We start from the raw sequence: 72089 nt of genomic DNA, 5'->3' as shown, positions 1-72089 counted from the left end.
AGTGCTAAGAAAATATGTGTCAGTGTATCTCTGTGAGTCATGATTTTTTTTTTTTTTTTGCTTTATATTTCACTCTGGAGGATTTCCTTAAATTTCCCCTTTTATTAAAAATAAATTCACTTTTCCTCCCCTAAAAGATCCTAATTTAGGCTTCCACTCGCTGTACTCCTCTCAGATCCACTCCATAGTCCCTCTCATCTGGATCCACTGCCTTCCTGTCTCTCATTACAAAAGCACAGGCTTCTATGATATGCATCAAAACATACCAAAAGTAACTTAAAATAAGATAAAACAAAACTACCACATAGAAAATGGACAAGACAACAGAAGAGAAGACCCCAAGTGTAGGCACAAGAATTAGAAACCCACCTATTCACACACTCAGAGGTCCCATAACAAGAGAAACCTGAAAGCTATAATATATATGCAGACTTCCTGGTTTAGATTTTGTGACTTTATAACAGAATTGATATTAAAATCCTTTCTGATATTAAAACTGCAATGAGAACTCTGTCAGTCTCCACTTGTCACAAGTTAATTGATTCAGAGATACAAAGCAGTTATTTACAGCATTGAACACATTCCCAGGGTAGTAAAACAATTAAGAAAGGTTGTAAAACAGAAGTGACAATTAATTTTAGGTGCAAGGAGAGAAAATAAAATATTGACTGGGTTTATTTATAATAAAAATTTCAGTGGCAACTTAGTTATGTTTCATAAGTCTCCAGGCACCTGTAGAGCTAGTGACAGATAATGAATATCTAGTCTTTTTTTAATGTGTGACATTGTACAAGCTTTTATTAAACTATTTGTTTGACAAGTTTCCACACTTTAATAGGAAGCATCAAAACTCAGTAAAAGTCTGTATAGAAACGCAAAATGTTTTGGAACATACAAGGTCATATGGGGCAAGGTTGTTAAAAGGATAAAGGTAACGATCCAATTTAATACTATTTTTTTCTGTTTTTCAACAATGTGTTGTGATAGCGAATTGACTTACAAAATTTACCAGTCTTAATACCTATGAGTAACAAGCATGCTGAGAAAGGGGTCATGGGCATGCTCCTTTTCCCAGATTCTCAAATAAAATAAAATATTTAGAATATACATAACCAAAAAGGGAAATATCCTCTACAATGAAACTTTGAATGTGCGAAGAAAGATATTAAGGAAGATACTAGAATTTCTCTCTTCTATCTCTTGTATTCTATTGGGGATGCTTGTATCTATGACTCCTGATCTCTTTCCTAGGTAATTCAGAGCACCCATTTCCCCACATCACACAGTTATCCTCTCATATTGCCATTCTATGGTTTAATGCTGACTTTGTCCTAGTATTTAGCAATGAAATTCATTCCATCTTCATCAGATGACTCTGGAGAATTTCCTGGTTCTGAAAGTTGCATTCTGAGCCTGTGTATAGGACACAGACAGGGAGGGTACCAGGAAAGGAAAAGGTCTCATTTCCACTCTGTGTTTCATTCCCTGCCATTGCTGTGTATGTTCAGGTTTGTGTGATGAGCTAGGAAGAGGAAGGCATTGTGGATACCTTCCACTGATGTAGTCTGCTCCAACAGGACACCATCATTCCCTCCTCTGGGTTTGAGATGCTTTTTCCTCCTGGTTTCCTCTATTTCAAGTGTTTATTTCCCTGTGTACTACCATCCAGTGTGACAGAGAAGGGTTTGATCTCTGCATCCCAGAAGCAGGAGCTCATTGAGAAGAATGCAGCATCTTGTAGAGTCTCCCAGACAGAGACAGTGAAAAGAAATGTGGATGCAGGTTAGTTACCTTCCACCATAGTTATCTACTCAATAAGTTAACCATATCCCTCCTTATGTTCATCTGCAGACTTTTGAGGTTCAGTGTGAATTCCATGTGTAAAAACACCCTGCCATCTCAAACAGATGTAGGGGCCAGGGCACTTCAGATTAATTTTATTATATCATGATTTCCAAAACTCATAGGTGTTTGATTAGTGGTCCTCACATGTAGTGTATGTGTGATGCATTCCCAGGTCTTTCCAGTGTCATCATCACTATTGTTCTTTCACAATCCTCCCATGGAGAGGTGAGTTTGTGCTATCCAGGCTCATGCCCCAGGAGGGTAGCTCTTCCAGTCACTTCCTCAGGGAACTTTTGAAAATGCTAAAGCAACACACACACACACACGAACACACACACTAGTTAATTTGAAATTGACCTGGCTACTTCAAAGTCTTGACACTCCTAACCTTCCCTTGCTGCCCCGGCCCAATCAGGGAAGTAGCCAGTTGACACCCAAAATTATACATGGCTGGTTGACTTTATCTCCTGAACCTCCTATGTCCATCCATCCATCTTTCTCTTTTCCCCCTAAGTCATGTTAATTCCTTTCTTCTCCCTCCTGCTTCCTTCTATCCCTGGCAACACTAAGGGTGATGACCCATCTCCATCCATTGGTCGCTGGCATCTATATTAAAACCCAACTGGAGACAAGGACCTGTAATTTTTTGACACACAAATTCCTGATTGAGCCAAATTATTTGATTAAATCTCCAATACCCAGCATAATAGTAAAGTTTCCAATTCATATAATCTGTAGGTTTAGAGGATTACATGAGCCTTCAACAAAGTTACTCTACATCTATTGATGGCCACAACACGTCACATCACATCACACCACACAACACCACAGCAAAGCACACCATACCACATTACATCATATCATACCACATTACACCGTAACACTCCACAGCACAGCACATCACACCCCTGCATATCACAGCACACTATAACACAACACACCAACTCACATTGAACACAACACCACACACCACAGCACACCATACCACATTATACCAATCACATCACCATACAGCACAGTATATAAAAGCACTGAAACTTCTTTCCCAAGCACCACACACATTGATACAAAGAGGAAATAATATTTGCAGATTGTTTATCCTTTTCCTTCTTTCTTTATTTGGTACTATCTTCCAAATGTTTCTCTTTTCCCTCTATACACTTGCCTCCTTTTTGTGAACTTCCTTTAGTCCTGTTTACCAGTATGTGCCATATTAGCAAACAGGTATTCCTTGTGATTGTGTCTTTTTATCCCATTATAATCCTACAGAACAATTTATCTACACATAGAAAAGTTCGATATTGGGGCCTGGCAAACACAGAAGTGGATGCTCACAGTCAGCTAGAGGATGGATCACAGGGCCCCCAATGGAGGAGCTAGAGAAAGTACCCAAGTAGCTAAAGGGATCTGCAACCCTATAGGTGGAACAACAATATGAACTAACCAGTATCCCGGAGCTCTTGACTCTAGCTGCATATGTATCAAAAGATGGCCTAGCCGGCCATCAGTGGAAAGAGAGGCCCATTGGACACGCAAACTTTATATGCCCCAGTACAGGGGAACCCCAGGGCCAAAAAGGGGGAGTGGGTGGGTAGGGAAGTGGGGAGGAGGGTATGAGGGACTTTTGGGATAGCATTGGAAATGTAATTGAGGAAAAGATGTAATAAAAATATTTTAAAAAATAAAAAAATAATGGAATACAGAAAAGCAAAAAAAAAGTTCGATATCTGTTTTATCTCAACAACTACTGTGCCACATTCTGTAGACTATGTGACTTCTTGAAATAAATTGATTGTCATGTGTGTTTGTGTGTGTTTCTTCTACAAAAACCAGAGTGCTGCTTTCAATATGATTTCAATATGTTTTTCTTTGATTCCATTTTCTGGAGTTTGACTACGTCATCCATATCTTTTCAAAGATTTCTTTGGGTTCATACTATATCTGATTTATTCAAAAAATTTAGACTTATCTCTTTAATTCTGTTGTGTGTTCTTCCACAAGTAGATGTACTTTCTGCTTTCATGTCCCATTCTTTTGAGAATTTTTTATATATTTTATATGAGTACACTACAGCTGTCTTCAGACACTCCAGAAGAGTGCAACAGATCACATTACAGATATTTTTGAGCAACCACGTGGTTGCTGGAATTTGAACTCAGGACCTTTGGAAGAACAGTCATTATTCTTAACCACTGAGCCATCTCTCCAGCTCATGTCACATATTTTATTGACCTCTCTGTTTTCATCCTCCTCAAACCTTCTATTCTTTTGTTTATGAGCCATTTTTCTGGATTCATGCCCTGCACACACACACACACACACACACACACACACACACACACACACACACAGAGCCATATACACACACACACACATGCACACATAAATAGGCACAAACACAGCCACACTCACAATGCACATATAGTACTTGATTCAATAAATGAGAGAAAACATGGGAGAGTTTAACTTACCGACTGTGTTTTTTCACTGAGCTTCTTGAAAGGGTAAGCCTTCTGCTACATTTATTTGTGTATAAGATGATTATTCTTTCCATATCCCTCGGGTTTTTCCTTATATAGAGTTTCTGCTGCTGTGATAAAAACACAGTGGCCAAAAGCAAGTTGGGAAGGAAAGGTTTTATTTGTCTTAGACTTCCACATCACTGTTCTTCATCCAAGGAAGTGTGGGCAGGAAATCACACACAGCAGGAACCTGGGGACAGGAGCTGATGCAGAAGCCATAGAGGGGAGCAGCTTACTGGCTGAATCACATGGCTTGCTCAGTCCGTTTTTCTATAGAAGGCAGGACCACCTTCCATCAGTCACTCATTAAGCAAATGCTCTACAGGCTTGCCTACACAATGTTCTTAGGGAGGCATGTTCTCAGTTGAGGCTCTGCCCTCTCTGATGACTCTACCTTGTATTAAGGTGACACAGAACCAGCCAACACACTTGTGTATGCTTTATCTCTTCCTTTAGTGTGTATCCTTCTGTGGTTTGGTTTTCTTTTAAATCTTCTTCTAACTGGCCCAGAACTCCATATGGAGACCAGGCTGACCTTGGACATTTTGTGATCTTCCAGCCTCTGCCTCCTGGTGGTTGAGGTCAGTATAGCCACATACCATACTTGGGGTATATTCTTCTTACACACTCATTTCCACTTTTATATTTATATTGTCTCTTGTTATATATCGTGGATAACTTGGTTTTCTTTTCATCTTAATAGTACCCTATCATTTTGTAAAGAAGAGCTCATTAAGTAGACAAGTGTAAACTATGTTTGCTGTCAGGAAGGAGGGAAGAGAGGGATAAGAGGAACAGGAAAAGCCATCCCGTTGGAGTTAGGGTCCAAGCAAGCAGGAAGGTGCACCAAATGGGTCAGTAAGTAGCTGTGCTGGAGGTAGATGAGAGCAGTCTGACGCCCTTCATGATAGGAAGGAAAATTCCAGAGTGTCAGAACAGGCAGGCTCAGGTTTTTCACTGGTATCTGAAAAAAAAAAAAAAAGAAAGGGGTAAAAATCCATTCCCAACCTGATGGTGACCTTTTTGACTTGTTGACAGTGTCTTTTGCCTTACAGAAGCATTGCAATTTTATGAGGTCCCATTTTCAATTCTTGATCTTACAGTGCAAGCCATTGCTGTTCTGTTTAGGAATTTTTCCCTTGTGCCCATATCTTTGAGGCTTTTCCTACTTTCTCCTCTATAAGTTTCACTGTCTCTTATCTTATGTGGAGGTCTTTGATCCACTTAGACTTGAGCTTTGTACAAGGAGATAAGAATGGAACAATATGCATCCTTCTACATGATAACCGCCAGTTGTGCCAGCACCATTTGTTGAAAATGCTGTCTTTTTTGTACTAGATGGTTTTAGCTCCCTTGTTAAAGTTCAAGTGACCATAGCTGTGTGGATTCATTTCTGGGTCTTCAATTCTATTCCACTGATCTTCCTGTCTGTCACTGTACCAATACCATGCAGTTTTTATCACAATTGCTCTGTAGTACAGCTTAATGTCAGGCATGGTGATTCCACCAGAGGTTCTTTTATCCTTGAGAAGAGTTTTTGCTATTCTAGGTTTCTTTTTTTTATTTTTCCAGATGAATTTGCCAATTGCCCTTTCTATCTCAGTAAGAATTGAGTTAGAATTTTGATGGGGAATGCATTGAATCTATAGATTGCTTTCGGCAGGATAGCCATTTTTACTCTATTAATCCTGCCAACCCATGAGCATGGGAGATCTTTCCATCTTCTGAGATCTTCAATTTCTTTCTTCAGAGACTTGAAGTTCTTGTCATACATATATTTCACTTCCTTAGTAAGAGTCACACCAAGGTATATTATATTATTTGTGACTATTTTCAAGGGTGTTGTTTCCCTAATTTCTTTCTCAGTCCGTTTATCCTTTGTGTAGAGAAAGGGGTAATATCCAATATATACAAAGAGCTCATGAATCTGGACTCCAGAAATTCAAATAACCCCATTAAAAATGGGGTTCAGAGCTAAACAAAGTATTCTCACCTGAGGAATACCATATGGCTGAGAAGCACCTGAAAAAATGTTCAACATCACTAATCAGCAGTGAAATGCAAATCAAAACAACCCTGAGATTCTACCTCATACCAGTCAGAAGGGCTAAGATCAAAAATTCTCGTAACAGCAGATATTGGTGAGGATGTGAAGAAAAAGAAAACTCCTCCACTGCTATTTGGATTGCAAGCTTGTACAACCACTCTGGAAGTCAGTATGGCAGTTCCTCAGAAAATTGGACATAATTCTACGGTATGATACAGCAATACCCCACCCCCCCGGGCATATATCCAGAAGATGTTACAACTGGTAATAAGAACACATGCTCCACTATGCTCATAGCAGCCTTATTTATATAGCCAGAAGCTGGAAAGAACCCAGATGTCTCTCAACAGAAGAATGGATACAGAATATGTGGTACATTTACACAATGGAGTACTAATCAGCTATTTAAAACAATGGATTTATGAAATTCTTGGACAAATGGATGTATCTGGAGGATATTATCCTTAGTGAGGTAACCCAATCACAAAAGGAGTCATGAGATATGCACTCACTGATAACTGGATATTAGCCCAGAAACATAGAACACGCAAGATACAATTTCCAAAACACAAGAAATTCAAGAAAAGGGAAGACCAATGGGTGGATACTTCATTCCTCCTTAGAATAGGGAACAAAATACCCATGAAAGGAGTTACAGAGACAACGTTTGGAGCTAAGACAAAAGGATGGACTATCCAGAGACTACCCCACCTAGAGTTCCATCCCATAATCAGCCACCAAACCCAGACACTATTGCATATGCCAGAAAGATTTTGTTGAAGGGACCCTGTTATAGCTGTCTCTTATGAGGCTATGCCAATGCCTGGCAAATACAGATGTGGATGCTCACTATCATCTATAAGATGGAATACTGGGCCACCAATGGAGAAGCTATAGAATGCACCCAAGGAGCTGAAAGGGTCTGCAACCTTATAGGTAGAACAACAGTATGAACTAACCAGTACCCCCAGAGCTCGTAGCTCTAGCTGCATATGGAGCAGAAGATGGCATATTTGGCCATCACTGGGAAGAGAGGCCTCTTGGTATTACAAACTTTATATGCCCCAGTACAGGGGAATGCCAGGACCAAGAAGCAGGAGTGGGCGGGTAGGGGAGCAGGGCAGAGGGATGGTATAGGGAACTTTCTGGATAGCATTTGAAATGCATATAAAGAAAATATATAAAAAATAAATAAATAAAGGAAAGGGGAAGAAGAAGGAGACATTTTTTATTTAGAATTTTTAAAAGGATTATGGAGCTGAGAAGATGGCCTTTTTAACTTGCAGATGTCTTCACAAGTAAAAGTGCTTGCTTCGAAGGCATGATTTATAATCTGAGTTCTGTTCTTATAAATCACGGAAAAAGCCAGATGTGTTCCTTGCGGTCTGTAGTCTCAGGATTCCTCCAGCAGGATGGGAGATGTAGGCATAAGAAGTGGCTAAAAGCTTGTGTGCTAAATGGCCTGGAATATGCAGTATATGCAGTGTACTACAGCATCAGAAAGAAGAGAATGCCTGCCTCTAAGAATGTTGGAGTAGAGAGCTGAACTTAAATAAAAGTGTCCTCTGACCTCCACATTTGTGCTATAGCATTTGCATGCCTGTACTCAAACACACACAAATACATACAAACACACACTTGCACAGGGACACGCACACACACAGACACACAGAGAGAAAAATACTGTACACACACATGACCTGAATCTAAAGTAAAATTGTCCTCTGACATCCACACTTGTGCTATGGCTTTTGAATGACTCTAAACACACAAGCACACACACACATACACACAAACATACACAAAAATGCACAAATGAACACAAAAATTTAGTGAAGTTATCACTGTATATCTTTATATTTACAAAAATGTGTCTGTGTGTTGGGTGTGTATCTGTGTGTGTGTGTGTGTCAAGGGTCTGTGAGATGCACAAAGAGGAGACATGTGTAGAGCTTACACTTAACTGAATGTAGACAGGCTTCACCTTCCTTGCTCTTCATGTGAGATTCATGATCTCTTCCACATTCTTGCTTTCCCTTTCTCTACCTCCTAGTGTAACCTGAGAGAAATCTGTGGACTCACCATCCACATCAGCTCCAGACAAGAACAGGTGTCACGTGGAGTCCTGTAAGTATGTTACCAGATCACTAGTGACAAGATCACGTGGGACATGATAGATAAGTCAGTTCCTTTGTCTTCCCTTCCTTCTGACCAGAGGCACATGTTCTGTGCAGATGAGGACCTATGTGAGAAAGTACCCTGTGGTACCACACACATTAAAAATTAGCATATACTAAGTTGAATAGTGATTTTATCACCACAGAATGCAAGATATGCTGAAAATTATCCATGTGACACAACTTATACAATTATGTGCGACAGAAAGCTCATTGTCAGGTCATTCCAGTGCAGGCATTCCTTTGAGCTAGGGGTAGAATTCAGGCCAGTGACTGATATCAGCTTACTTATGGTCATATGTGCTTCTGAGTGTTGTTTGAAATTTTGTATCCAGGTAGGAAGTATAAAAATACTTGTTCTCTGGTTGATGAAAGAATAAGGCAGGGGTGTGGCCCAATCAGTAAAATGAATACCTAATGAGCAGGAGGACCTCAGTTCCTTCCCCAGGAAGAAAAGAATGGCACATGCTTGCCTGTGAATGTAGAGACCCAAATTAATGAGGCTCCCTAAGCAGCTAGCCTAACCTACCTGAAGTGTTCCAGGCCAGCGACAAACCTCGTCTAAGGCAAATGGCACCTGGGGTGCAAAAATGGAGGCACTCTTCTGCCTCTTGCCACATGCAACGTGCGTACACACACACACACACACACACACACACACACACACACACACACTTCCTAGAGTTTGTATATGTATGTATTTTCTATAAACAGTGGCAGTATTGGTTGTGTTCAGATTCATGAAGCAAATGAGTTATGTGCAAAAGTGGATTTGCTTCTGTGTGTTGAGTGTGTTGCCTGCATTTGTGTGTTCCTGCTTAGACTCATAGTAGCTTCTATTATTTCATCAAGTCTATACTTTATATTCACCTTAGGCCAGGATTGGGTTCCAATCTCGGGTGTATAGTGGATATGTCTGAGACATAAATTTTTATATGCAATCAGAATATACTCAGGTGAAAGATCTCCCAAACTGAAGAGTTAAGGAAGGTCCCATCAACTCCAGTTCCCAGCCTATGTTCTCTCCCTCCCCTCCATAGTCCATCAGGCCTGACTCACACTGATGCAGTTCTCATGAAAGCCACAAGGTGGGAGCAAAACTAAATTCTTACATTTTAGTGAATATGGCTGATGTTTTACAGAGTAGCAAATATCCCCAAGTTCATGTATCTCTGGTGTGAGTAGAAGCTTCAAGGGTGTAATAGAGAAGTTCCGTTTGTGGATCACCACAGATCTAGTACTCAACAACTCACTTCATCACTGCTCAGGGTAAAGTGAGCAATTCAAACTGTGTATACAGTGCTCCTTCATAGATAATATGGTGTCTGATTATTCAGGGGCATTTTGTAGAGAATATAGTATTGTACTTGAACTGAATTCTCTGGCACTCAGATGTGTTTCCCAAGCATTCTAAGTAAAGGATTAATTGCCAGGGGTTCTTTTCTTTCTTTCCCAGAACTTGCCTGTAGGTTGTCAGGCACCATGAAGGTTTTAGGTACAGAAAATACTCTGCAAGCCACCAATAGAGAAATGCAAACATCAGTCCAGCCACAGATGCTTGGATCGACATTGTGGCCTTGCCTGCAAAATATGCTAGGGCATCTGTGACATAGTCCTATGGGAGTCAACAACCAACATCTGAAGTGACATAAGGCCCACTCCAACAGATGGCACCTACACCTGACACTGCTTTGGTTTCCAAGTCCAGAGACCAGATAGTCCAGGGACATAGAGTAAAACTAGATACTATCTGTCATAATAGAAAGGGGGAGGGGATAAAATGAACCTTTGGGTACCCTCAGGTAAATATCTCATGATGATGGTAGAGAACATCAAGAGGAATTTTAATAACTCACTTAAAGAAATATAGAGGAACACTGCTAAAGTGTTACAAGTCCTTAAAGAAGAACAGGAACACACATCCAAACAGGTGATAGAAATGAAAAAAATCATACTAGATCTAAAAAGGGAAGTAGACACCATAAAGAAAACCCAAATTGAGGCAAAGCTGGAGATAGAAACACTAGGAAAGAAATCTGGAACCATAGATGGAAGCATCAGCAACAGAATACAAGAGATGGAAGGGAGAGTATCAGGTGCAGAAGATTCCATAGAGCACATAGGCACAACCATCAAAGAAAATACAAAACGCAAAAACATCCTAACTCAAAACATCCAGGAAATCCAGGACACAATGAGAAGACCAAACCTACAGATAATAGGAGAAGATGAGAATGAAGATTTTCAACTTAAAGGGCCAGCAAATATCTTCAACAAAATTATAGAATAAAACTTCCCAAATCTAAAGAAAGAGATGCCCATGAACATACAAGAAGCCTACAGAACTCCAAATAGACTGGACCAGAAAAGAAATTTCTACTGACACATAATAATCAGAACAACAAATGCTCTAAATAAAAATAGAATATTCAAAGCAGTAAGGGAAAAGGGTCAAGTAACATATAAAGGCAAGCCTATCAGAATTACACCAGATTTTTCACCAGAGACTATGAAAGCCAGAAGAGCTTGGACAGATGTTATACAGAAACTAAGAGAACACAAATGCCAACCCAGGATAGTCTAACCAGCCAAAATTTCAATAACCTTAGATGGAGAAACAAAAGTATTCCAGGAAAGAACCAGATTCACACATTATCTTTCCACGAATCCAGCCCTTCAAAGGAATAACAGAAAAAAACCAATACAAGGATGGAAACCACGTCCTAGAAAAAGCAAGAAGGTAATCCCTCAACAAACCTAAAATAAGACAGCCACAAGAACCGAATGCCAACTTTAACAACAAAAAATATAGGAAGCAACAATTACTTTTCCTTAATATCTCTTAATATCAATGGACTCAACTCCCCAATAAAAAGACATAGACTAATAGACTGGCTACACAAACAGGACCCAACATCTTGCTGCTTACAGGAAACCTATCTCAGGGAAAAAGATACACACTACCACAGAGTGAAAGGCTGGAAAACAATTTTCCAAGCAATGGTCTGAAGAAACAAGCTGGAGTAGCCATTCTAATATCTAATAAAATCGACTTCCAACCCATGGTATTCAAAAAAGACAAGGAGGGGCACTTCATACTCATCAAAGGTAAAATCTTCCAAGAGGAACTCTCAATTCTGAATATCTATGCTCCAAATACAAGGGCAGCCACATTTATTAAAGAACCTTTAGTAAAGCTCAAAGCACACATTGCACCTCACACAATAATAGTGGGGGACTTCAACACACCACTTTCACCAATGGACAGATCATGGAAACAGAAACTAAACAGGGACACAGTGAAACTAACAGAAGTTATGAAACAAATGGATCTAATAGATATCTACAGAACATTTTATCCTAAAACAAAAGGATATACCTTCTTCTCAGCACCTCATGGTACCTTCTCCAAAATTGACCACATAATTGGACACAAAACAAGCCTCAACAGATACAAAAATCTTGAAATCGTCCCATGCATCCTATCAGATCACCATAGACTAAGGCTGATCTTCAATAACAAAATAAATAATAGAAAGCCAACATTCATGTGGAAACTGAACAACACTCTCCTCAGTGATACCTTGGTCAAGGAAGGAATAAAGAAAGAAATTAAGGACTTTTTGGAGTTTAATGAAAATGAAGCCACTCCGGCAACCCTCCCAGCCAGAGGACAGAGGTTCGCCCTGCAGGGAGCACCATCTTGGCTCCAGAACTCCGCCAAACTTAGTCTGCACAGGTGAGAGTGAGGAGAACAGAGGCTGACAGCTTCTGGGACAGGCGGGAGCCACAGAGCGGCTGAGGCAGCACCCTTTTGGGGCCGCAGACATCCGGCACCCTCCCAGCTGAAGGACAGAGGTCCGCCCTGCAGGGAGCGCCATCTTGGCTCCGGGACTCCACTGAACTTAGTCTGAACAGGTGAGAGTGAGGAACACAGAGGCAGACAACTTCTGGGACAGGCGGGAGCCACAGAGCGGCTGAGGCAGCACCCTTTTGGGGCCGCAGACATCGGCACCCTCCCAGCTAGAAGACAGTGATTTGCCCTGCACAGGAGCCCTCTGCCTCAGGAGCAGGGAGCACATCTTGGATCCAGTACTCCACCGAACTTAGGAACTTAGTCTGCACAGGTGAGAGTGTGCACCACAGAAGCTGACAGCTTCTGTGACCTGCCAAAGCAACACAGCATCTGGGAAAGGTCCTGTTTTCCGCCTTCTTCTTTGGCCAGGAGAAGGTCCAAACACCAGATATCTGTACACCTTCCCTTTAAGAGGAAAGCTTGTCAGCAGAGAGTGCTCTAACCACTGAAATTCAGAGGAGAGAGCCTGTCTCCCAGGTCTGCTGACAGACGGTACTCAGAATCACCAGAAGAACAACCTCTGAACAGAGAAAACTATAACAACTCCAGAGATTACCAGATGGCGAGAGGTAAACGTAAGAATCTTACTAACAGAAACCAAGACCACTCACCATCATCAGAACCCAGCACTCCCACTTCACCCAGTCCAGGGCACCCCAACACACCTGAAAAGCTAGACCTGGATTTAAAAGCATATCTCATGATGATGGTAGAGGACATCAAGAAGGACTCTAATAACTCACTTAAAGAACTACAGGAGAACATGGCTAAAGAGTTACAAGTCCTTAAAGAAAAACAGGACAACACATCCAATCACAGGATGGAAATGAACAAAACCATACTAGACCTAAAGAGGGAAGTAGACACAATAAAGAAAACCCAAAATGAGGCAACACTGGAGATAGAAACCCTAGGAAAGAAATCTGGAACCATAGATGCGAGCATCAGCAACAGAATACAAGAGATGGAAGAGAGAATCTCAGGTGCAGAAGATTCCATAGAGAACATTGGCACAACAATCAAGGAAAATGGAAAATGCAAAAAGATCCTAACTCAAAACATCCAGGAAATACAGGACTCAATGAGAAGACCAAACCTACAGATAATAGGAGTGGATGAGAATGAAGATTTTCAACTCAAAGGACAAGCAAACATCTTCAACAAAATTATAGAAGAAAACTTCCCAAATCTAAAGAAAGAGATGCCCATGAACATACAAGAAGCCTACAGAACTCCAAATAGGCTGGACCAGAAAAGAAATACCGCCCGACACATAATAATCAGAACAACAAATGCACTAAATAAAGATAGAATACTAAAAGCAGTAAGAGAAAAAGGCCAAGTAACATATAAAGGCAAGCCTATCAGAATTACACCAGATTTTTCACCAGAGACTATGAAAGTCAGAAGATCCTGGACAGATGTTATACAGACACTAAAAGAACACAAATTCCAGCCCAGGCTACTATACCCAGCCAAACTCTCAATTAACATAGATGGAGAAACCAAAGTATTCCACGACAAAACCAAATTCACACATTATCTCTCCAAGAATCCAGCCCTTCAAAGGATAATAACAGAAAAAAACCAATACAAGGACAGGAACCACGCCCTAAAAACAACAAGAAGGTAATCCCTCAACGAACCTAAAAGAAGACAGCCACAAGAACAGAATGCCAACTTTAACAACAAAAATAACAGGAAACAACAATCACTTTTCCTTAATATCTCTTAATATCAATGGACTCAACTCCCCGATAAAAAGACATAGACTAACAAACTGGCTACACAAACAAGACCCAACATTTTGCTGCTTGCAGGAAACTCATCTCAGAGAAAAAGATAGACACTACCTCAGAATGAAAGGCTGGAAAACAATTTTCCAAGCAAATGGTATGAAGAAACAAGCTGGAGTAGCCATTCTAATATCTGATAAGATTGACTTCCAACCCAAAGTCATTAAAAAAGACAGGGGGGGACACTTCATACTCATCAAAGGTAAAATCCTCCAAGAGGAACTATCAATCCTGAATATCTATGCTCCAAATACAAAGGCAGCCACATTCATTAAAGAAACTTTAGTAAATCTCAAAGCACACATTGCACCTCATACTATAATAGTGGGAGACTTCAACACACCACTTTCACCAATGGACAGATCGTGGAAACAGAAACTAAACAGGGACACAGTGAAACTAATGGAACTTATGAATCAAATGGATCTGGCAGATAACTACAGAACATTTTACCCTAAAACAAAAGGATATACCTTCTTCTCAGCACCTCATGGTACCTTCTCCAAAATTGACCATGTAATTGGTCACAAAATAGGCCTCAACAGATACAAAAATATTGAAATTGTCCCATGCATCCTATCAGATCACCATAGACTAAGGCTGATCTTCAATAACAAAATAAATAATAGAAAGCCAACCTTCACGTGGAAACTGAACAACACTCTTCTCAATGATACCTTGGTCAAGGAAGGAATAAAGAAAGTAATTAAGGACTTTTTACAGTTCAATGAAAATGAAGCCACAACATACCCAAACTTATGGGACGCAATGAAAGCATTTCTAAGAGGAAAACTCATAGCTCCGAGTGCCTCCAAAAAGAAACTAGAGAGAGCACACATTAGCAGCTTGACAACACACCTAAAAGCACTAGAACAAAAGGAAGCAAACTCACCAAAGAGGAGTAGACAGCAGGAAATAATAAAACTCAGGGGCGAAATCAATCAAGTGGAAACAAGAAGAACTATTCAAAGAATCAACCAATCAAGGAGCTGGTTCTTTGAGAAAATCAACAAGATAGATAGACCCTTAGCCAGACTCACTAGAGGGCAAAGGGAAAGCATTCTAATTAACAAAATCAGAAATGAAAAAGGAGACATAACAACAGATCCTGAAGACATCCAAAACACCATCAGATCCTTCTACCAAAGGCTATACTAAACAAAACTGGAGAACCTGGATGAAATGGAGAAATTCCTAGACAGATACCAGGTACCAAAGTTGAATCAAGATCAGGTTAATGATCTAAACAGCCCTATATCCCCCAAAGAAATAGAAGCAGTCATTAATAGTCTCCCAACCAAAAAAAGCCCAGGACCAGATGGGTTTAGTGCAGAGTTCTATCAGACCTTCGAAGAAGATCTAATCCCAGTTCTTCACAAACTATTCCACAAAATAGAAACAGAAGGTACTCTACCCAACTCATTCTATGAAGCCACAATTACTCTGATACCTAAACCACAAAAAGACCCAACAAAGATAGAAAACTTCAGACCAATATCCCTTATGAATATTGATGCAAAAATCCTCAATAAAGTTCTTGCTAACCGAATCCAAGAACACATCAAAACAATCATCCATCCTGACCAAGTAGGTTTCATCCCAGGGATGCAGGGATGGTTCAATATACGGAAATCCATCAATGTAATCCAGTATATAAACAAACTCAAAGACAAAAACCACATGGTCATCTCCTTAGATGCGGAAAAAGCATTTGACAAGATCCAACACCCATTCATGATAAAAGTCTTGGAAAGATCAGGAATTCAAGGCCCATACCTAAACATGATAAAAGCAATCTACAGCAAACCAGTAGCCAACATCAAAGTAAATGGTGAGAAGCTTGAAGCAATCCCTCTAAAATCAGGGACTAGACAAGGCTGTCCACTTTCTCCCTACCTATTCAACATTGTACTTGAAGTCCTAGCCAGAGCAATTCGACAACCAAAGTAGATCAAAGGGATACAAATTGGAAAAGACGAAGTCAAAATATCACTTTTTGCAGATGATATGATATTATATATAAGTGACCCTAAAAATTCCAACAGAGAACTCCTAAACCTAATAAACAGCTTCGGTGAAGTAGCTGGATATAAAATTAACTCAAACAAATCAATGGCTTTTCTCTACACAAAGAATAAACAGGCTGAGAAAGAAATTAGGGAAACAACACCCTTCTCAATAGTCAAAAATAATATAAAATATCTTGGCGTGACTCTAACTAAGGAAGTGAAAGATCTGTATAATAAAAACTTCAAGTCTCTGAAGAAAGAAATTCTGCAAGATCTCAGAAGGTGGAAAGATCTCCCATGCTCATGGATTTGCAGGATCAACATTTTAAAAATGGCTATCTTGCCAAAAGCAATCTACAGATTCAATGCAATCCCCATCAAAATTAAAACTCAATTCTTCAACGAATTAGAAAGTGCAATCTGCAAATTCATCTGGAATAACAAAAAAACTAGGATAGCAAAAAATCTTCTCAAGGATAAAAGAACCTCTGGTGGAATCACCATGCCTGACCTAAAGCTTTACTACAGAGCAATTGTGATAAAAACTGCGTGGTACTGGTATAGTGACAGACAAATAGACCAATGGAATAGAATTGAAGACCCAGATATGAACCCACACACCTATGGTCACTTGATCTTCGACAAGGGAGCTAAAACCATCCAGTGGAAGAAAGACAGCATTTTCAACAAATGGTGCTGGCACAACTGGTTGTTATCATGTAGAAGAATGCGAATCGATCCATTCCTATCTCCTTGTACTAAGGTGAAGTCTAAGTGGATCAAGGAACTTCACATAAAACCAGAGACACTGAAACTTATAGAGGAGAAAGTGGGGAAAAGCCTTGAAGATATGGGCACAGGGGAAAAATTCTTGAATAGAACAGCAATGGCTTGTGCTGTAAGATTGAGAATTGACAAGTGGGACCTAATGAAACTGCAAAGCTTCTGCAAGGCAAAAGACACCATCAATAAGACAAAAAAAACCACCAACAGATTGGGAAAAGATCTTTACCTATCCTAAATCAGATAAGGGACTAATATCCAATATATATAAAGAACTCAAGAAGGTGGACTCCAGAAAGTCAAATAACCCCATTAAAAAATGGGACTCAGAACTGAACAAAGAATTCTCACCTGAGGAATACCGAATGTCAGAGAAGCACCTGAAAAAATGTTCAACATCCTTAATCATCAGGGAAATGCAAATCAAAACAACCCTGAGATTCCACCTCACACCAGTCAGAATGTCTAAGATCAAAAATTCAGGTGACAGCAGATGCTGGCGAGGATGTGGAGAAAGAGGAACACTCCTCCATTGTTGGTGGGATTGCAAGCTTGTACAACCACTCTGGAAATCAGTCTGGCGGTTCCTCAGAAAATTGGACATAGTACTACCGGAGAATCCAGCAATACCTCTCCTGGGCATATATCCAGAATATGTCCCAACCAGTAAGAAGGACACATGCTCCACTATGTTCATAGCAGCCCTATTTATAATAGCCAGAAGCTGGAAAGAGCCCAGATGTCCCTCAACAGAGGAATGGATACAGAAATTATGGTACATTTACACAATGGAGTACTACTCAGCTATTAAAAGGAATGAATTTATGAAATCCTAGCCAAGTGGATGGATCTGGAGGGCATCATCTTGAGTGAGGTAACACAATCACAAAGGAACTCACACAATATGTATTCACTGATAAGTGGATATTAGCCCAAAACTTAGGATACCCAAGATATAAGATACAATTTGCTAAACGCATGAAACTCAAGAAGAATGAAGACCAAAATGTGGACAATATGCCCCTTCTTAGAATTGGGAACAAAACACCCATGGAAGGAGTTATAGAGACAATGTTTTGAGCTGTGATGAAAGGATGGACCATCTAGAGACTGCTGTATCCAGGGATCCATCCCATAATCAGCTTCCAAACGCTGACATCATTGCATACACTAGCAAGATTTTGCTGAAAGGACCCAAATATAGCTGTCTCTTGTGAGAATGTGCTGGGGCCTAGCAAACACAGAAGTGGATGCTCACAGTCAGCTATTGGATGGATCACAGGGCCCCCAATGGAGGAGCCAGAGAAAGTACCCAAGGAGCTAAAGGGATCTGCAACCCTATAGGTAGAACAACATTATGAACTAACCAGTACCCCGGAGCTCTTGACTATAGCTGCATATGCAAAGATGACCTAGTTGGCCATCAGTGGAAACAGAGGCCCATTGGACTTGCAAACTTTATATGCGCCAGTACAGGAGAATGCCAGGGCCAAGAAGTGGGAGTGGGTGGGTAGGGGAGTGGGGGGAGGGTATGGGTGACTTTTGTTATAGCATTGGAAATGTAAATGAGGAAAATACCTAATAAAATGTATTTAAAAAAAACTTGCTTGAGGCATGACCAGGCTGGACTCACCAGACTATGCAGGTCTCCATGGAAATATCGTCAAAGTTATAGAGGAACATTGTTGTCATGGTCATAGATGAGCCCTTTTATTATCCTCACGATCCTATGGAGGTATCCACGGAAATGTGTTCTAGGTTATGACACTCTAAGTCGCACGAGACCCGGAAGAAAAGAAAAAAGCTCTGGAGATGCCGGGAATTGAACCCGGGACCCCATACATGCAAAGCATGTGCTCTACCACTGAGCTACATCCCCAGCTCGAGCAGTGGTCTGATTACAGCCTATATCAAGATACAATGAATGTAATAGCATTTACAGAGCCTGAAAGGATTCGCAACACATCTTTGAGTATGATTTATCACTTCTAGTTTAGTATTTTGATGCGATGTTTAGATTATTTGCTCTATGAGAAAAAAAATCTATTTTCAATGGAGATTAAGTGATATCAATAACAAGAAATGTTGTGCTCTGGAAAACATCACAGCCTTACTATACATTGAGGGTATTATGTCCAATTTATTATAATGTGATTCTACAGGGTTAGGAAGGTCATACCAAGGTGGGGCAGAGGTTGGGAAGATGGCATTGCAAGGTTGGTACAGTGAGGCTGGGACCGCCTTTAGCACTGTGAGCCTCCCTTCAGGGCTGCCTACCAGGAGCTCTCTGAGTCCCAGCCCCCACGACAGCTGGAATGAAGTATAAAATTATTTCTTCAGCAAAAATTTACATTTATAAAGGTACCAAGGAAGAATAACCCTTGAGATCAGTCAGTGTCATGGGGACAAGCATACAGAAGTGCCGTGATCCGGTCCCTGAAGGAACCAGTCTTTTGTCCTCCCCCTAGCTCATAAGAACTCCTGTGAAGCCTTTTCTTTCACTACTGCATTCACAGTCTTTTCATTTGGCAGATGAGTCACTGACATCCAGGGTGCGGAGTTATGCTGATGGCATTAAAGCTATCTGTTTGGATAGCACAGGGCCACAAAAGGAAGGACATCTCAGAGAGGAGATTGCTGTGACAGGCGTCATAGCTTCAAACATCCTCTTATTCTGCGTTTGGAGACTGGGGTCCCTGCATTGGTACCTTTATAAATGTAAATTTTTGCTGAAGAAATAATTTTATCCTGCATTCGAGCAGCCGTGGGGTCTGGGACTCAGAGAGCTCCTCCTGGTAGGCAGCCCTGAAGGGAGGCACACGGGGCTAAAGGCAGCCCCAGCCTCACTGTACCAACCTTGCAATGCCATCTACCCAACCTCTAACGCCACCTTGGTATGACCTTTCTAACCCTGCAGAAACACATTATGATTAATTTGACATGATACCCTCAATTCATAGTAGGTCTGTCATGTTTTTCAGAGCACCAAATTTCTTCTTATTAATATCATTTTCTTTCCAACGAAGATAGATTGTTTTCTCATAGAGTAAATAACATAAGATCCAATAAAAATACCAAACTAGAGGCCGTAAATCATACAGAAAGATGTGCTATAGGTCCTTTGAGGCTCTATAGAGGTTGCTTCACTCATTGTATCTTCATATAGGCTGTAATCAGACCACGACCAGGCCTGGGGATGTAGCTCAGAGGTAGAGCACATGCTTCGCATGTATGGGGTCCTGGGTTCAATTCCCGGCATCTCCACAGCTTTCCTTTTCTTCCAGTTCTCTTGCGACATAGAGCGTCATAACCTAGAACACATTTCCATGGATACCTCCATAGGATCGTGAGGATAATAAAAGGGCTCATTTATGACCGTGACAACAATGTTCTTCTATAACTTTGACGATATTTCCATGGAGACCTGCATAGTCTGGTGAGTCCACCCTGGTCATGCCTCATGCAAGTTTTTTTTGTGTTTTTTGTTTTCTTTTTGTTTTTTTAAAGCTATGGTAGTTTTTATTTTTTTTAATGATTTCACCTTCTCTAATTCACCAGTTTTGGTTTATATTTGGTGTCTTGTCTGTGAAATCTTCACCTGGAGTCCAGTGACAGAGATTTTCCTTTGTACATTCTGTTAGAAATTCTCTAAGCATACACAAAGATCGGTATATGATTCATAGATTTTAACTTATGTTTGTTTTTAAATATTTATTAGTTTATTTTATGTGAGTGCTCTTTCTTCATGTACACCACTATTCCAGAAGAGTGATCCAGATCCCCTTATAGAAGGGGTGAACCACCAGGTGGTTGCTGGGAATTGAACTCAGGACCTCTGAGAAGAGCATGCAGTACTCTTAACCACTGAGCCATCCTCCAACCCCCAATATAGATTTGTAGGTATGCATATATGCTTACCTTAGTCCTATTTTCTGACACATAATCCTTACTGCACAAGTTTGATTCCAGCATGGGATGCACAGAGAAATATTGCATACAAGTTAGGAGGTGTTTGTACATGTGTGAGTGTCAGTATGACTGTTGATTTCTGTCTTTCCTGACTTGTCAACCTTGATTCCAATACCATTCTGGCTCAGACATCTTAGGTCTTTATGGAGGTCTCTCTTTACGCAATCTTCTTCTGTGATGTTGCCCTGTTTCTTGCTTTACTTTCTCTATCCATTTATCTATGAAGATTGTAATTAGACACCCAAGTAAAATAAACATTATAGCACTTATTCATGTTACATGGAATATGTAGAACAACTTTGAAACAACTATAATTATAGAACAGCTATAGATATCATAGCAATAATGAACACTCAGACCCATGAACAGATACATTCTGCATTTATGTATGTAGTAACTCAGCAATGTTCTGAGCCTTTCTAATGTATAGGCAATATAGGTATATGCACCCAGATTGCTCACAAATAGTGGACACCTTTTCATTCATGTATTCTTGGTATTATTTTTAAACTACAAGTACTATGTGTGGCCTTCTCTGTGATGCGAATATTCAATTTTCTGTGAACTGTCAGAAACCAAATGTCAATGACGCGCATGAATGATCTGCATGGATTACTTGATGATGGAGACTACTTGATGTTCATTGCAGTTGCCCCTACTTCCTTAAGAGCATGTACAGGCTACTGAGTCTACTGAAGGAAATGAGGGACATGTCCCAGAGATGAGTCCACAGGCTATTTCTCTAGACTCACCCTAAAAGAACATTATTGAGTAGCTTTCAGCATCTTGTGTATAACAGTCATTGGTGAACTTGTTACAGGATGTGTTTTGACTTCTTGGCCCCTCACCAACACCTTATTGGATACCAGGGAACTAGAGTAGAGAGAGGGAGAGCCATTGTGTGTGGGGGGACAGGGATTCCTAGAAAGAAGCTGGGTCTGCAAAGACTGATCGCCTGATTGGAACTTCAGTGGTGTGGATATAATGGAATGTTGCAGTCCTAACTACAGTTTATGTGTGCTTTTTTAGCTCAGAAGAACCCCTTCCCTGGCCCCTCTATGTTGGAATCACCTAGAATCTTGTCACTGTCAGATAAAGTCGGACCTGTCCTACTGGCACAAATTTTTCTTTTAAGTTCACATTATATTATCATAACAAAACCATTGTTTTCTACCAAACAAAAGACTGTAAGTGTTATCAGATAGCACCTAATGCCAACAGCATAGTTTTGGCCTGTTTAATAGTTGAATTAATGTATACAAGAAGTGATTGATTGGTAGCTAATTTGTTCTGTGACTATAAACACTTCATCACCCATATTGTACCATGGAATTTGTAGTAACCTACATCTGTCTCACTCATGTTTTCTCCCTAATATTTGACTACAGAATAAAATTTTCCTTTGAGCTGAGAGCTGTGTATTGCATCAGCATTTGTAGGTGTGTGGTTGTCCACATCCTGGTGTGTGAGTGGATGTCTCTGAGGATTCCAGGAACATTCTCTATGTGGGACATTAAGGGTTAAATAGTGACCTAATGGAATCACAGTCAGATGCAAGCTTATATGAGGACCACATGTGGCATAGTGTTCTCTTCCCTCTGCATTACTTAGCCAATGTCATTACCTTGATTCCTAACTGATGCCTGTGGTGTTTCGAAGAGACTAAAAATATAGGCATGAAAGTTAGTTAAAGCACTAATTGCTTTGATGATAGCTATGAAGTGTTATAATTTTATTACTGTGTCTTAAATGGTGATCTGGCCTTTGGTGCCTTGCTTGTTTATTCTCCATAATGATTTAGAGCACGATGATTCAGAGCACCCATTTCCCCACATCACACAGTTATCCCCTCATATTGTCATTCTATGGCTTGATGCTGACCTTGTCCTAGTATTTAGCAATGAAATTCATTCCATCTTCATCAGATGCCTCTGGAGAATTTCCTGGTTCTGAAAGTTGCATTCTGAGCCTGTGTATAGGACACAGACAGGGAGGGTACCAGGAAAGGAAAAGGTCTCATTTCCACTGTGTTTCATTCCCTGGCATTGCTGTATATGTTCAGGGTTGTGTGATGAGCTAGGAAGAGAAAGGCATCCTGTATAACTTCCACTGAAGAATTCTGCTCCGACAGGACACCATCATTCCCTCTGGGATTTAGATGCTTTCTCATCCTGGTTTCCTCTATTTCATGTGTTTATTTCCCTGTGTACTACCATCCAGTGTGACAGAGAAAGGTTTGACCTCTGCATCCCAGAAGCAGGAGCTCATTGAGAAGAATGCAGCATCCTATAGAGTCTCCCAGTCAGATAGAGTGAAAAGAAATGTGGATGCAGGTTAGTTCTCTTCCACCATAGTTATCTACTCAATAGGTTAACCATATCCCTCCTCATGTTCATCTGCAGACTTTTGAGGTTCAGTGTGAATTCCATGTGTAAAAACACCCTGCCATCTCAAACAGATGGAGGGGCCAAGGCACTCGGGAGCAATTCTATTAAGTCGGGATTCCCAGAACTTACAGGTGTTAGATTAGTATTCTTCACATGTGGAGCTTGTGTGCTGCATTCCCAGGTCTTTCTGGTGTCATTGTCATTATTGTTCCTTCACAATCCTCCCATGGAGAGGTGAGTTTGAGCTGCACAGGCTCATGCCCCAGGAAGGTAGCACTTCCACCCACTCACTCAGGGAAACATTGAAAATGCTGAAGCAATACACACACACACACACACACACATTTCCTAGAGTGTACATATATATATATATATATATATATATATATATATATATATATATATATATATATATATTCTATAAACAGTGGCAGTATTGATTGTGTTCAGATTCTGTGCACAAGTGGATTTGCTTCTGTGTGTTCAGTGTGTTGCCGGCATGTGTGTGTTCCTGCTTAGACTCACAGTAGCTTCTATAATTTCATCAAGTCGATACTTTATCTTTACCTTAGACCAGGATTGGGTTCCAATATTTGGACACATGATATGTCTGAGACATGAATTTTAATATGCAATCAGAATATACTCAGGTGAAAGATCTCCTAAACTGAAGAGTTAAGGAAGGTCCCATCATGTCCAGTTCCCAGCCTACGTTCTCTCCCTCCCCTCCATAGTCCATCAGGCCTGACTCACACTGATGCAGTTCTCATGAAAGTCACGAGGTGGGAGCAAAACTAAATTCTTGCATTTTAGTGAATAGGGCTGATGTTTTACAGAGTAGCACATATCCCCAAGTTCATGTATCTCTGGTGTGCTTGGAAGCTTCAAGGGTGTACTAGAGAAGTTCCGTTTGTGGATCACCACAGACCTAGTACTCAACAACTCACTTCATCGCTGCCCAGGGTAAAGTGAGCAATTCAAACTGTGTAAACGGTGCCCATCATAGAGAATATGGTGTCTGATTATTCAGGGGCATCTTGTAGAGAATATACTTGGACTGAATTCTCTGGCACTCAGATGCGTTTCCCAAACATTCTAAGTAAAGGATTAAATGCCAGGGGTTCTTTTCTCTCTTTCCCACAACTTGCCTCTAGGTTGTCAGGCAGGTTGAAGGTTTTAGGTACAGAAAAGCACTCTTCAAGCCACCAATAGAGAAATGCAAACATCAGTCCAGCCAGAGAGGCTTGGATCTACATTGTGGTAGATCCTGCCTGCAAAATATGCTAGGGCATCTGTGGCATAGTCCTGTGGAGCAACAACCAACATCTGAAGTGACATAAGTCCCACTCCAACAGATGGGACCTACACCTGACACTGCTTTGGTGACCAAGACCAGAGACTAGATAGACCAGGGACCTAGAGTAAAATTAGCTAAAATTAGTAAAATTATTGGTCATAACAGAAAGGGGAGGGGATAAAATGAATCTTGGTTACCCTCAGGTAAAGTACTTTTCATTTCTGCACACCTAATTGTGACATTCATTCTGCTGCATTTATTCAGACCTGGCTTGTACATTGACAAACTATGTAGACAACCCTGGGTTATAAGACATAACCCAGCAAAATATGGGTGACAACAATTTGGTAATAGTCTCTTCTGGCCAATATTGAAGCCACTTGTTTGTGTTTGGATTATATTGTCTGTTTAGAACATGATCTCCTGTTTACATTGCATGTGCTAAGCCTGTTTATATTTGCCTTCTCATGTCATTTCTGGTGGCATAAAGACCGTATTGTGATGGGGCTGCTGTAAGTCTCCTGTTCATTGCTTCTGGGGTCTTGTGCTGAATGAGATTTTTAGCTCAGGTCTGATCCTGTGTCTCTCAGGGTTAATGTTTTCTGCTCTGGACGATATGGAGCTGAATGTCTATACAGTCAGTTAGCTTCTCTCCTGTGGAGTCACTGCTGGTCTAATTAGGTATGTGTCTTAGTTAGGGTTTTACTGCTGTGAACAGACACCATGGCCAAGGCAACTTTTATAAGGACAACATTTACTTGGGGGTGGTTTACATGTTCAGAGGTTCAGTCCATTGCATTCAAGGTGTGAGCATGGCAGTGTCCAGGCAGGCATGGTGCAGGAGGAGCTGTGAGTTCTACCTCTTCATCTGAAGGTGCTGGTGGAAGACTGACTTCCAGGCAGCTAGGGTGAAGGATTTAATCCCGTGACACACCTACCTCAACAAGGCCACATCTCCTAACAGTGCCACTCCCTGGCCCACTCATATACACACTCTCACAGTAGGTAAGTCGTAGCTAGCTGCCAATGAAAAGGACTTCAGTTGAGATAAATGCAGAAGAAGCAGATTGGGAATGCTCCATTCCATGGTCTTCACAGGCACCTAAGAGGACAAGGATGTGAGAAGGAATAGAAGTGTTACCTAAGAAGATGTGCATTCCCTCAAGTAGCTTTAATGTGACTGCATGTGCTGTCTGTGGATAGATAGGTTACACACATTATTAATACACTACCATATTACCTAGCTTTCCTTACTAAAGCTTACCCTCATTCTGAAGTTGTACATTTCTCTAGGAGGAAAGAGGCAAATTAAAAAGTCAGGTACCAGTGAGGCCAAGCAAGAGATGACAGCATCTCCTAAACCATATATCTAGATTACCTTTCTTGCTGAGTCTAGAAACACAGCTGGTTAAACCCAAGTAGCCTACAGAGATAATGATGTATGATTTCCTAAAGACATTTCAAGTCATAAACAACTGACGTGCTTATTGGGAGCAGACTTCTTAATATAGTAAGCCTTAGGATTACCATATTAGCACCTCCCTTCTCCTAAATCTGCAAACCACACATTGCAAAATTCCCTAACAAGTTCATTCACAGATGGGCTATCTTTAAGAGTTAAAAAAAGCTATCTCATGCAGTTTTACTTTAGTTTTAAATGCCACGTACATTTTATTCTTTGCTTTACACCTTACAGTATGATATGCGTTGAGACATATAACTTCACACTCCACAGGCTCACAAATATGAGCATCTTAATGACACCTAAGGGCACTCCCTCTTTAAAAGCAATGCCCATGAAATTCTTGTGCTAACTTCTTTTTTTTTAATTTTTAATATTTTTATTACATATTTTCCTCAATTACATTTCCAATGCTATCCCAAAAGTCCCCCATCACCCCCCCACTTCCCTACCCACCCATTCCCATTCTTTTGGCCCTGGCATTCCCCTATATTGGGGCATATAAAGTTTGCAAGTCCAATGGGCCTCTCTTTCCAGTGATGGCCGACTAGGCCATCTTTCGATACATATGCAGCTAGAGACAAGAGCTCCGGGGTACTGGTTAGTTCATCATGTTGTTCCAACTATAGGGTTGCAGATCCCTTTAGCTCCTTGGGTACTTTCTCTAGCTTCTCCATTGGGAGCCCTGTGATACATCCAATAGCTGACTGTGAGCATCCACTCCTGTGTTTGCTAGGCCCCTGCATAGTCTCACAAGAGACAGCTATATTTGGGTCCTTTCAGCAAAATCTTGCTAGTGTATGCAATGGTGTCCGCGTTTAGAAGCTGATTATGGGATGGATCCCTGGATATGGCAGTCTCTAGATGGTCCATCCTTTCATCACAGCTCGAAACGTTGCCTCTGTAACTCCTTCCATGGGTGTTTTGTTCCCAATTCTAAGAAGGGGCACAGTGTCCACATTTTGGTCTTCATTCTTCTTGAGTTTCATGCGTTTAGCAAATTGTATCTTATATCTTGGGTATCCTAAGTTTTGGGCTAATATCCACTTATCAGTGAATACATATTGTGTGAGTTCCTTTGTGATTGTGTTACCTCACTCAAGATGATGCCCTCCAGGTCCATCCATTTGGCTAGGAATTTCATCAATTCATTCTTTTTAATAGCTGAGTAGTACTCCATTGTGTAAATGTACCATAATTTCTGTATCCATTCCTCTGTTGAGGGACATCTGGGTTCTTTCCAGCTTCTGGCTATTATAAATAGGGCTGCTATGAACATAGTGGAGCATGTGTCCTTCTTACCGGTTGGGACATCTTCTGGATATATGCCCAGGAGAGGTATTGCTGGATCCTCAGGTAGTACTATGTCCAATTTTCTGAGGAACCGCCAGACTGATTTCCAGAGTGGTTGTACGAGCTTGCAATCCCACCAACAATGGAGGAGTGTTCCTCTTTCTCCACATCCTCGCCAGCATCTGCTGTCACCTGAATTTTTGTTCTTAGACATTCTGACTGGTGTGAGGTGGAATCTCAGGGTTGTTTTGATTTGCATTTCCCTGATGATTAAGGATGTTGAACATTTTTTCAGGTGCTTCTCTGCCATTCGGTATTCTTCAAGTGAGAATTCTTTGTTCAGTTCTGAGCCCCATTTTTTAATGGGGTTATTTGACTTTCTGGAGTCCACCTTCTTGAGTTCTTTATATATATTGGATATTAGTCCCTTATCTGATTTAGGATAGGTAAAGATCCTTTCCCAATCTGTTGGTGGGTTTTTTTTTTTTTTGTCTTATTGATGGTGTCTTTTGCCTTGCAGAAGCTTTGCAGTTTCATGAGGTCCCACTTGTCAATTCTCGATCTTACAGCACAAGCCATTGCTGTTCTATTCAAGAATTTTTTGTGCTAACTTCTATACTGTCCTTTGCCTCTGTGACTATCTGTCCTAGTACTTCATAGAGTTCATAATGTTGCTTCACTGTGGCTGAGGCTCTTTCAGAAATTATTTTCTAAGATGGAATCAGTGACCTAGATTTATATGAGAGAAATTCCCTGCAGAGAAGGGAACAGAACTCCTGCTTGGGCTGACTTCCTACTGCTGCAGACTAGAAGGGCTGTAGATATTTGATTAGCATTGATGAATAAGCTCTCTCTCTCTCTCTCTCTCTCTCTCTCTCTCTCTCTCTCTCTCTCTCTCCCAATCTCTCTCTCTCTTTTTCTCAATCTCTCTCTCTTTCCCCCCCCCCCCTCTCTCTCGTTCTCTCTGAAGAAGTGGCAGGAAGCGCTACTCACCTGGAGCAATAAGAGGTGTAACACAAATTCATCTCCACATGTAAGTATTGGGAAGGAACAGTATTGACAATGACACCAGAAAGACCTGGGAATGAAGCACACATGCACCACATGTGAGGACCACTAATCTAACACCTGTAAGTTCTGGAAATCCCGATATAATAGAATTGCTCCCGAATGCCTTGGCCCATCCATCTGTTTGAGATGGCAGGGTGTTTTTACACATGGAATCACAGTGAACCTCAAAAGTCTGCAGATGAAAATGAGGGATATGGTTAACCTATTGAGTAGATAACTATGGTGGAAGAGAACTAACCTGCATCCATATTTCTTTTCACTCTATCTGGCTGGGAGACTCTATAGGATGCTGCATTCTTCTCAATGAGCTCCTGATTCTGGGATGCAGAGACCAGCCCTTTCTCTGTCACACTGGATGGTAGTACACAGGGAAATAAACACTTGAAATAGAGGAAACCAGGATGAGAAAGCATCTAAAACCCAGAGGAGGGAATGATGGTGTCCTGTTGGAGCAGACTACATCAGTGGAAGGTATACAGGATGCCTTTCTTTTCCTAGCTCATCACACAACCCTGAACATACACATCAATGCCAGGGAATGAAACACAGTGGAAATGTGACCTTGTCCATTTACCATAAACTTTCCGGGTACCAGAAAATTCATAGCACTAAGTGTTTTCATAAAGAAATTGGCCAGATTCCATACAATCAATTTAACACCACACCAGAAAACTCTAGAACAGCAAGAAGCAAACACCAGAGAGGAGCACATGGCAAGAAATTGTCAAACTAGGGGCTGAAATCAACCAGTTAGAAACATCGAGAAAGATATATAGAAACAACAAAACCAAGACCTGGTTCATTGAGAAAATCCACAAGATTGAAAGACGCTTAGGCAAACTAACCAGAGGACAGAGAGGCAGTATCCAAATGAATAAAATCAGAAATGAAATGGGAGACATAACAACAGAAACCCAGGAAGTTCAAAACATCATCATAATCTATTACAAAAGCCTATATTCTTCAAAAGTGGAAAATGTGGATGAAGTGGATGGGTTTCTAGACAGATACCACACAACAAACTTAAATCAAGATGAGATGAAATATCTAAACAGTCCCATAAATCCTGAGCAAATAATCATTAAAACCCTCCCACCAGAAAAATTCCTTGGCCAGATGGATTTACAGAAGAATTCTACCAGACCTTCAAAGAGCTAATACCAATACTCCTCAACCTATTCCCGGTTGTAGAAACTGAAGGAATACTACTTAATTCATTCTATGAAGTCACAATTAGTCTGATGCCTAAACCACACAAAGACCCAACAGAGAAAAAGATCTTATAAATACCAATGCTAAATTACTCAGTAAAATTCCCACAAACTGAATCTAAGAACACATCAAAACAATCATTCAACATGATATAGTTTTCTTCATCCCAGGGATGGAGGGACAGTGCAAGAAACGAAAATCCATCAATAATACACTAAATATACTTGACTTTTCAAGGGAAAATACAACATGATCATCTCATTAGATGCTCAAAAAGTCTTTAACAAAATACAATGCACCTGTATGTTAAAAGTCCTGGAGAGATCAGGAATTCATGACACCTACATAAACATACTTAAAGCAATATAGATCAAACCAACAGCCAGCATCAAACTAAACGAAGAGAAGCCAGAAGCAAGCCCACTAAAATCTGGGACATGAAAAAGTTCCTCACTCTCTCCCTATTTATTCAATATGGTACTCAAAGTTCTAGCTAGAGTAATCAGACAACAAAAGGAGATCAAGGGGATACAAATTAGAAAGGAAAATGTCTAAGTTTCACTCTTTGCAGATGATATGATAGTACATGTAAGAGACCCCAAAGTTCCACCAGAGAACTACTGCCATTGATAAACAATATCAGCAAAGAGGCTGGATATAAAATTATGTCAAATCAGTATCCTTCCTTTGTACAAATGACAAACTGCCTAGGAAAGAAATTAGGGAAACAACACTCTTCCATATAGCCATAAATAGTATAAAATATCTTGTTGTAATCCTATGCAAGTAAGTAAAAGATGTGTATGACAGAAATTGAAATGCTTGAGAAGTCCAAGAAGACCTCAGAAGATGGAAATATCTTCCAAGCTCATGGATTGGCAAGATTAACATAGTAAAAATGGCCATCTTACCAAAAGCAACCTACAGATTCAATGCAATCCCCATCAAAATTCTAACACACAATTCTTCAAAGACAATGGAAAATCAATTCTCAACTTCATATGGAAAAAAAAAAAACAAAAACAACCCAGGACAACCAAACCAATTCTCAACAATAAAAGAACTTCTGGGGCAATCAGCATCCCTGACCTCAAGTTCTACTACAAAGTACTAGTGATAAAGAACACATGGTATTGGTACAAAGACACACAGGTCAATCAATGGAATAGAGCAGAAGACCCAGATGCAAACCTATACAACTATGGACACTTGAAATTTGACTAAGAAAAAAACCCATAAAGTTGAAAAAATGCATCTTCAATATATGGTGCTGCTCTAACTTTCCCTTTGTAGGTAGCAGAATGAAAATAGATCCATATGCATCACCTTGCACAAAGTTCAAGTCCAAGTGGATCAAGAACCTCAATATAAAACCAGCTACACTGAATCTAATAGAAGAGAAAGTGATAAAGCACCTGAAACTCCTTGGCAATGGAAGAAATTTCCTAAACAGAACACCCGTGGTCCTGGATCTAAGATCAACAATTGGAAAAAAAAAAACTTCACTAAACCTACATAAGGCTAATATTTTATATATATATATATATATATATATATATATATCAAAAAATTAACCTCCAAATAAACGAAAATAACCTTAAATCACCAACCTACAGATTGGGAAAAATCTTCACTAACCCTACATCCTACAGAAGGCTAATATGCAATATATATAAAAAGAACTCAAGAGTTTAACCTCCATAAAAACAAAATAACCCAATTAAAAAATGGATCACAGAACTAAACAGAGAATTCACAACAGAGGAATCTCCAATGGCCAAGAAGCACTTAAACAAAGTTCACTGTCACTGTCCTTAGTCATTGTAGAAATGCAAATCAAAACAACCCTTGGTGTAAGAGATTCCACCTTACACCAATCAGAATTGCTAAAATTACAAACAAGGTTGATACAGTTAGGCAGCCAGCCTCACTGTACCAACCTTGCAATTCCATCTAACCAATCTCTGTCCCACCTTGGTATGACATTCGTAACCCTGCAGTAACACATTCTAATAAATTTGACATAATACCATCAATTCATAGTTATTTTACCATGTTTTTCAGAGCACAAAATTTCTTGTTTTTAATATCATTTTCTTTCCATTGAAAATAGATACTTTTGTCATAGAATAAATAATGTAAACATGCCATCAATATACTAAAGTAGAAGCCATAAATCATACAGAAATACGTGATGAAGATCCTTTCAGGCTCTAGAAATGCTGCTTCACTCATAGTATCTTGATATAGGTCATAATCGAGTTGTTGGTAAGTCTGGAGGTGTAGCTCAATGGTAGAGCACCTAGTTAGCATGCATGGGGTTCCAGGTTCGATTCCCTGCGCCGCCAGATCTTTTCTTCTCCCCTTTCAGGTCTCTTGTGTCCTAGTGTGTCATAACCCAGAACACATTTCCATGCAGACCTCAAAAGACATATCAGAATGATACAAGAGCTCAACTATGAGCATGACAACAATGTTTCTCTAGAACCTTGACGATATTTCCATGGAGACCTCCAGAGTCTGGAGAGTCCAGCCTGTTCATGTCTCTAAGAATGTTTTGTTCACAGCTTGAGCAAATAGCTGCTTCGTGGGTGGTGGCAGTTTCTCTTATGAGCATGCTTTCTGAGGTGAACATAACAAGAGTGAGAGACTTCTGCTTAGAGAGAAAGGAAGGGGAGGGCTGGGCAGAGCATTCCTAGTTTCTGATTAGAGAGAGGGGAGGAGCACTGTGGTTGTCATGGGAACCTGAGGCCTTTGTGGACACTCTTTTCAATGGCTAACTAAAGGATGTAGTGCAAGCTGCATTCTCTGTAGCCAAGCTTTTGGATTCCCAGAGGTGATCACTTTAATCTCCCTGAGGATGGGAACAAGGAAGCAGGGATCCCAGACCCAGGTAGGCTCCCTCCCACTTAGGGATTTGTGGCCAGTGTGTTGCTAGCAGCAGGAGAGGGACTTGTGACCATTCTTCCTCCTCAGAGGGAGCTGCTCTGTACTGGGGTGCATAGGAGCCATTGCATGGGGGGGACAAGAGGATGGGGAGATAGGACAGAATATAGTGTGCACGCTCTGATCCCTGTATTCCCTGCGTGAAACAGGCATGCCTGGTGGGAATTAAGTGGAAAATTCTAAACAATAGTCTAGGATTGTCCTGTATAGATGGCTCAGATGACTGACTGTTTACATATGGAGTCTCTCTCTCTCTCAGTCTCTGTCTCTGTCTCTGTCTCTGTCTCTCTCTCTCTCTCTGTCTCTCTTGCTCTCTCATTCTTGCTTTCTTGCTCTTGCTCTCTTGCTTGCTCCCTCCCTCCCTCCCTCCCTCCCTCCCTCCCTCCCTCCCTCCCTCCCTCCCTCCCTTCCTCCCTCCCTCTCTCCATTGCTCCCTCTCTTCTTCTCTCTTTGTTTCTCCTTCCTCCTGGTCATCATTGTCTCCCTCCTCCTCCTTATATTTTTTAGTCTTCGTTTTGTAGGTTGAGGTTTGGATTTGTTTTGAGACAGGGTTTTCCTGTGTCCTAGTTGTCTTAGAAGTAAAAGTTTTATGATGAGATTACAATTATGGTACACGGTGTACTTTGGAATAATTTGAAATTTTAAGTTGCCAACTTTTGTGGTACTCACTCTACCACATGTCCCCGATTCTCCACAGAAGCCTCCACCATGCTGCTGTCTGCACACCTACTGTCTTAATGTTGCTAATAAATCTCTTATAAAGTGAACAATCTTACTAAATATCCCAGTGCACAACGGCACACCTGAAACCTTTTACATTTTTCAATTTCTGTTTTCTAATTGACTTTTGGAAGCTTTTCTGCAAGTTTCACAGAAATTCTCTAATGTATATGAGCTTTTCACCTTTTCTTCTAGTCGTGGACTTACTCTCTTTTTTTCCACCAGGCATTTAGAATAGTAATCATTTTCAGATTTTAAGGGTTTCTTTCTCCAGTTCTCCAATTATGATTTTTATTTTGTATCTTCTTTGTGAAATCTTCATCTCTCTCCCTGCCCCTAAGTGACAGAGATTTTGTTCTGTGTATTCTGTTAAACAGTGTATCTGTCTTTTTAAAATATCTTTGCATAGGATACAAAGGAGGCCCTAGTTTATATTTGTTTTTAAAAATTGTGATTTATTTGATGTGTGAGTGCTCTATCTGCATGTACACCACCATTTCACAAGAGGGCATCAGATCTCCATATAGATGATTGTGAGCCACCACGTGTTGCTGAGAATTGAACTCAGGACCTCTGAAAGAGTAGTCAGTGCTCTAAAACTTTGAACTTCCATGCTTGGGCTTTGGGAATTGAACCCAGTCTTCAGGCCTGATTACATGTGTGTCTACAGACTGAACCATCTTGCCAGTCCTGTTTTCCTGTACCCATTTGTATTAGTCACGGTTCTCAAGAGTCTCAGGACTAAGAGAATGAATATGTTTGTGTATACATAATACATGCATACATTTGTACATAAATACATACATAAACTAATTTATTGGAATGACTTACAGGTTGTAATACAACCAATCCTACAATGGCCAGCTATGAATGGGAAGTCTAAGAATCTATTAGTTGCAAGTCACACAAGGTTGGGTGCTTCATCTGGTCTTTTGCATAACCTGGAATCCTGAAGAAGTTGCTCCAATAAGCATACTGGCAAAGGCTGCACAAGCAGGCAATAATAATAATAATAATAATAATAATAATGATAAACCTTTCCTTCTTCCACTGTCCTTATATGAGATTCCATCATAATGTTGGCCAAGACTACAGGTGTGCCTCAAGATCAGGATTAAAGGCAGGTATGGATTTGGAATTAGTACATGTGTCATTCCAACTCAAGATCTGCATCAAAAACTTGTGTCTCCCAGCCTCAAGATCTGGGTCACAGGTGTGCCCTTTATTTCTTGATTTTAGTTCCTTTCAAGTTGGCAATGGACAATAGTGATCAAAAATTACTAAAATATTCTAAATACTCCAGCTTTAGATTATGAAGCGTTTGTTTTCATCATCTCTATCAAATTGCATCCTTTTAATATTTAATTTTGCATTTTAACAGCCTAGTATGGAGTTGGTGTAGGTGAATGTTTCAAATTCATTGCAAAGTAAGTAGGTTGACTTGTATCATGTTTCAGAATTCCATATAGCTGTGATTAAGATCTACTCCTCTAGATGATAAGGTTTGAAGATATTTTCATATAATAGTGTAAATCAATTTCAAGGATTTTTTGCATCCAAAAGTAGTGTGTTACAATCTAATATTATTACTGATATTTTCCTTAACCTTTGTATCAGTTGGGTTTGTTCTGTAAGGCACATTTTTTTTCATTTTTTTATTGGGTATTTATTTCATTTACATTTCCAATGCTATCCCAAAAGTCCCCCACACGCTCCCCCACACACCCACTCCGAACTTCTTGGCCATGGCATTCCCCTGTATTAAGGCATGTAAAGTTTGCACGACCAATGGGCCTCTCTTTGCACTGACGGCCGACTAGGCCATCTTCTGATTCATATGCAGCTAGAGACACGAGTTCCAAGGGGGTACTGGTTAGTTCATATTGTTGTTCCACCTATAGGATTGCAGAGTCCTTTAGCTCCTTGGGTACTTTCTCTAGCTCCTCCAATCGGGGCCCTGTGATCCATCCAATAGCTGACTGTGAGCATCCACTTATGTGTTTGCTAGGCCCCGGCATAGTCTCACAAGAGACAGCTCTATCTGGGTCCTTTCAGCAAAATCTTACTAGTGTATGCAATGGTGTCAGCGTTTGGAAGCTGATTATGGGATGAACCCCCGGGTATGGTAGCCTCTAGATGGTCCATCCTTTCGTCTCAGCTCCAAACTTTGTCTCTGTAACTCCTTTCCATGGGTGTTTTGTTCCCAATTCTAAGAAGGGGCAAAGTGTCCACACTTTGGTCTTTGTTCTTCTTGAGTTTCATGTGTTTAGCAAATTGTTTTTTTTTTCTTTTTTTTTTTTGAATATTTTTTTATTACGTATTTTCCTCAATTATATTTCCCATGCTATCCCAAAAGTCCCCCATACCCCCCCCCCCCCACTTCCCTACTCACCCATTCCCATTCTCTTGGCCCTGGCATTCCTCTGTATTGGGGCATATAAAGTTTGCAAGTCCAATCGGCCTCTCTTTCCAGTAATGGCCAACTAGGCCATCTTTCGATACATATGCAGCTAGAGACAAGAGCTCCAGGGTACTGGTTAATTCATAATGTTGTTCTACCTATAGGGTTGCAGATCCCTTTAGCTCCTTGGGTACTTTCTCTAGCTTCTCCATTGGGAGCCCTGTGATCCATCCAATAGTTGACAGTGAGCATCCACTTCTGTGTTTGTTAGGCCCCGGCATAGTCTCACTAGAGACAGCTATATCTGGGTCCTTTCAGCAAAATCTTGCTAGTGTATGCAATGGTGTCAGCGTTTGGAAGCTGATTATGGGATGGATCCCTGGATATGGCAGTCTTTAGATGGTCCATCCTTTCATCACAGCTCCAAACTTTGTCTCTGTAACTCCTTCCATGGGTGTTTAGTTCCCAATTCTAAGAAGGGGCAAAGTGTCCACACTTTGGTCTTCATTCTTCTTGAGTTTCATGTGTTTTGCCAATTGTATCTTATATCTTGGGTATTCTAAGTTTCTGGGCTAATATCCACTTATCAGTGAGTACATATTATGTGAGTTCTTTTGTGATTGGGTTACCTCACTCAGGATGATGCCCTCCAGGTCCATCCATTTGCCTAGGAATTTCATAAATTCATTTTTTAATAGCTGAGTAGTACTCCATTGTGTAAATGTACCACATTTTCTGTATCCATTCATCTGTTGAGGGGCATCTGGGTCCTTTCCAGCTTCTGGCTATTATAAATAAGGCTGCTATGAACATAGTGATCATGTGTCCTTCTTACAGGTTGGGACATCTTCTGGATATATGCCCAGGAGAGGTATTGTGGGATCCTCCAGTAGTACTATGTCCAATTTTCTGAGGAACCGCCAGACTGATTTCCAGAGTGGTTGTACAAGCTTGCAATCCCCCCAACAATGGAGGAGTGTTCCTCCTCCTCCACATCCTCTCCAGCATCAGCTGTCACCTGAATTTTTTATCTTGGCCATTCTTACTGGTCTGAGTTGGAATTTCAGGGTTGTTTTGATTTGCATTTCCCTGATGATTAAGGATGTTGAACATTTTTTCAGGTGCTTCTCTGCCATTCGGTATTCCTCAGGTGAGAATTCTTTGTTCAGTTCTGAGCCCCATTTTTTAATGGGGTTATTTGACTTTCTGGAGTCCACCTTCTTAAGTTCTTTATATATATTGGATATTAGTCGCTTATCTGATTTAGGATAGGTAAAGATCCTTATCCAATCTGTTGGTGTTTTTTTTTTGTCTTATTGATGGTGTCTTTTGCCTTGCAGAAGCTTTGCAGTTTCATGAGGTCCCACTTGTCAATTCTCAATCTTACAGCACAAGCCATTGCTGTTCTATTCAAGAATTTTTCCCCTGTGCCCATATCTTCAAGGCTTTTCCCCACTTTCTCCTCTATAAGTTTCAGTGTCTCTGGTTTTATGTGAAGTTCCTTGATCCACTTAGACTTGACCTTAGTACAAGGAGATAGGAATGGATCAATTCGCATTCTTCTACATGATAACCACCAGTTGTGCCAGCACCATTTGTTGAAAATGCTGTCTTTTTTCCACTGGATGGTTTTTGCTCCCTTGTCAAAGATCAAGTGACCATAGGTGTGTGGGTTCATTTCTGGGTCTTCAATTCAATTCCATTGGTCTACTTGTCTGTCGCTATACCAGTACCATGCAGTTTTTATCACAATTGCTCTGTAGTGCAGCTTTAGGTCAGGCATGGTGATTCCACCAGAGGTTCTTTTATCCTTGAGAAGAGTTTTTGCTATCCTAGGTTTTTTGCTGTGGTGGTGCACAGCAGTAGGATTTCCTGAAGGAGGCAGAGGCAGGAGGATCACGAGTTCGAGGCCACCTGGGCTACACGTTTTTTTTTTAATTCATTTTTTAGCTGGGTGCCTGGTCCTAAGGAATGGCATAAGACTTCAAAAATGCCTGGTGTCTTAGTTAGGGTTTTACTGCTGTGAACAGACACCATAACCAAGGCAAGTCTTATAAAAAACAACATTTAATTGGGGCTGGCTTACAGGTTCAGAGGTTCAGTCCATTATCATCAAGGTGGGAGCATTGCAGTATCCATCCAGTAAGGCATGGCATAGGAGGAGCTGAGAGTTCTATGTCTTCATCCAAAGGCTGCTAGTGGAAGACTGACTTCCAGGCAATTAGGGTGAGGATATTATACCCACACCCACAGTGACACACCCATTCTAATCAGGTCACACCTATTCCAACAAGGCCACACCTTCACATGGTGCCACTCCCTGCTCCAAGGATATACAAACCATCACACCTGGCAAGGCAAGTGTTTTAGCACTGAGCTTCTTCCTCAGGCAATAACTTCTTAGCCAAACTCATGTCCCAAATATCGGGGTAGGTATTAGTCGTGAAGTCAACAAAATTGAGATGGTCTCAAGTAAATTTATGTGAAAAACAATAAAGATATATATTTTAAACTACGGCAAAGGGCTTGAGAGGTGACTCAGCTATGAAAAGCAGTTTTTGCTCTACCAAAGGACCACAGTTTGCTTACCAGTACCACACTTGGTGGCTCCCAACTGTATGTAGCTCCAGTTCCAGGGGCATTTAAGAGGTTCTCTTATGAACTGTGAAGGCCCCAGGGACACACATTATGCTCAGTCATAAACACAGAGAAATCATGCATACACATGTTTAAGAAGCCAAACAATAAAAAGAAATCCTTAAACTAAAAGAAATTGTCACATCAGACCAAATGTTAAGATCATGCATACTTTGGTTATCATATCGAATTTAACAGGCAAGTACTTAAACTGTAATCTCACTTTCTCAGAAGACTGCATGTAATTAAAAAAGCACCATTATGTTTCATATTTATCACGTGCATATACCCTCCTATTGCTTCCTCTTTTTAGATATGTGTGCCTCTGTATAAGTGCTTACCCTTTTGTGAACCTGATAAGGGCCAGAGATACAATGATAAATAACTTAAGTGGTTGTGGGGAGAAAACGTGCAGAGTGTACTGTGCAATGAGTGAGCTTTCAGGATGTCTCACACATAAACCTACACTAAATGTGGGTATTTCCACTCCTTCCACACGAAGAGACTGTGGTGTGCACACTTACAGCCTATCAGTCAGCTGTGAAGCTGTGGGAAGAATGATGTCTGCAGATATGTGTGATGGAAGGTTTTATACCGTTTGTGAGATTCATTACTAGATCACGGTTTGGAGACAAAAAAGTACCACTTTCCAGAAAGTAGAATTATGCTCTGTCAAAGGCAGGACTCATGCCAGGAGATACTTCTGCCCTCCCCTCAATGGTTGCAATTTCCCTGAGTGCCCATTCCTGGCTGTCATATGAGCATATTATTAAAACAGTATTTGAATCACATCTTCTTACCAAGTTCCATTGGTTTAAGAATGTTCCATTTTCTGTTACTGAGGAGCCTTCCTATGATTATGATATTTATTTATTAATATTCATTTCTGATCCTGTGTTCAAACACGTCTTTGTATCAGCAATAGAGTTGAGGTTTGGTGTCTGCAGATGGTGTGGACCCCATGGTGGGTGGTCTCTGGATGGCCTTTCCTTCAGTCTCTGTTCCAATTTTTTGTCCCTGTGTTTCCTCTAGATGGCAACAATTCTGGGTTAAAGATTTTTGAGAAGTGTGGATGTCCCCATCTCTAAAATGGGGGACATATCTATCTACTGGAGGTGGTCTCGTCAGGTTCTATCTCCCTGCTGGACAAGGAGATAAGAATGGATCAATTTGCATTCTTCTACATGCTGACCTCCAGTTGAGCCAGCACCATTTGTTGAAAATGGTGTCTTTTCCCCACTGGATGGTTTTAGCTCCCTTGTCAAAGATCAAATGACCATAGGTGTGTGGGTTCATTTCTGGGTCATCAATTCTGTTCCATTGATCCACCTGTCTGTCACTGTACCAATACCATGTGATTTTATTACTATTGCTCTGTAGTACAGCTTGAGTTCAGGGATGGTGATTCCTCCAGAATTTCTTTTATTGTTGAGAATAGTTTTCACTATCGTGGGTCTTTTATTATTCCAAATGAATTTGAGAATTGCTGTTTCTAACTCTATGAACAATTGATTTGGAATTTTGATGGGGATTGTATTGAGTCTGTAAATTGCTTTTGGCAAGATAGCAATTTTTACTATATAAATCCTGCCAATGCATGAGCATGGGAGATCTCTCCATTTTCTGAGGTCTTCTTTGATCTCTTTCTTCAGAGACTTGAAGTTCTTGTCATACAGCCCTTTCACTTCATTAGTTAGAATCACACCAAGGTATTTTATATTATTTGTGACTATTTTGAAGGGTGTTGTTTGCCTAACTTCTTTCTCATTCTGTTTATCCTTTGTGTAGAGGAAGGTTACTGATTTGTTTGAGTTAATTTTATATCCAGTCACTTTGCTTATGTTTATTTTTTTATTAGCTGTAGGACTTCTCTGGTAGAATTTTTGGGGTCGCTTATGTATACTATCATATCATCTGCAAATAATGATAACTTGACTTCGTCCTTCCCAATTTGTATCCCTTCGATCTCCTTTTGCTCTCTAATTGATCTAGCTATAACTTCAAGTACTGTATTATTAAATGGGAAGACAGTGTCTTGTCTTGTCCCTGTTTTTAATTCGATGTCTTCAAGTTTGTCTCTATTCAATTTGATGTTGGCTGTTGGTTTGCTGTCTATCGTTTTTATCACATTTAGGTATATGCCTTGAATTCCTGTTCTTTCCAAGAGTTTAAACATGAAGGGGTGTTATATTTTGTCAAAGGATTTTTCCAGCATCCGATGAGATGGTCATGTGGTTTTTTTCCTTTGAGATTATTTATGTTGTGGATTAAGTTGTTGGATTTCCATATATTGAACCACCCCTGGGATGAAGCCTACTTGATCATGGTGAACAATCGTTTTGATATATATAACAACAAAAATCCCTTTCCATATCCCATTCTACACTACTAACCAATTCTGATATTCTCTGCTATCTCTATTGTCTATGTCTAGCTGCTACCATTTCAGTTTGTATATGGCCACAGTGCACAGGGTGATTTTCTGTAGCTATTAGATCACATGATCCTAACGTGTATTCCAAGCTCACTTAGAAAACAATTTTGAGAGAATCCTAGTATTGTGACCATATATTCCCTAAACAGTGTGTGTGTATCCACATGTGAGCATGCATGAAGGTATGCATGCACATGTGCACTCATGTGCATGTGTTGTTTCTCTTGGTTACCATCCTTCTCTCCTCTTTTTTCTGTCCCTTTATAGCTCCTATATCTTTAGTCTCGCTTCCTAAGTTAAGATTGAGGAGTAAAGAGAGGGGATTCTATGGACGTCAGTCCTTATATCTAAATTATTCACATTCTTCTCAACATCAGATGATAAACATGCAAAAGAGATTTAGATGCAAAGGGAGTACACGAATCTTGCCCTTTTCATAGGTGTTAATATACTGAACCAAATAAGTGTGTTGCTGTTTAGTTTATATGTGGCTGTATAGACTGAAATGCCTACTTCAAATACTCATTTAAAGTCTTGGTCACCAACTACAGGATTTAGTTACTGAGAAGTAATTTGACCATGAAAGTTCTGCCATTATCACTAAATTAATAAATGATGATTAATCATGATTCATAATTTGATGGTAAGATTGGGGGTTAATGGAAACTTCTAGAAGTATGGCTTAGTTGGACCAAGTAGATCACTGTGGACATGATCAGACAGACAATATATTGCCCCTGGTTCTCCTTTCTCTGCTTCTTAATCATTAGATGAACAGTTCTGATACACCACACATACACAGACACACAGACACACAGACACACAGACACACAGACACACACACACACACACACACACACACATAGAAATGCATACAGATACACAGGCATACACCACCCAGGGGTGGTCTCTCCCACCTTTGAACCTATACATCTTCTAAATCATCCTGACCATTATGTAGAAACAGAGAACATTAGTACCTCAAGGACCCTCCTTCAGCACATGTGGAAAGAATAAGCAAAGCCCAGAAACTGAGTATGGGATCTGATGATGCTGCCTACACAGGAGCCCTGTTGGTGCACCAGAAGGCCAGGATGGAACAGCTTCAAAGAGAGCATGAGATGCAGAAGAAAAAGCTGAATAAACTCAAATCTGAGGTCAATGAGATGGAAAATAATGTAACTCAAAGGTACCTGAAGAGATCAAATTCCATATCCCAAATACCTTCACTCAAAGAAATGCACCAGTTGAGAAGTTGTAATGGACAACTCCAGATTGACATTGACTGCTTAACCAAAGAAATTGATCTTTTCCAAGCTCAAGGACCACATTTTAACCCCAGCACTATTCATAACTTTTATGACAGTATTGGATTTGTAGACCCTGTGCCACCAAAACCCAAAGATCCAAGTTCACCATCAAAGCACCAAAGATCCAAGACACAGAGGATAAGGAGGGTACTCAGGGGAATTGCACTGCCTGTCTGTTTCTGAATCATCCAGCCTTAACCCACTGTGAACAGTGTGAGATGCCTCAACATTTCTGAGCCAAAGGCCCCATCTTCCTCTGAAACCATATCTAAAGTTCAAGAACATCGCCTATCATCAGGGAAGTTTCACTGCCACATAGTAGTTAGTCCAGTTGAAGGTGTGATGAGACAGTTTTGTGCTGTGTTGAGTGTCAGCCCACAGAGCTAAAGATACCTCAGTCTAATGTCATGGGCAGTGACACTCATTACCTGAAAAATGATCTGAGAGACAGGGCTGCCTGCTGCCTGTCCATGTCCAGTGTCCCTGTCCAGTGTCACCATTTCAATGCCTAGGTGTTCCCAGGACTTCTCTCTTCTTGTCACCACTGATCTTGATGGGAGGAAGGAACAGGATGAACATTTTTGGGGTGTTTTTAAAGCTTTTGGTGAAACACTACATACACAAAGAGAAAGAACAAGGCTTGACTCAAAACTCTGCTGCCACATAGTGCCAGTAGATGTGGGAAATGTCACAAATCTGGTGTACTTTTGGCCTTATCCTCTGTCTTCTCTGAGGACTTGAAGCCAGTATCTAGGTCTGAGATAAAAGGAAAGCCACGTGTCTGTACAATCAGTAGTGCACTCCGCAAGCCTTTCCTAATGTACAGATCTGTCACATCTGCTTTGATTTTTCCATTATCTTCTTATATTTTTTATACATATAGTGTAATAGACTTTTGTTAACTAATGTCCTTTTTCCCTTTTAGTAAGCCCGATCATGTTCCTTTCTAATCCTTACCTGAGAAAAGCAATGCCGTAAGGTAGAAAGCATAAATGAAATTAAACTATGCATGATATAACTCCCCTCTCTCCTTAATCCTCCTCCTGTCCACTGTCCTTTGGTGACAGTGCTATGAGAAGACATGCAGCAACTGAATGTGAGGCACTGCAGGAAACACGGCAGGCATGTCAGATGGTCACAGTCATGCTGTACAGTGACTTGAGCTGTGGGTGACCAAACATATCATCTTTGTCTTCTCTGGCAGTTTAAAGAAAATCTGTTAAAACCCACTTTCATCTTGCCCCATCTGTGTGGTATCCCATAGAACTCCATGGGAGGCTCTTGTGGGGAAAGTGCAGTTTGAGAAGCCGCCTCAGCAGCAGTTCCCACACTCTCTTCTTCCCAGGAAGAAATGTAGCTGCCTTACTGCCATACCCAGGGATCCATCCCATAATCAGCCTCCAAATGCAGACACCACTGCATATGCCAGCCAAGATTTTGCTGAAAGGATCCAGATATAGCTGTCTCTTGTGAAGCTATTCCGGTGCCTTGCAAACACAGAAGTGGATGCTGACAGTCAGCTATTGGATGGATCACAGGGCCTCCAATGGAGGAGCTAGAGAAAGTACCCAAGGAGGTAAAGGGGTCTGCAACCTTATAGGTGGAACAACAATATGAACTAACCAGTACCCCCAGTGGTCGTGTCTCTAGCTGCATATGTAGCAGAAGATGGCCTAGTTGGCCATCATTGGAAAGAGAGGCCCCTTGGTCTTGCAAACTTTATATGCCTCAGTACAGGAGAACGCCAGGGCCAAGAAGAGGGAGTGGGTGGGTAGGGGAGTGGAGGGGAGGGTATGGCGGACTTTTGGGATAGCATTTGAAATGTAAATGAAGAAAATACCTAATAAAAAATTGGAAAACAAACAAACAAACAAAAAATGAAGGTTTTAAACTTGGCTCACCATTCTATAGTATGGTCCACTACAGCAGAGAGTGATGGGAACAGAGCTGTAGGCAGCTAGTAATTCTGCATCTACAATTGGGAAGCAGAGGGAGATGAATATTCCTACTTACAACCCCTTTCACTTTTTAATTCTGTCCAGGTACCCAGGTCATAAAATGTGCCGCCCACATTTAGGGTGAGTTTGCCTACCTCAGTTAAGCCAATTCCCACCCCCCACAAAAAGAAATCCCTGACTGACACACCCAGAGGCTAAGCTAATCTAGATAATCCCTCAAAGGCACTTCCACAGGATCCTTTTCTTCATGATTATAGGTCCCTTTGACAATCCAAATAAAACATCACATCATCCAAATGAAAATAAACAAAGAAACATCAGAGCTAGACTAGACCATATATAGAATGGACTTAAGAGACCCCTACAGAATATTTTATTAGTAGATATGGCATACACATTCTTCCTGGCACCCCACTGAATCTCCTCTAAAATATACCACACTTCATTTTGAAATGCAAATGGTAACAGATGCAAATCAATATACATAGTTTGTTTTATTAAATATGGAAGAATTAAAACAGAAATCACTAACAGAAAAAACACAGAATCTACAGAAATATGCATATGCTGATCAGTATACATACTTCACTAGGCTTAAAAGTTATCATACAAAGAGAGATTCATTATGCCATTTTCATTCATGCCTTTGCTTACATATTTACTTATTTCTATGCCCACGGCTCTTTTGTCTGCACATAGGTCTGTGCACCACATACATGTCTGGTACCTGTAAAATTCAGATGAGGGTGTTAGATCCTACTTGGACAGGAGAGTTACACATAGTTGTCAGCTTGCATGTGTATCTGGATATTGAACACAGGTCCTCTGTTATAGCAGCCAGTTCCTTTAACTGCTAAGCCATCGCTCCAGCCTTCCTTTTTCCTTGTTTATCCTCCTCTCCTGACATCCCAGATCCCATGACTTCCATCTACTGGTTCCTTTCTTCCTTCAATAGTTATCCAGTGGTGGTTGGAATGAGATGTCTCCCCTGTTCTCAGTATTTTAATACTTGGTCCCCAGTTGGTGGTTGTTTGGGGCAGTCTTAGGAGGTATGGCCTTGCTAAAGAAAATATGTCATTAGGGGCATGGTTTAAAAGCTAAAAGACTCAGCTTTTCACATTCACTCTCTCGGCTTCCTGATGTCATTTGAGATGTGTGCTCAGAGGACCATGTCTGCTGCTTGCTGCCATAGGCACTTCCTCACCTTGATGAACTCTCATCCCTCAGGAATTATAAGTTGAATAAATCCATCCTTTAACCACTTGCCTTGGTTATGGTTTTTTATCACAGCAATACAAAGTAACTGCTACACACCCACTTATGGTTTTATATGTTATGTACCTAATGATGCTTTTCTATTTTCCCCTGAAGACTTTTCTACTCTTATGCTTTATTTTCTGTAGGGCTGTAGGCCCAAGTCTGCTCCACCACTGGGCACAGCCCCTTGGGGAGGCAGAACCCGGGTAGTTTGACTGCACTTATCTGTAATCTCCTCCAGGGCCTGTCTTGGGCTATAGGGAAGTGCCAAGGCACCACTGCAGGTGTGGGAAAAGTACAGTCTGAGATGTGGGAAAGCCATAGGGGGTTCAGAGTTCTCTGGGGCCTGCGACAAGGCCAGGGCCATTGGGATCTTAGACACTTGGACATCCAGGCACTGTTGGGAGTTACAGAAAGGCAGAGAACAGAGCCAGCGCTGGAGGGCTGTGCACAATGCCTAACTTGGTGTCAGGAGATAAGGGGAGTTCCAGCTTGTCTCATGTGGGGTGATTGTACTTATCTTGGCAGATGCAGGCTTGGTGAATGCAGGCTTGGGGGCTGTTGTGGCTGGGTGCACAGAGAGACCTTCTACAGGAGACTAGGCTGCAGCTCTGAAGGCCTTCTTCATAGCTCCCAATGGTGGATCTTAATGAAGAGACGGTCCACAGTTCTAAACAGTTTATTTTTATGACAGAAAATAGATGTATAAAACCATACTCTGCTTCTAAGGATGGGACTGACATTGAAGACTTTTCAAGGGAGGAATTTCTGAGAAGGGAAGCTTATTGGCTAAGCCCTCCAGGCCTCTAGGTACCTCATTAGCTTGGAGAAATTTTTTGTGTGCCTACATGATCATAGGACACTTTTCTTTTATGTGAGATGCATGGCATGTCAGGAGCCTGGAAGGGAGCTATGAGTCACCTAAGTCTCAGGTGTGTGCCCACCGAGTCTCTGGGTCTCAACCTGCTCTACATTTCCAAAGTTCCTGGCATGGTTTTACGTTCCACACTTGTCAGTGTATCAACTGCTATACAAAGACTTTTCAAAGAATCAACCTGATTAAGGGATTCAAAATCATTCTGTGCAACTGTGCTCCAGCAGAATCATTGGGCTGAAAGTGAACTGCCCATGTGTTGCCACTTCTGTGAGCCATTAGACTATTGTGGCTTCAGGAGAATTATATGACCTTCCAAAAGCTTTCCAAATATGAAAATTTTATAGGAACCCAACTTGCTAACTGTGCCAGACAAAGAAATTGTTTAAGGCCATAGGTGCTACTTTTAGGAGTCCAAATGTGTCTGTGTTTTGAATCTAGTCAAACACAGATAAAAGTATTTAAAATTCAACTTGCATCTGTACTCTAAGGAGATTATTGCTTTGTCCTTCTTTTCTAAACAGTATCTATAATAGCATTTTTTGCATAATAATAATATCGCAGTATTATTGAATAGTCTATAGATGTCTTTCAGCATCCAGGAAGATGCTGTGATCCAGCTACACAGTTATCACAATTTAATCTAGGATAAATTTTTCTAGGTTATAGCATCCTTAAAATACAGAGTATTATTTGCAAGAACAGTTCCATGAAATGTAAATAAAAGATATCTAATAAAAAATACTATCAACTGTTCTTTCCCTAGCACAATACACCAATGATTGTCTAACACCCACAGTCTCTGGGGAGCAAGGGTCTGGATCAACCTTTCCCAATCAGTTATGAAGCTTCAACAGACATCACTGTAACACTCATGGCCTTTGGGTAGAGGGTCCAAGACAGATTTGAGAGCACAGTCTCCTAATCAACACTTGCTCTTTCTAATCATGATGTTCCGTCAACAATTCCATGTCATGGCCTCTGACAGTGGGCACCAGACAAAGAAGCATATTTTATACCAGACTTTCACTAGAGGCTCCCTGTTCTTCCAAATGAATTCATGGCAATACATGATATACCATATCCTAAGAGAGCTCGCCACAGTGCAGCTCCATAGTCAAAAGTTCCATCCCAGGATCACCCCAGATGTATCCATGGCAATGATGGCTTTTAAGGCATTGCCTACCATGAAGGTGAAAAAGGGGAGGAAGACGATAGAGAGCCTGCCCTCAGGGATCTCGGTGCAGATGGCAGCATGAATTGTCATGATTGCTCCCAATGTGCCAACTGTAGGTCCTTATCTTCCTGTGGCAACCTTACACACAGAACTGACAAAATTGGAAGGGACACCTTCAGACAGGCACATGGGCACAAACTGCTCTTGAACCAGAATGTTCACGATGCTGGACGAGAAGTTCCACACAACACATATATTTGTGCCATGTGGAATAAGAAGAAATGACTGAACATCGACAGCCATATTGGAGACCAAAGGATCATAGATGCTGGGTTAAATGTAAAGCATCCGACATGGTCAGAGACAGGAACCACACTCTCCATAAGCAGAATACAAGGGCGTCCGCGGCTATGATGCCTGTCACAGTCTTCTGGCCATCACCTAGGCTATTGCACTGTGTGTTAATCTCTTTTCTGAGGTCTACTTCTTCCATATGCTATCCAACCAAATAGCTTTATGACATCAACACAATGCTGCACCTTGGACTTCAGTGGCTCAAACTGCCAAATAGCAGCTGATCCAAATGTGCAGCCTGTGAACACAGCAGTAAAGAAAATGGGCTTCACTGCAGTTCTTATAAGCTAAGGGCAAGGATAAAAGACTGTTTCCTCTAGGGGTGGGATCAAGGCACATCTGTATGTTTGTCCCCATAACACTGTCTGATCTTCAAAGTTTATCCTTCCTCGGTGCCTTTATAAATGTACTTTTTTTTTCTGAAGAAATAATTTTATTCTGTAATCATGCTGCTCTACAGCTTGGGTCTCAGAGAGCTCCTGGTAGCCTTCCCCGAAGGAAGGCACAGAAAGCTAAAACAGTCCCAGCCTCACTGTATCCAACCTATCAATGCCATCTTCCTAACCTCTGGCCCATCTTGGCCTGATCTTCCTAACCCTGCAGAAAGACATTATCATGAATTTGACACAATACAGTGAATTTATTGTGGGTCTCACATGTTTTGCAGAGAACCAAAATTCTTGTTATTAATATCATTTTCTTTCCATTTTCAATAGATAATTTTCTTATAGTAAATAACCTAAAAATTCCATAAAAATAATAAACTAACAAGGTATAAATCATAAACAAAGGTGAGATGTGGATTCTTTCAGGCCCTAGGAATGTGGCTTCAACCTTTATGTCTTGATATGGGCTAAAATCAGTCTGCTGATCAACCTTGTGATGTAGCTCTGTGGTATCGCCAGTGCTCTTCCAGGCACAGTGTCCCGGGTTCGATTCCCAACATCTGCAAGGTTTTACCTTTTCCCCCTCTGGGTCTCTTTCTACTCTAAAACACATTTCCGTCGAGACCTCCATAGCCTCCTCATGATGATAAAAGAGCTCATCTATGACATGACAAAAAATGTTGCTCTATACCTTCGAGATAATTCCATGGAGACCTCCATTGTCTGGAGAGTCCAGCCTGGTCATGTCTATAGGAAGGTTTTGATCACAACTTGAGCAACTCGCTGCTCTCAGGCCAGTGGGAGTTTCCTAGTGGGCATGCTTTCTCCGGTTATAGGTAACAAGGGGGAATGACTTCTGCTTAGAGAGAAAGCAAGGGAGGGCTGGGCAGAGCATTCCTACTTACTAAGAAGAGAGAGGGGAAGAGCATTGTGGTTGTCAGGGAAACCTGAGTTCTTTGTGCACACTCTTTTCAATGGCCAACCCAGGGATGTAGCGCAAAATGCATTCTCTGTAGCCAAGCTTATGGGTTTTCAGAGGTGAGCAATTGGATCTTCCTGAGGGTGGGAAGACAGATGCAGGGAACCCGGACCCACTTAGGCTCACTCCCACTTCTGGATTTATGGCCAGTGTGTTGCGTGCAGCAGGAGACGGACTTGGGAACATTACTCTTCCTCGGGGAGAGCTGCTCGGTACTGGGGTGCACTGGAGCCATTACAGGGGAGAGAAATGAGGAGGGTGAGATAGGACAGAATATACTGTGCACTCTCTGACCCCAGTATTCTCTGTGTGAAACAGCTATGAGAGGTGGTAATTAAGTGGAAAATTCTAAACAGTAGTATAGCATTTTCCTTTATAGATGTGTCAGATGATTTTTTTACATATGCAGCTGGCTAGAAGATTTTATCTTCCTTCACTATTTTATTGTTGTTGTTGTTGTTCTCTTTTGCTTTGTTGTCTTTTGTTCCTTTTTCCTTTTTTTATTAGATATTTTCTTCATTCACCTATAAATACTATCCTGAAAGGCCCCTATACCTTCCCCCAACCCTGCTCCCCAACCCACCCCCTCCTGCTTCCTGCCCCTGGCATTCCCTTGTACTGGGGCATATGATATTTGCAATACCAAGGGCCTCTCCTCCCATTGATGGCCAACTATGCCATCCTCTGCTACATATAAGAGAGGGATAAGAGAAACAGGGAAAGCCATCCCATTGGAGTTAGGGTCCAAGCAAGCAGGAAGTTGCACCAAATGGGTCAGGAAGTAGCTGTGCTGGAGTTAGATGAGGGCAGTCTGAAGCCCTTCATGATAGGATGGAGAATTCCAGAGTGTCAGAACAGGCAGGCTCAGGTTTTTCACTGGTATCTGAAAAAAAGAAAGGGGTAAAAAAAAAATCCGTTCCCAATCTGATGGTGGCTGTTTTGTCTTGTTGACAGCGTCTTTTGCCTTACAGAAGCTTTGCAGTTTCATGAGGTCCCATTTGTCAATTACAGTGCAAGCCATTGCTGTTCTATTTACGAATTTTTCCCCTGTGCCCATATCTTCGAGGCTTTTCCCCCCCTACTTTCTCCTCTATTAATTTCAGTGTCTCTGGTCTTATGTGGAGGTCTTTGATCCACTTAGACTTGAGCTTTGTACAAGGAGATAAGAATGGAAAAATTCGCATCCTTCTACATGATAACCGCCAGTTGTGCCAGCACCATTTGTTGAAAATGCTCATTTTTTTCCACTGGATGGTTTTAGCTCCCTTGTCAAAGATCAAGTGACCATAGGTGTGTGGGTTCATTTCTGGGTCTTCAATTCTATTCCACTGATCTACCTGTCTGTCACTGTACTAGTACCATGCAGTTTTTATCACAATTGCTCTGTAGTACAGCTTAATGTCAGGCATGGTGATTCAACCAGAGGTTCTTTTATTGTTGAGAATAGTTTTTGCTATTCTAGGTTTTTTTATTTTTCCAGATGAATTTGCCAATTGCCCCCCTTATTTTTTTTACTTTTTTCATTTTTATATATTTGGTTTTTTATTGGTATTTATTTCATTTACATTTCCAATGCTATCCCAAAAGTCCCCCATACACTCCCCCACCCACTCTCCCAACCACCCACTCCCACTTCTTGGCCCTGGCGTTCCCCTGTACTGAAGCATATAAAGTTTGCACGATCAATGGGCCTCTCTTTCCACTGATGGCCGACTAGGCCATCTTCTGATTCATATGCAGCTAGAGACACAAGCTCTTGGGGGAGGGGGGTACTGGTTAGTTCATATTGTTGTTCCACCTATAGGGTTGCAGACTCCTTCAGCTCCTTGGGTACTTACTTTCTCTTGTTCCTCCATTGGGGGCACTGTGATTCATCTAATAGCTGACTGAGCAACCACTACTGTATTTGCTAGGCCCCGCATAGTCTCACAAGAGACAGCTATATCTGGGACCTTTCAGCAAAATCTTGGTAGTGTATGCAATGGTGTCAGCATTTGGAAACTGGTTATGGGATGGATCCCCAGATATGGTAAGTCCCTAGATGGTCCATCCATTTGTTTCAGCTCCAAACTTTGTAACTCCTTCCATGGGTGTTTTGTTCCCAATTCTTTTTTTTTATTAGGTAATTTCCTCAATTACATTTCCAATGCTATCCAAAAAGTCCCCAATACACTCCCCCCGCAGTCCCCCCCCCACCCCCCCCAACCCCTTGGCCGTGGCATTCCCCTGTACTGGGGCATATAAAGTTGGCAAGTCCAATGGGCCTCTCTTTCCAGTGATGGCCTACTAGGCCATCTTTTGATAAAAATGCACCTAGAGTCAAGAGCTCTGGGGTACTGGTTAGTTCATAATAATGATCCACCTATGGGGTTGCAGTTCCCTTTAGGTCCTTGGGTATTTTCACTAGCTCCTCCATTGGGGACCCTGTGATCCATCCAATAGCTGACTGTGAGCATCCACTTCTGTGTTTGCTAGGCCCCAGCATTGTCTCACAAGAGACAGCTATATCTGGGTCCTTTCAGCAACATCTTGCTAGTGTATGCAATGGTGTCAGCGTTTGGAAGCTGATTATGGGATGGATCCCTGGATATGGCAGTCTTTAGATGGTCCATCCTTTCTTCACAGCTCCAAACTTTATCTCTGTAACTCTTTCCATGGGTGTTTTGTTCCCAATTCCAAGAAGGGGCACAGTGTCCACACTTTGGTCTTCGTTCTTCTTGAATTTCATGTGTTTAACAAATTGTATCTTATATCTTGGGTATCCTAAGTTTTGGGCTAATATCCACTTATCAGTGAGTACATATTGTGTGAGTTCCTTTGTGAATATTTTACCTCACACAGAATGATGCCCTCCAGATCCATCCATTTGGCTAGGAATTTCATAAATTCATTCTTTTTAATACCTGAGTAGTACTCCATTGTGTAAATGTACCACATTTTCTGTATCCATTCCTCTGTTGAGGGGCATCTGGGTTCTTTCCAGCTTCTGGCTATTATAAATAAGGCTGCTATGAACATAGTGGAGCATATGTCCTGCTTACCGGTTGGAATATCTTCTGGATATATGCCCAGGAGAGGTACTGCAGGATCCTCTGGTAGTACTATGTCCAATTTTCTGAGGAACCACCAGACTGATTTCCAGAGTGGTTGTACAAGCTTGCAATCCCACCAACAATCGAGTAGTGTTCCTCTTTCTCCACATTCTCGTCAGCATCTGCTGTCACCTGAATTTTTGATCTTAATCATCCTGAGTGGTGTGAGGTGGAATCTCAGGGTTGTTTTGATTTGCATTTCCCTGATGATTAAGGATGTTGAACATTTTTTCAGGTGCTTCTCAGCCATTCGGTATTCCTCAGGTGAGAATTCTTTGTTTAGCTCTGAGCCCCATTTTTTATTTTGAATTTCTGGAGTCCATCTTCTTGAGTTCTTTATATATATTGGATATTACTCCCCTATCTGATTTAGGATGGGATCACCAATTGCCCTTTCTATCTCAGTGAAGAATTGAGTTGTAATTTTGATGGGGATTGCATTGAATCTGTAGATTGCTTTCGGCAGCATAGCCATTTTTACTATATTAATCCTGTAGACCCATGAGCATGGGAGATATTTCCATCTTCTGAGATCTTCTTCAATTTCTTTCTTCAGAGACTTGAAGTTCTTGTCATACACATCTTTCACTTCCCTAGTTGCAGTCACACTAAGGTATTTTATACTATGTGTGACTATTTTGAAGGGTGTTGTTTCCCTAATTTCTTTCTCAGCCTGTTTATCCTTTGTGTAGAGAAAGGGGTAATATCCAATATATACAAAGAGCTCATGAATCTGGACTCCAGAAATTCAAATAACCCCATAAAAATGGGGTTCATAGCTAAACAAAGAATTCTTAACTGAGCAATACCGAATGGCTGAAAAGCACCTGAAAAAAATGTTCAATATCCTTAATCATCAGGGAAATGCAAATCATAACAACCCTGAGATTCCACCTCACACCAGTCAGAAGGGCTAATATCAAAATTCCAGGTGACAGCAGATGCTGAAGAGGATGTATAGAAAGAGGAACATTCCTAAATTGTTGGTGGGATTGCAAGCTGGTACAACCACTCTGGAATACAGTCTGGCAGTCCCTCAGAAAATTGGACATAATTCTACCGGAAGAACTCAAATGATATGCACTCACTGATAAGTGGATATTAGCCCAGAAACATAAAGCACCCAAGATACAATTTCCAAAACACAAGAAATTCAAGAAAAGGGAAGACCAACATGTGGATACTTCATTCCTCCTTAAAATAGGGAAACAAAATACCCATGAAAGGAGTTACAGAGATAAAGTTTGGAGCTAAGACAAAGAATGGACTATCCAGAGACTACCCCATCCAGGGATCCATCCCATAATCAGCCACCAAACTCAGACACTATTGCATATGCCAGAAAGATTTTGTTGAAGGGACCCTGTTATAGCTGTCTCATATGAGGCTATGCCAGTGCCTGGCAAATACAGAAGTGGATGCTCACAGTCATCTATAGGATGGAACACAGGGCCCCCAATGGAGAAGCTATAGAATGCACCCAAGGAGCTGAAAGTGTCTTCAACCCTATAGGTGGAACAATAATATGAACTAACCAGTACCCCCAGAGCTCGTAGCTCTAGCTGCATATGTAGCAGAAGATGGCATATTTGGCCATCACTGGAAAGAGAGGCCTCTTGGTATTGCAAACTTTATATGCCCCAGTACAGGGGAATACCAGGGCAAAGAGTGGGAGGGTAGGGGAGCAGGGCAGAGGGAGGGTATAGGGAAATTTCGGGATAGCATTTGAAATGCATATAAAGAAAATATATAAAAATAATAAATAAAGGAAAGGGGAAGAAGAAGGAGACACTTTTCATTTAGAATTTTTTAAAGGATTATGGAGCTGAGAAGATGGCCTTTTTAACTTGCAGATGTCTTTTCAAGTAAAAGTGCTTGCTTCAAAGGCATGATTTATAATCTCAGTTCTGTTCTTAAAAATCACGGAAAAAGCCAGATGTGGTCCTTGTGGTCTCAGGATTCCTCCAGCAGGATGGGAGATGTAGGCATAAGAAGTGGCTAAAAGCTTGTGTGCCAAATGGCCTGGAATATGCAGTATATGCAGTATACTACAGCAGCAGAAAGAAGAGAATGCCTGCCTCAAAGAATGTTGGAGTAGAGAGCTGAACTTAAATAAAAGTGTCTTCTGACCTCCACATTTGTGCTATAGCATTTGCATGCCTGTACTCAAACACTCACAAATACATACAAACACACACTTGCACAGGGACACACACACACACACAGACACACAGAGAGAAAAATACTGTACACACACATGACCTGAATCTAAAGTAAAATTGTCCTCTGACATCCACACTTGTGCTATGGCTTTTGAATGACACAAGCACACACACACAAACATATACACACACACACAAACATACAAAAAAATGCACACATGAACACAAAAATTTAGTGAAGATATCACTGTTTATCTTTATATTTACAAAAATGTGTCTGTGCGTTGAGTGTGTATCTGTGTGTGTGTGTCAAGGGTCTGTGAGATGTACAAAGAGGAGACATGTGTAGAACTTGCACTTAACTGAATGTAGACAGGTTTCACCTTCCCTGTTCTTCATGTCAGATTCATGCACTCTTCCATGTTCCTGCTTCCCTTTCTCTGCCTCCTTGTGAAACCTTAGAGAATTCTGTGGACTCACCATCCACATCAGCTCCAGACAAGAACAAGTGTCACCACGTGGAGTCCTGTCAGCATGTTACTAGAGCACTAGTGACAAGATCACGTGGGACATGATAGATAAGTCAGTTCCTTTGTCTTCCCTTCCTTCTGACAAGAGGCAGATGTTCTGTGCAGATGTGGGCCTATGTGGTACCCTGTGGTACCACACACATTAAAAATTAGCATATACTAAATGGGAGAGTGATTTTTATCACCACAGAATGCAAGATGTGCTGAAAATTATCCATGTGACACAACTTATACAATTATGTGCGACAGAAAGCTCATTGTCGGGGCATTCCAGTGCAGGCAGTCCTTTGAGCTAGGGGTAGAATTCAGGCCAGAGACTGATATCAGCTTACTTATGGCCATATGTGCTTGTGAGTGTTGTTTGAAATTTTGTATCCAGGTAGGAAGTGTAAAAAAAAAACCAAACAAATAAAAAAAAGAACTTGTTCTCTGGTTGATGAAAGAATAAGGCAGGGGTGTGGCTCATTCAGTAAAATGAATACCTAGTGAGCAGGAGGACCTCAGTTCCTTCCCCAGGAAGAAAAGAATGGCACATGCTTGCCTGTGAATGTAGAGACCCAGATTCCTGGGAATCGCTAGGCAGCCAGCACACACACACACACACACACACACACACACACACACACACACATCCTAGAGTTTGTGCATGTATATATTTTCTATATACAGTGGCAGAATTGATTGTGTTCAGATTCATGGAGCAAATGAATTATGTGCACAAATGGATTTGTTTCTGTGTGTTGTGTGTGTTGCCTGCATGTGTGTGTTTCTGCTTCGACTCATAGTAGCTTCTATAATTTCATCAAGTCTATACTTTTATTCACCTTAGGCCAGGATTGGGTTCCAGTCTTGGGTGGATATTAGATATATCTCAGACATGAATTTTTATATGCAATCAGAATATACTCAGGTGTAAGATCTCCCAAACTGAAGAGTTAAGGATGGTCCCATCAACTCCAGTTCCCAGCCTATGTTCTCTCCCTCCCCTCCATAGTCCATCAGGCCTGACTCACACTGATGCAGTTCTCATGAAAGCCAGGAGGATGGAGCAAAACTAAATTCTTGCATTTTAGTGAATAGGGCTGATGTTTTACAGAGTAGCAAATATCCCCAAGTTCATGTATCTCTGGTGTGTTTGGAAGCTTCAAGGGTGTACTAGAGAAGTTCCGTTTGTGGATCAACACAGATCTAGTACTCAACAACTCACTTCATCGCTGTTCAGTGTAAAGTGAGCAGTTCAAACTGTGTAAAGAGTGCTCCTTCATAGAGAATATGGTGTCTGATTATTCAGGGGCATTTTGTAAAGAATATAGTATTCATACTTGGACTGAATTTTCTGGCACTCAGATGCATTTCCCAAACATTCTAAGTAAAGGATTAAATGCCAGGGGTTCTTTTCTCTCTTTCCCACAACTTGCCTCTAGGTTGTCATGCAGGATGAAGGTTTTAGGTACAGAAAAGTACTCTTCAAGCCACCAATAGAGAAATGCAAACATCACTCCAGACAGAGATGCTTGGATCTACATTGTGGTCCTGCCTGCAAAATATGCTAGGGCATCTGTGGCATAGTCCTGTGGAGCAACAACCAACATCTGAAGTGACATAAGGCCCACTCCAACAGATGGGACCTACACCTGACACTGCTTTGGTGACCAGGACCAGAGACTAGATAGCCCAGGGACCTAAAGTAAAACTATACTATTCCTTATAGCAGAAAGTGGAGGGCATAAAATGAATCTTGAGGTACCCTCAGGAAAAATACTTGTCATTTCTGCAAACCTAATTGTGACATTCATTTACAAATGCTGATGCAATATACAGCTCTCAGCTCAAAGGAAAAGTATATTATGGAGTCAAATATGAGGGAGAAAATATGAGTGAGACAGATGTAGGTTATTACAAATTCCATGGTACAATATGGAAGCAGTTTGATGAAGTACTTAGTGTCACAGAGCAAATAAGCTACAAATCAATCACTTCTTGTATACATTGATGCAAGTATTAATCGTGCCCAAACTATGCTGTTGGCATTAGCTGCTATCTGATGGCATTTGTCCTCTTTGGTTTGGAAGAAAACTGTGGTTTTGTTAAGATAATATTATGTGCAATTAAAAGAAAAAAATGTGCCAGTAGGACAGGTCCAACTTTATCTGACAGTGACAAGATGCTAGGTGATTCCAACACAGAGGGGCCAGGGAAGGGGTTCTTCTGAGCTAAAAAAAGCACACATAAACTGTAGTTAGGACTGTAACATTCCATTATATCCACACCACTGAAGTTCCAATCAGGTGATCAGTCTTTGCAGACCCAGCTTCTTTCTAGGAATCCCTGTCCCCACACACACAATGGCTCTCCCTCTCTCTACTCTAGCTCCCTGGAATCCAATAAGGTGTTGGTTGAGGGGCCAAGAAGTCAAACCACATCCTGTAACAAATTCACCAATGACTGTTATACACAGGATGCTGAAAGCTACTCAATAATGTTCTTTTAGGGTGAGTCTGGTGAAATAGCCTTTGGACTCGTCTATGGGACATGTCCCTCATTTCCTTCAGTAGTCTCAGTAGCCTCTACATGCTCTTAAGGAAGTAGGGGCAAAGTGCAATGAACATCAATCAAGTAAAGTCTCCATCATCGAGTAATCCATGCAGATCATTCATGAGTATCATTGACATTTGTCAATCATTGGTTGACAATGGTTTCTGACAGTTCACAGAAAGTTGAATATTCGCATCACAGAGAAGCCACACATAGTACTTGTAGTTTAAAAATAATACCAGGAATACTTGAATGAAAAAGTGTCCACTATTTGTGAGCAATCTGGGTGCATATACCTATATTGCCTATACATTAGAAAGGCTCAGAACATTGCTGAGTTACTACATACATAAATGCAGAATGTACCTGTTCATGGGTCTGAGTGTTCATTATTGCTATGATATCTATTCTTTCAATGTTGTCCTACATATTCCATGTAACATGAATAAGTGCTATAATGTTCATTTTACTTGGCTGTCTAATTACAAACTTTATAGATAAATGGATAGAGAAAGTAAAGCAAGGAACAGAGCAACATCACAGAAGAGGATTGCATAAAGAGAGACCTCCATAAAGACCTAAGATGTCTGAGCCAGAATGGTATTGGAATCAAGGTTGACAAGTCAGGAAAGACAGAAATCAACAGTCATACTGACACTCACACATGTACAGAAAACTGCCAACTTGTACCCAACATTTCTCTGTGTATGCCATGTTCAAATCAAACTTGTGCAGTAAGGATTATGTGTCAGAGAACAGTACTAATGTAAGCATATATGCATACCTACAAATCTATATTGTGGGTTGGAGGATGGCTCAGTGGTTAAGAGTACTGCATGCGCTTCTCAGAGGTCCTGAGTTCAATTCGCAGCAACCACCTGGTGGTTCACCCCTTCTGTTTGGGGATCTGGTTCACTCTTCTGGCATAGTGGTGTACATGAAGATAGAGCACGCACATAAAATAAACTAATAAATATTTAAAAAACAAACATAAGTTAAAATCTAGGTATCATATACAGATCATTGTATACAAATGTAAGGTTAGAGAATTTCTAACAGAATGTACAAAGGAAAATCTCTGTCACTGGGTAATAGTATATATATTTCGAAGAAAAGAAACCAAATAAAAACCAAAGTTGGTGAATTAATGAAGGTGAAATCATTTAAAAAAAACAAACAAACAAACAAACAAACAAACAAACAAACAAACAACACCGGGCGGTGGTGGCACACGCCTTTAATCCCAGCACTCGGGATATATGCTCTACCACTGAGCTACATCCCCGGCTATGATACTGGGGTGATTATAGCCAAAATCAAGATACAATGAACGTAAGAGCATTTATAGAGCCTGAAAGGATTCACATCACATCTTTGGGTATGATTTCTCACTTCTAGTTTAGTATTTTGATGGGATGTTTAGATTATTTATACTATGAGAAAAACATCTATTTTCAACGGAAATTAAGAAATATCAATAACAAGAAATGTTGTGCTCTGGAAAATATCACAGACTTACTATGAATTGAGGGATTTATGTCAAATTTATTATAATGTGTATCTGCAGGGTTAGGAAGGTCAGGCCAAGGTGGTGTTAGAGGTTGGGTAGATGGCATTGCAAGGTTGGTACAGTGAGGCTGGGGCTGCCTTTAGCCCTGTGTGCCTCCCTTCAGGGCTGCCTACCAGGAGCTCTCTGAGACCCAGACCCCACGGCTGCTGGAATGCAGGATAAAATTATTTCTTCAGCAAATATTTACATTTATAAAGGTACCGAGGAAGTATAAACCTTGAATATCAGATAGTGTTAAGGGGACAAGCATACAGAGGTGCCTTGATCCTGCCCCTGAAGGAAACAGTCTTTTGCCCACCCCTAGTTTTAAGAACTGGAGTGAAGCGGTTTCTCTCACTACTATGTTCACAGGCTGTGCATTTGGATGCCCTGATAGGTGGCAGTTGAATCTAACATCCAGAGTGCAGTATTATGCTAACGCATTAAAGTGATCTGGTTGGGTATCGCAGTGCCACAAAAGGACATCACAGAAAGGAGATTAACAAGTCGTACACTAGCCTAGACTGTGACAGGCATCATAGCTGCAAACACCCTCTTATTCTCTTATGGAGACTGGGGATCCCTGCATTGAACCATGTCCAGAAAGTTTACATCACAACCAGCATCAACAGTTCTTTATTCTCCAGTGTGGCTGTCTATGCTCAGTCGTTTTTCCTTTTTTAAAATTATTCTCATTTTTATGTTATTTTATTTATTTACATTCCAGTCATGGCCCACTGTCGATCCACTTCCCACAGTTCCTTTTCCCATTCCTCCTCCCTCTTGCCTATGAGAGCCCCCCTTTCCTCGCCCTTCCCTGAGGACTCAAATCTATCAAGGATTAAGCACATTTCCTCCCACTGATGCCAGACCAGGCAGACATCTGCTGTATATGAGTCAGGGGCCTCACATTGGCCCTGTATGCTCCTGGTTGGTGTCTCAGTCTCTGCGAGCTCCCTGAGGATCAGGGTTAGTTGAGTCTGCTGGTCTTCCTATGGGGTCGCTCTCTCTTTAAACTTTTTCAGTCCTTCCTGGATTTCAACCATAGGTTGGATCCAATGGTTGAGTATAAGTATCTGCCAGTGCCTCAGTCTGCTGTTCATAGAGCCTCTCAGAGGACAACCTTGTCAGGCTCCTGCATGTAAGCACACCATAGCATCAGTAATAGAGTCAGGCCTTGGTTCTCCATCCAAACACCAATGAAATGGATCCCAAGTTGGGCTGGTCACTGGACGCCTTTTCTTCAATCTCTTCTCCATTTTCTTCTCACAGATTTTTAGACAGAAAGAGTTTGGGGATCAGGGTTTTTGACAGTGTATTTTTAACCCCGTCTTTCTATGGGAGTTGGACACTTTGAGTTCCCTCTCACCATTGCTGGACATTTTGCCTAAGGTCACCTTCAAAGAGTCCAGAGTCTCATACCTCCTGGGTATATGGAGGTCCCCCTAATTTCCACTACCAGAGGCTGCATATTTCAATTCATTCTCTTGGCTGTCTGGGCTTCTCTCATGTCCCCTCGCATATCTGACCCTGTTCCTCCTTTCCCCTCTCCCTCTCTTCTCCCATTCAGGTTCTTCCCTCCCTCTGCCTATGTGATCATTATCTTCCCCCTTATAAGTGAGATTAAAGCCTCCTTACTTGGCCTTTCTGCATGTTACTATAGGATATGTACAACCTATATGTCCATAGGCTATATCCTAGGTATTCTGTTGTCTTTGGCTAATATCCACTTATCAGTGAGTACTTACCATGCAAGTACTCTGGGGTCTGAGTTACCTCATTCACAATGATATTTTCTAGTTCCACCCATGTGTCTGACAAATTCATAATGTCCATTGTTTAAAAAAATCCTTTATAGTATTCCCTTGTGTAAAATAACCACATTTTCTATATCCATTCTTTGTTTGAGGGACATCTGGGTTGTTTCCAGATTTTGGCTATTACAAATAAGGCTGCTATGGACATGGTGGAGCACCTGTCCTGTGGTATGATGGGGTGTCTTTTGGGTATATAACTAAGAGTGGTATAGGTAGAGAAGGAACTGAGATAGCAGAATCAACCTCATGTTTTTTTTTTTAAATATTTTTTATTAAGTATTTTCTTCAATTACATTTCCAATGCTATCCCAAAAGTCCCCCATACCCTCACCCCTACTTCCCAACCCACCCATTCCCATTTTTTGGCCCTGGTGTTCCCCTGTACTGGGGCATATAAAGTTTGCGTGTCCAATGGGCCTCTCTTTCCAGTGATGGCCGACCAGGCCATCTTTTGATACATATGTTTTTAATTAGATGTTTTCTTAATTTACATTTCAAATGTTATCCCCTTTCCTAGTTTCCTCTCCAAACATCCCCTATACCCTCACCCTCACCCTACGTCCCACCTACCCACTCCCACTTCTTGGCCCTGGTTTTCCACTATACTGTGGCCTAGAGTCTTCGCAAGACCAAGGGCCTCTCCTCACACTGATGGCCTACAAGTCTATCCTCAGCTACATATGCTGCTAGAGACATGAGTTCTGGGAATACTGGTTAGTCATATTGTTGTTTCTCCTATAAGGTTGCAGACCCCTTCAGCTCCTTGGGAACTTTCTTTAGCTCCTCCATTGGGGACCTTGTGTTCGATCCAATAGGTGACTGTGAACATACACTTTCTGTATTTGCAAGGCACTGGCATAGCCTCACCGGAGACATCTATATCAGGGTCCTGTCAGCAAAATCTTGTTGGTATATGCAATAGTGTCTGGGTTTGATGATTGTTTATGGGATGGATCCCCGGGTGGTGCAGTCTCTGAATGATCCTTCTTCAGTCTCAGCTCCAGGCTTTGTCTCTGTAGCTCCTTCCATGGGAATTTTGTTCAGCTTTCTAAGAAGAAATGAAGTATCCACACTTTGGTCTTCCTTTTTCTTGAGTTTCTTTTGTTTTGTAAATTGTATCTTGGTTATTCTAAGTTTCTGGGCTAATATCTACTGTGGGGCGCCGCTATCTTCCGGTGCTGAGTCATTTCCTCAGTACCGACTGGTAAACATCTAGTTTGCGCCTGCGCTGGAAATCCCCGCCCCGGGCAGCTCCGCCTCAGGGATGGGGTGATCAGTGTTGAGCCAATCATGGCTTGCCACGTCCGAGGCGGGGAGAATTTCCTATAAAAAGGAGGGGCTGGGACTGCCTGGGGTCTCCGGTTGTGAAGCTTATGCTCTCCCTCTCAAGACGCATAAAGCTTACTGCAGAAGAACCCTATTGTGTGTGGTGTCCTCATTCGCGGGCGAATCAGTGAACCTCACATCTGGTGCTGAAACCCGGGAAAACGAAGAACATCGTGAGCACCGTCGGAGATCCCTCGGTGACGGGGAGGGTCCAGAACTGCAGGAACTACGTCTCGGAAAGGTATGCCTGAATTTTACTTGACCCTTTCGCACTCCCTTCAACTAACCGGGCCGTGGGAGGGATTGCCCGAGGCCTTAATTATCGTCCTCGTGGCCTTGGTTGTATGGTTCCTAGCCCTCTTCTTTTGTGAACATAGAAGGTTGTGTTAAATTGAAGTTCTTACGATCTCGGAGACATAAAACTGCAGTCTCCTTTAGAGTATCATGGGGGCTTCTCAATCAGTACAAACTTCATTAAAAGAACTTCTCAAAAGAAGGGACCTGAAGCTTGGGGATAGAGTTCTTCGCCGCTTTGTTGAGGAAGTTGATCGAGTAGCTCCCTGGTATGCGGTGTCAGGATCTCTGACGCTGCTGTCATGGAATAAGCTAGGCAACGATCTAGAAACCTGTTCAGACCTCAGGTTGGGAGTTAAGGCCATATGGAAACTAGTTAAGAGTTGTCTTGAAGATGAGGCCTGTGAGGAGGAGCGAAAGAAAGGGCAAAAGGTTTTAGAAGCTATGCAGGAAGGTATGTCAGAATCCGAGCGTAGTGAGAGGATGGGTGTGCGCACAAAAACCGTAAAAAAGGCAAAAAAGGGAAGTGAAAAAGGACCTCCCGGGAGAAATAGAAAGGGAGAGAAGGGGAGCAGCAAGCCCGGGTTATATCCGACCCGAGAACTGGCTGCCCTCCACCTAAGAGATACCTCGGATTCTTCCGAAACCGAGGACAGTAAACTGACCTCGGAGGAAGAGGGCGAGTTAGAAGAAGAAGCAGTTAGATATAAAGGAGAAAGGTATCACCCAGATGAAGGCGGGCGACCTAAGTCAAGTAAGCCCGCGACCGGTGTCTCTTTTAAGGATAGGAGATTGTTGGCTGCCGCCATTCCCTCCGCTCCCCCACCTTATGAGGCCCGGTCATCTACAACTTCCTTTTTTCCCCAAAAGATCCTCCGCAAGCTACAATTAGCGTTTCCTGTTTATGAACAAGAAGGGGGGAGAATCTACGCTCCTGTAGACTTTAGTCAGATAAAAGATCTTGCAGAATCAGTAAGAAAATATGGTCCCAATGCTAATTTTACTATTATGATTCTTGAAAGAATGGCACAAACTGCCATGACACCTAGTGATTGGCAAATGGTGGTTAAGGCCGCCTTGCCTACTATGGGACAATACATAGAATGGAAAGCCTTGTGGCATGAGGCAGCCCAGTCCCAGGCCAGGGCCAACGCAATAGCCCTTACGCAAGAGCAGCGGGATTGGACATTTGACCTTTTAACAGGCCAAGGCCCGTGGGCCGCAGATCAAATTAATTACCATTGGGGGGCGTACGCCCAGATTTCCAGCACAGCCATACGGGCCTGGAAGTCACTTAATCGCAAGGGAGAAACCACCAATCAGCTTACAAAAATTGTTCAAGGGCCCCAGGAGCCCTTTGCCGACTTCGTCGCACGCATGATGGAGGCGGCAGGAAAAATCTTTGGGGACCCAGAGGGGATAGGACCCTTTATTGAGCAACTGATTTTTGAACAAGCCACCCAGGAATGCAGGAATGCCATTGCTCCTAGAAAATCAAAAGGGTTGCAAGAATGGCTAAGAGTGTGTAGAGAGCTTGGAGGTCCACTTAGCAATACTGGCCTCGCGGCCGCCATCATGTTAGCACAAAAGCATCCTCCACAAAAGAAGACCGGTGAACGGACCTGTTTTAATTGTGGTAAGCCTGGACATTTCAAAAGAGATTGCAAAGCCCCAGAAAAGAAAGGGGGGGTCTTGACCCTCTGCACGAGGTGTGGTAAAGGGTACCACAGAGCAGATCAATGTCGCTCAGTGCGAGATATACAGGGAAGGCTTTTGCCTCCATTAAATGTTCCTGCTCCCAATGTGCCAAAAAACGGGTCATTGGGCCCACGGTCCCAGGGCCCTCAAAGATATGGGAACCGGTTTGTCAGAACCTCCGGGATGGCGGAAGAAGCGACCCAGGAAGACCCACAAGGGTGGACCTGCGCGCCGCCTCCGACCTCCTACTAATGCCCCAAATGAGTATCCAACCAGTACCTATAGAGCCAATGTCACCTTTGCCCCCTGGGACCATGGGCCTTATCCTCGGACGAGGATCACTCACCTTACGGGGCCTAGTGGTCCATCCTGGGTTTGTTGACCATCTACACTCCCCCGAAATACAGGTCTTATGTTCTAGCCCCAGGGGCGTGTTTTCTATCAGTGCGGGGGATAGGATAGCTCAATTGCTGCTCCTCCCCGACACCCTCTGGGAGGGCTCCCCAGGCCCCAGTCCCAAAACGATGGGGTCGTCAGGAACTGATTCAGCCTACCTTGTTGTATCCCTGAATGAAAGGCCCAAACTCTGCCTCGAAGTAAATGGAAAAAGGTTTGAAGGTATTCTTGATACCGGGGCAGACAAAAGTATTATATCCACGCACTGGTGGCCAAAAGCTTGGCCCACTACGAAATCGTCCCACTCTCTACAAGGCCTGGGATATCATTCATGCCCTGCCATAAGCTCAATGAGTTTGACCTGGAAGGCTCCTGAGGGACAAAAGGGTAAATTCGAACCTTATGTGCTCCCGCTCCCAGTAAACCTTTGGGGGAGAGACATTATGCAACATTTGGGCCTAACCCTGTCCAATGAAAAAATTGTGTTGGGGGAAGGTTTGAACAAGGCAAAAAACATGATGCTAAAGATGGGCTACAGGACAGGTAAAGGATTAGGACGGTCAGAGCAAGGAGAAATTGAGCCTATTTCACCAGCAGGAAATATAGCCCGACAAGGACTGGGTTTTTCCTAGGGGCCATGGGGACGGTTCGGCCTATACCGTGGAAAACAGAGGACCCGGTGTGGGTCCCTCAATGGCCCCTATCCTCTGAAAAAATGGAGGCCGCAATACAATTAGTAAATGAACAACTAAAATTGGATCATATAGAACCTTCTACCTCCCCCTGGAATACTCCCATATTTGTTATTAAGAAAAGATCAGGGAAATGGAGGTTGCTCCATGACCTTAGAGCCATTAATGAACAAATGCATTTGTTCGGCCCTGTGCAAAGAGGCCTTCCTGTGCTCTCTGCCCTGCCCAGGGGTTGGAATTTAATTATAATAGATATTAAAGACTGTTTCTTTTCTATACCTCTATGTCCAATAGATAGGCCCAGATTTGCTTTCACCATACCCTCTGTTAATCATATGGAACCCGATAAAAGGTACCAATGGAAGGTTCTACCACAAGGAATGTCCAACAGCCCTACTATGTGCCAACTTTATGTGCAGGAGGCCCTTTCTCCAGTAAGGGATCAATTTCCCTCGTTAGTCATGCTCCATTATATGGACGACATCCTTCTGTGCCACAAGGACCTTGGCCTGCTTCAAAGGGCCTACCCCCTTTTACTTAAAACTTTGAGTCAATGGGGACTTCAAATAGCTGTAGAAAAGGTCCAAATTTCAAATACTGGACAGTTCCTGGGTACCATGGTGACACCAAATAACATCATACCTCAAAAATTAGAGATAAGAAGGGACCACCTCCATACCCTAAATGATTTTCAGAAATTGTTGGGGGACATTAACTGGCTTAGACCCTTTTTAAAAATCCCCACTTCGGAATTAAGATCTTTGTTCAATATCTTAGAAGGAGATTCGCACATCACGTCCCCCCGAACATTGACCCCAGCTGCTGATCTGGCCCTACAAAAGGTGGAAATGGCCCTGACACAAGCGCAGCTGCTCCGTATCGAAGAATCACAACCCTTTAGTCTGTGTGTCTTACAAACTGCCCATTTGCCAACTGCCGTTCTTTGGCAGAATGGGCCCCTGCTATGGGTTCACCCAAATGTATCCCCAGCAAAAATAATACATTGGTATCCTGAAGCCATAGCTCAGCTTGCACTCAGAGGCTATAAAGCAGCCATCACCCATTTCGGGCGTAGCCCCCACCTCTTGGTGGTGCCTTATACCTCTGTGCAAGTTCAGACCTTGGCCGCCACATCTAATGACTGGGCTATACTAGTTACAACTTTCCCTGGAAGCATAGACAATCACTATCCCAAACACCCGATCCTACACTTTGCCCAGAGCCAGTCAATTGTGTTCCCGCATGTAACGGTAAGAAACCCAATTAAGGAAGGGCTCATGGTGTATACCGATGGCTCCAAGAGTGGTGTAGGGGCCTTTGTGGTCAATGGCAAAATATGTTCCAAACAATATAAAGAAGCATCACCTCAAGTAATAGAGTGTCTAGTGGTTCTGGAGGTATTAAAAACCTTCTCTGAACCCCTCAATATTGTGTCAGATTCTAGTTATGTAGTAAATGCAGTAAACTTGCTGGAGGTGGCTGGAGTAATCAAACCCTCTAGCACTTTAGCACAAATTTTTCAAGAGATACAATTAATGTTGCTTCAAAGAAAATTCCCAGTTTTCATCACTCATATCAGGGCTCATTCAGGCCTACCTGGCCCCATGTCCCTGGGTAATGACTTGGCAGACAAAGCCACCAAATTAATAGCCACAGCCCTGTCATCCTCTGTGGAAGCTGCAAAAGGATTCCACAATCGCTTTCATGTAACGGCAGAAACGTTGCGCCGTCGCTTCTCCTTGACTAGGAAAGAAGCTCGTGACATCGTCACTAGCTGCCAAAATTGCTGTGAATTTCTGCCCCTCCCTCATGTGGGGATCAACCCCCGCGGCGTTCAGCCTTTACAAATATGGCAAATGGATGTCACACATGTCCCCTCCTTTGGCAAGTTACAATATCTTCATGTGTCCGTTGATACCTGCTCTGGCATTATTTTTGCATCTCCCCATGTGGGAGAAAAGGCAACGCATGCGATCCAACACTGCCTTGAGGCTTGGAGCGCTTGGGGACAACCTAAATTTATTAAAACTGATAACGGACCAGCTTATACTTCACAAAAATTTCAAAGCTTTTGTCGCCAAATGGGAGTAACGCATCTAACTGGTATCCCATATAACCCACAAGGTCAAGGTATTGTTGAGAGAGCACATCGGACCCTTAAATCTTATGTTGTTAAACAAAAAGGGGGCGCTGATGAAGCTATACCCCGTACGCCAAAAGTGTCTGTGTCATTGGCACTATTCACCCTCAATTTTTTAAATATGACGCACACGGCCATACTGCGGCAGAACGACATTGTTCTGAACCAACTAGACCCAAAGAATTAATAAAATGGAAAGATGTCTTAACCAACAAATGGAGAGGCCCGGATCCTATTCTAATAAGATCCAGGGGAGCTGTTTGTGTTTTCCCGCAGAACGAACAAAATCCATTCTGGGTCCCAGAAAGACTAACACGATCAATACCCCAAGATGATGAAGATCGCCCTGCTGATATTGGGAATCATCCTGCCTCTGCAAGTGATGTCCCAGGAAAAAGGGCTTCGATGGGGAATAATGTCAACATTCCCACTCCCCATGCCGGTGATGTATGATGCTCAGGTATTTCCCCGCCTTTTTTCTACCAATGAAAGTCATGGGCTTCCATATTTACCGTGGGATCCCCAGATTGAAAAGGTCACAGAACAGAGAAAACATAATTTGAGGGGGAGCTTATGTTTCTCCCTCGATAGTTCTTTGACCGAGTGCATTGGGTTATCCTATCAGTATGTTGTCCATATTCCCAATGCACTAATGAATGATACATTTTATGGTGGAGATCTTGTTGATCTGTCTGGAGATTGGCCCAAGGTAACAAAAATTATTAATCATACTGAGTATCAGCAACCAAGGTTAGCCCCCTTTTGTGTAGCAAAGGAAGAGCTGTCTTCCACCCTGCCTTGGGCCGGCTGCCAAGCGCGTCAAGTGGGGCGAGTTAATGATTATTTCACATTATCCCCACCCTTGATTAATGGTTCATATAATGTGGCAAGACGCAATGGCGAAGATAATCCCTCGGCCATTGGCTATCCCTTCAATTTGTGGCTTTTGTGTGGCATTAATGGAAGCTGCACCGATATTGCGCCTCTGGCATTAATAGAGGGAGGCTGGTCCCAAAGGGGTTTTATGCGATTCAGCCTAAATTCCTCCTCCACGTGGTGGGTGGGATCGCTTCAACAGTTTCAACATCCCCCTACGCCTGTTTGTGTTTGGCCCCCTTTTCTTTGGCTTGTTAGTAATTCTACCTTGCCTAATAATTTGACTGGCATTTATTGTCAAAATTATTCCTGCTTTTATGCTACATGCTGGGATGCCAAGGCTTTTTCCTTTGCCATGGTTGTCCGTTTGCCCCGCTTTGTTCCAGTCCCGGTGGTGGCCCCCAGCTCCCTGTCCCTTTTTAGGGAAAAGAGGGATTTTGGTGTCTCTGCAGTGATCGTAGGAATTGTGGCTACTGTAGGCATAACCGCCTCAGTAACTGCATCAGCTCTGGCCCTGTCAGGGACTGTGCAGACCGCAGACACTATTAATCAACTGTCGGCCGCTGTGTCTGCAGCAATTGAAGATAGCCATCTTGCCTATACCCAGCTCCGGGGAGGATTATTACTGGTTAATCAACGTATAGATTTGGTTCAAGAACAAATTGATATCCTCTGGCAACTCGCGCAGTTGGGATGTGAAGTCAGAATGCCAGGGTTATGCATCACATCAGTACAATATAATAATTTCACATATGCCGCTAATCTTTCTAAGAGTTTGTCCCAACAGCTGCTATATAATTGGACGTCTGATTTTGATCAAACCCTCCAGAAACTTAGATTGGCCATCGTCCAAATCAATTCCACCAGACTTGACCTCTCCTTGACCGAAGGCTTTTCGTCATGGATCTCTTCTGCTGTTTCTTATTTTAAGGAATGGGTGGGGGTGGGTTTGTTTGGAATTCTCCTTTGCTTCGGATCGGTATTTAGCCTATGGTTAACTTGCAAATTATATAAGAAAAATAATAGAGACAAAATCATGATATCCCAGGCGCTTGCTGCCCTGGAGCAGGGGCAATCTGCACAGGTATGGTTGGCGGCGCTTAAACAAAATTGATTTGCACCACTGGTCGCTGGCTGCCCGCGCCTTAGCGGGTGAGCTTCAGCAGCCCTAGAGGATTGTAGAGCAATGCATCGCACAGGTGGTCCCCCCGTTCCACCTGGGGAATATGCCGTCTAGTGGGGGTTTCCTGCCCTAGTCTTCCCCTCCTCGAAAAAATGGCAGAGGGACAGGTCGGAGCAACTTCGGGTCCCACTCAAGCCTAGTCGTTGCTTGCGGACATAGTTCTTACATCTCTGAGTAAGAGGATTCGGCCAATGTTCCCGTCCTCTCATACTGGGTGTCCAGTTGGTTTTATTAGACAAAAAAGGGGGAGATGTGGGGCGCCGCTATCTTCCGGTGCTGAGTCATTTCCTCAGTACCGACTGGTAAACATCTAGTTTGCGCCTGCGCTGGAAATCCCCGCCCCGGGCAGCTCCGCCTCAGGGATGGGGTGATCAGTGTTGAGCCAATCATGGCTTGCCACGTCCGAGGCGGGGAGAATTTCCTATAAAAAGGAGGGGCTGGGACTGCCTGGGGTCTCCGGTTGTGAAGCTTATGCTCTCCCTCTCAAGACGCATAAAGCTTGCTGCAGAAGAACCCTATTGTGTGTGGTGTCCTCATTTGCGGGCGAATCAGTGAACCTCACAATCTACTAAGCAGTGAATGCATATCATGTGTCTTCTTTTGTGATAGGATTATATCACTCAGGATGATATCCTCCATTTGCCTAAGAATTTCATAAATTCAGTGTTTTTAATAGCTGAGTAGTACTCCATTGTGTAAAGGTACCACATTTTCTGTATCCATTCCTCTGTTGAGGGATATCTGGATTCGTTCCAGATTCTAGTTATTATAGATAAGGCTGCTATGAACATAATGGAGTCCTTATTATAATTTGGAACATCTTCTGGGTATATGCCCAGGAGTGGTGCTGCTGAAACTTTCAGTAGTACTATGTCGAATTTTCTGAGGAACCGCCAAACTGATTTCCAGAGTGGTTATACCAGCTTACAATCCCACCAGCAGTTGAGGAGGGTTCCTCTTTTTCCACATCCTCTTCCTCTTTCTCCACATCCTCACCAGCATCTACTGTCACCTGAGTTTTTGATCTTAGCCATTCTGAATGGTGTGAGGTCGAATCTCAGGGTTGTTTTGATTTGCATTTCCCTGATGATTAAGGATGTTGAACAATTTTTCAAGTGCTTCATAGCCATTCAGTATTCCTCAGTTGAGGATTCTTTGCTTAGCTCTGTACCTCATTTTTGAAATAGGGTTATTTGGTTTTCTGGAGTCAGCTACTTGAGTTCTTTGTATTTATTGAATATTAGTCCCCTATTGGATTTTGGATTGTTAAAGATCCCTTCCCAATCTCTTGGTGGCCTTTTTGTCTTATTGAAAGTGTCTTTTGCCTTACAAAAGCTTTGCAATTTTATGAGGTCCCATTTGTCAATTCTTGATCTTACTGCACAAGCCATTGCTGTTTTGTTCAGGAATCTTTCCCCTGTATCCATATTTTCAAGGCTTTTCCCCACTTTCTCATCTATGACTTTCACTTTGTCTGGTTTTATGTGGACTTCCTTGATCCACTTAGACTTGAATTTGTACAAGGAGATAACAATGGATTAAAGCACATTCTTCTACATGATAGCTGCCAGTTGAGCCAGTACTATTTGTTGAAAATTCTCTTTTTTCCACTGGATGGTTTTAGCACCCTTGTCAAAGATTCAGTGACCATAGGTGTGTGGGTTCAATTCTGGGTCTTCAACTATATTCCATTGCTCTACCTTTTGCCAGGGCCAAAAGAATGGGAATGGGTGGGTAGGGAAGTGGGGGGCGCTATGGGGGACTTTTGGGATAGCATTGGAAATTTAACTGAGGAAAATATGTAATAAAATATTAAAAATTAAAAAAAAAGAAATGGGAGACATAACAACAGAAACCCAGGAAATTCAAAACATCATCATAATCTATTACAAAAGCCTATATTCTTCAAAAGTGGAAAATCTGGATCAAGTGGATGGGTTTCTAGACAGATACCACACAACAAACTTAAATCAAGATGAGATGAAATATCTAAACAGTCCCATAAATCCTGAGCAAATAATCATTAAAACCCTCCCACCAGAAAAATTCCTTGGCCAGATGGATTTACAGAAGAATTCTACCAGACCTTCTAAGAGCTAATACCAATACTCCTCAACCTATTCCCGGTTGTAGAAACTGAAGGAATACGACTTAATTCATTCTATGAAGTCACAATTAGTCTGATGCCTAAACCACACAAAGACCCAACAGAGAAAAAGATCTTATAAATACCAATGCTAAATTACTCAGTAAAATTCCCACAAACTGAATCTAAGAACACATCAAAACAATCATTCAACATGATATAGTTTTCTTCATCCCAGGGATGGAGGGACAGTGCAAGAAACGAAAATCCATCAATAATGCACTAAATATACTTGACTTTTCAAGGGAAAATACAACATGTTCATCTCATTAGATGCTCAAAAAGTCTTTAACAAAATACAATGCACCTGCATGTTAAAAGTCCTGGAGAGATCAGGAATTCATGACACCGACATAAACATACTTAAAGCAATATAGATCAAACCAACAGCCAACATCAAACTAAACGAAGAGAAGCCAGAAGCAAGCCCACTAAAATCTGGGACATGAAAAAGTTCCTCACTCTCTCCCTATTTATTCAATATGGTACTCAAA

General features: G+C 41.8%; 2 non-coding genes and 2 pseudogenes across 2 annotated transcripts; 2 read left to right on the top strand and 2 right to left on the bottom strand.

Moving 5' to 3' along the window:
- Positions 1-18842: 18842 nt before the first annotated feature.
- On the bottom strand, positions 18843-18914 carry Trnaa-ugc (transfer RNA alanine (anticodon UGC)). Its single transcript has one exon. It is a non-coding gene; the product is annotated as a tRNA-Ala (tRNA).
- A 1313-nt stretch (positions 18915-20227) lies between these two features.
- On the top strand, positions 20228-20299 carry Trnaa-cgc (transfer RNA alanine (anticodon CGC)). Its single transcript has one exon. It is a non-coding gene; the product is annotated as a tRNA-Ala (tRNA).
- Positions 20300-20421: 122 nt separating this feature from the next.
- LOC147004535 (TGF-beta-activated kinase 1 and MAP3K7-binding protein 2 pseudogene) lies at positions 20422-42410 on the top strand (annotated as a pseudogene).
- Positions 42411-47221: 4811 nt separating this feature from the next.
- Positions 47222-48925, bottom strand: LOC147004534 (presenilin-associated rhomboid-like protein, mitochondrial pseudogene; annotated as a pseudogene).
- Positions 48926-72089: the final 23164 nt, after the last annotated feature.

Source organism: Mus caroli, unplaced genomic scaffold (genome assembly GCF_978045245.1).
Source record: "Mus caroli unplaced genomic scaffold, Mus_caroli_1 scaffold_5, whole genome shotgun sequence".
In the NCBI taxonomy this organism is placed as follows: Eukaryota; Metazoa; Chordata; class Mammalia; order Rodentia; family Muridae; genus Mus; species Mus caroli.
Note: the sequence above shows the minus strand (reverse complement) of the source record. Positions and strands in the feature narration are given on the sequence as shown.